Consider the following 72,089-nt stretch of genomic DNA (forward strand, 5'->3'; position numbering starts at 1 on the left):
GAAGATTCACCACTAACAATTTTGAGATGATTTCTCAAAATAAAAAGACCTATCATTTCAGATGATTACGTAGTATATCTGAAAGAATCTAACTTTGATATTGGGATAAATAAAGATCTAATTACATTTTCACAAGTAATAGAAAGTAATAATTCTATCAAGTGGATGGATACCTTGAAAGAAAAGTAAAAATCTATGGACCAGAACTGTATTTGGGATCTTGTCGAATTACCTCCTAAATGTAAAAAAGTAGACTATAAATAGATCTTCAAGATCAAGCACGACGCAAAAGGCAATGTCAAACAATTTAAAGGCAGACTTGTAGCCACAGGTTTTATTTAGAAGGGAAGCATTGATTACACTGAGACTTTCTCTCTAATTTCATAAAAAGACTCACTTAGAATCATTATGACATTGGTGGCTTATTATAATTTGGAGTTACATTAAATGAATGTAGACATGACTTTCTTAAATAGGAGTTTAGATGAAGAAATTTATATGGAACAACCTAAAGGATTCACAAAAAAGAAAAAAAAATTTAACATGCAGACTTAAGAAATCTATTTATGGACTTAAATAAGCTTCAAGGTAATGGTACGTAAAGTTTAACGATACCATTACCTTTTTTGAATTTAAGGAAAATATTGTTAACCAATGAATATATCTGAAGATCAATGGGAGAAAATTTATTATATTGGTTTTGTATGTGGATGATGTTCCATTATAGCTAATACTAATATTAGTTTGTTGTATGAAACCAAGAATTATCTCACTAAGAATTTTAAGATGGTTGATATGGGTGAGGAAACATATGTCATTGGCATAGAAATTTTTAGGAATTGATCTCAAGGATTATTAGGATTGTCTCAGAAAGGTTATATCAACAGTCTTAGAATGATATAATATGCAATCTTGTTCTAATGGTGATACGCCTATCAAGAAAGGAGATAAGTTCAACTTGATGCAATGTCCGCATAATGATTTATAAATGGAATAGATAAAGGATATTCCATGCGCTTCAGTTATTAGGAGTTTGATATGTTATCATTACTTATTATAAAAAATTAATATGTTTGTACTCTCCTTAACTTGTGGGGCAAGTAAGGGATCGAACCCAAGAGAAAAAGGAGTTGTTACCAAGTTAAACAAAATGAAGTTAATCTAAGTTACTATTTTAAAATCTATTTTTGTATAGAAATGAAAATTATACTAAGAAACAAAAAATATGGTCATTAGTGATTAAAGTAACTTAAAATTAGCAAATAAAATCACATCTAAATCTATCCTTCTTTTCACTCAACTCCAAGGCTAGGTGTGAGCTCCTTAGGTTGGAAGATATAACATGAAGCTTGAATAAGATAATAGTTATGACTCCTTCACTCACTAATGCGTGAAATCCCTACTACCAATTATCTATAGATTAATCATATTTTATATTGATCTTATCTAAGCATAAAACATCTAAGTTAATTATATTAGGTGTGGAGATTCATGTAAAGCTTTGATCTATTAGAGTTGATTAAAACCTTGAAGAGAACTCAATAATCATAAAGAACATGAAATGATAAAGAATATAAACACAGAATTAAAAGCTTGCTCCTAGGCTTCCTCTTCTCACTAATGAAAGGAATTTGGCCTATGATCATTCTAAAGATACAAGGAAAAGTCATGAAACCAACACTTATATTCATATAGTAACCAAGGTACATTATCTCCTTCTTTGACAAATTACAAAAAATTATAAGAATGAAACCTATCTAAAAATGAAAAATTATGAAAAAAAAAATGTCAAAAGCATTATGGGGGAGAAGAGAGAAGGGACAAGGGCCCAATGACTCTTTCCTAATTGAGAAAATAATCTATTTATAGACATTAGGTTCTCTAGAATAATCCAAAAAAAGCCATCATCCCTGTTGTGTATAAGAACACATGTAAAGCACAATTGGGAAATTTTAGGACGCTCCATGCGAGATTCACTGCGCCACATATGATATTGATTGTGCCACATAGATCCTGAGAAATCTGAATCTCCAATTTTACATGGTTGCTTGATTGGTTCTTTAGATTTTAATGCATATTTTGATTGATTGATTTGATATTTTACATGTACAATGAACACATATAATCAGTCTTCCGATAAGTGTATTAATTTTATGCAATCAAACCTATTTAGCATGATAGAACTTGTAATGAGATAATTTGAGGCTTAACATGACTATTTACCTAATCTAATGAAATAAAGACGAAAATCAAGATAAATACTTAGGAAAAGTGCGGATAAATCAATGTTTTAAGACACTGATCACACCTCCAAACTTATTTTTTCTAGTCCCTTAGAAAATAATTTTGCTGCTTTTTCATGCACTCGAGTGCATTTAATGAATGCAATAAGCCCTTAAACCGCTAGGTTACCCCTAGTGGACGAGTTTGACTCATGAGGTTTACAAAGAATAAACCCACAAAATTCGAAACAACTTTTGAAGTAATAATGGTCAAAATCAAAATTTATATTTAAAAGTATACGTTCTTTTAAGATTTGTTAGTCATTTGGATGTAATACTTGATATAGAGTTCCAATTCTTATTTCTCTATGACAAAACTTATACTTAAATTGATCTTTAAGAAATAGTATTTCTAACTTATAAAATTTTAGAAATTCGATTTCTTAGAGTGAGTTTCAACCTTCTAATTAATTCGGATTAATTGGAACAACTTAAGATTTAATTCTAAACATAGCATCCTGTTTGGAGTAATGAGAAGTGTAGATGTTCACTTTAATACCTCTCAGGAACTTTATATGTTATATTCCAACGTACTCACATTTTTATACTTAATGGCTTTCACCCTATTGAAAACTCTAAACTTTTCTACTTTAATTCTTTTTAATATTTCTTTACTTTTCGCTTCGAGGGATCTTTTTCTTTTCATGCTCTTTTGCTTTTGCTTTTGCTTTTGCTTTTTATTTTTCTTTTTCTTTTCTACTCATTTTTCACAATTTTTCTACGAAAAATAGGCAGTCATTTTCAAAGTACCCAGTCTAATTCAATGGTTGTTGTTCACGATATATTCAACCAGTTCTGTTTTTCTTCTAATCAGTCAACCAAATGAATAAGGAAGTCAAAGTTCATCAAACATGGTTTTTCATTATACTCTAGGTAGAAAGAAGGTAAAAAACTCACTTAATTAAACCTAGATTCTTAGTAATCTTATTAGAAATAACTATAAATAAAATGTAACTTTGCTCTAATTTTTACCTAAGAGAAAAACAAATTGGGGCTCTAAATCAAAGCTTTCAACCAAAGACTGATTTAGTATTTTTAACTAAGTGTTTAAAGATACTAGCTAAGATCTTAAACAAAATACAACAAAGTTGCCACCAAAATGTTTTTCAAAAAATTTCAAATTTTTATGATTTTTGAAATAGAATATAAAAGAAAATAAGTGAAAATCCAACCCTATAACCCCAAACTTAAACATAATTTTGTCCTCAATATTTTAGTATTCACATGCAAATGCAAATTGAAATTGACAAAAGAAAATGAAGTAGGTTGGATAGCACCTGAAAATGATCTTACAATCTTGTGATACTGACACAATGTCCCTTGAAATGAGATAACACATCACTCACCATTGTTGCAACGTTGTTTGTATCTACCATATTAATCGTGATTATGTTGTATTATGCCAGGAGCACTAGAAAGGATACTGTCCTCATAACCTAGGTAAATGTTCCCTAGACTATGTCGGATAAACACACACTAGTGTTTTCAACATACACTGTGTAAACTAGCATAAGACAAAATAACTACGAAAAAGAAAATGATTTCTATAAATGCTACCAAGACATATTATTTTTTAAACAAAATAGGGATAGTACAACATTCAGATAAACACATAAAAAAACTACTAACAAAGTAAATCCTAATACAATACTTAATAAAACTCCTAATGGCATATCTAATCCCTATGAGCTCTACTTTTAGGAGTGGTTGTCTGAAACTTGCTCACCCTCTCACACTGTTTAGCTGCATCTAAGCATTGTTCTAGTACCTTCTGTCCTTTATAAAGCTTACCCATCCCTTTGAAATTTTTTGTAAATACCTTTTGGAGGGGACGTGGTTTGACATCATCTAAGAAGGATGTGTCTTTAAAATCTGGACTAAATGACCTAGCTTTGCTCGTTTTGGCCTCATCAAACTCTTATTTTGGGGATGCATAGCTATGAGGACTCCCGTGCTCTTCAAAGTACTCAAGTATCAATTGCCATAAACTTGGGGAACACTCTACGAAAGACAACGCACCCTTGAAATCTGACAGTTGGGTCATCTTAATATGGGATGCTAGTACTGCCATTGACATACCTTTATGTCGTTCGAGAATTTGATAGACCAAGTGTGGAAAAATCATTGAATTTCCTTTTTTGAGCTTGACACAAGCATCGACCAGGGTCTCTAAAATGAGACAAGACATGTAAAAGGTAGGATTCATAGTCTAAATCGCATGCATGATACACATGTATTTTGCAAAGAGCAAAGTATTATTCTACATACCTACAATGTTCAATGCCACCCATCGCCAACAAAGGTATTGATTGACTCAAACGCTCTTAGATAGTAATCCACCATTCTTGTTGTTAATCTATTGCGAATCGAGTCCCAATTGAGTGACGAATAACTCAACTAAATGACAGGTGGCATATTATATCCTTGATTTCTACAATATCTAAGATCGCGTTGATAAAACCAATGAAAAATGTGATGCTACAAAACTCGATGGTGATCAAAAGAGTAACTATATTACCCGAAATAAGGGATATATGTAGACAACCCATTTTTGTATCTACCTAATTCAACAATCTATTATCCAGTTACCTTGAATTCCTAATGATGACCACAAAAAACTCGAAGGCTTGTGAGTATTGTCTCTGATTTCTCTCAATTCTAGTCCCCTATTGTAACATCCCGTGTTTTAATTCGTATCTCGAAGAAATCAGATAGTGTTAATTTGAGAAATATTCTAAAAAGATAACTTAGAGTAAATTATCCGGATTATGCTATGTTTATTTTTGTTGAAAACTGACTTCGCCATTTGTTTCAAAACCATCGAAATATATACTTTAGCCTATAAGAAAGTTTGAATTCAAGCTTGGGTGAAAAAGTAACCAATCCTCGAATTCGCATTAAGTGGGACCCAAAATGGTAAAGTTTTGTTAGGGTGAGAATCAGAAAAATTTGATAATACCGTTAGGTCCGCAACAAAAAATTATTCGAAATGGTATAATCGTTTTTCATTTTTCGAGTCCGAATAGTTAAGTTACGGTCGAAACTAGAAGTGATGGGAAATTACAAGTATGCCATCAGCTTTTTATAAAAGAAAGCAAACTTTCTTTTATTCTCATTTTTTTTCCTTCTCTCTAGAGAAACCAAACATCAGCTCTTCTCAACCTAGGGTTCTCTTTTCTTCTCCTCAAGATCTGTTGAGAACGAATGATCGTTGAACCCCGATGAAGAAGACAAAGTTGTTGGCTATAACGATACCTACAACCTCACCCTCTTTGTTAACCCATTGACATTCGTTTCCTCACCCTCCACCAAAAATCAGCAAGTACATTAGGGTATCATCAAACTCGAAGCTTCACCTTGTTAATAGAGGCTCATCTTCTAGTGTAGAAATAAAGAAGAGTGCCGTCGTCGAAGGAGTTGCAAACCCTCGCCCTCTTTGCATCAAACTCAGCTCAACATCAACTCTTTCACTACCAACCTTGATCATTGAGCGAGTTTATCACGTTCGACGTCCACAAACAAGTAGGGGTCTTTCAATTCTTATTGGTAATTTAGATTTCGAAATGTGCATTTAGGTTTTGAAACAAAACTTATTGTTTGCATTTAAATCGTAGAAATTTGTGTTTGGTTTCAAATTCATGGTAGAAGTAGATGTTTTGATGATGTTTTATCAAGTTTTAACTACAAACTCGTGGGTGGGTCGAATGGTTCGAAGAATAGAAGAAAAAATCAAAAACTCGAAGGTTCGAGTGAGGTTCAGGCTATAGGCGGGAAGGGTCGGTGCCACCGGCACCTACCGAAGGCATTCTGTCGGTCCCATCGACAGAATGAGGCTTCTGCCACTGATGAAATCAAGAAACGCGAGAAATTTTGTTCTGTCGGCAGACGTCGTCGGTCCCACCGACACCTTCCAATGAATATTTTGTCGCTTCCACCGACAACATCTTGATTCTACCACCGACAGAAACAGTTCTCTTCAGAACTGTGTTCTGACTTTGGCCTTGACCTCCCCATTACCTATACTTGATTTCTCACCTTTCATTTCATTAAAAACATTAAAGTAAATGTCCTCTTTAATTTTTACTTTTCATTTACTTTAAGTAAATATCCTCTTTAATTTTTACTTTCCATTTACTATAAGTTTTTAATGAAATGAAGGTTTTACCCCCCATTTCGGAACAATGGGAATGGTTTTAAGATCCAAATCTCAAAGGATCAAAATCCGAATTTTTGTTTCAAGAACAAAACATAAATTTCGACGTTGTCGGTAAGTTTTCAAAATGTAATAACTTTCGCATTACTTTGAATTAGATTACAAAAACTATATGGTGTCGAATCTCGTGATCGAGGCTTTCATTTCCAAAAAACCGTTTTCAATTTCGAGAATTTTGAAAATTTGAGTTTTCGACACTTAGCCAAATTTTCACCAGCTTTTACAATTATGGCCAGCTTAGGTACCGTGAAATCACGGGACCTCATTTTAAATAAACTTTGATGAGTTTTTATGGAAAGACCAAAAATGACTTTGAAAGGTTGAAAATGAATGGTGTGACTTGAACAGACGAAAAGTGAAATTGTCGAGAGAATGAAAGAGGGAATGAATGGTAAAATGTCAGAATCACACCAAAGGGGTGATATCTGCATTTTACATTGTATGTTGTATGTAGGTTGGTGAAAGGATATCCAGGTTATTAATGAAAGGGTTGCATGTTATTTACGATTATGTTAGCACGTGCGCTGAGTACTGTTATTTATTTTTAGGCCGGGTGGCCACAGTTGCATGGTAGGAACTGGATATCCATTCTCAACCCTGATCTATTAATTTCTCTTTTGTTTTAAATGAAAAACAATATACGTATATGTACCTATTTTGTGAGCTGTTAAAGGATTTGTAAATGCCTGAAGGGATAGTGCGACACATCATCCGGAGGGGTGCACTATCCTAGGATGTACGGTAGGGACCACCAAGCTCATACATGGTATGGGACGCGTATGAGAGTGGAGTCACAACTGGAATCCGGGTTCATTTCTTTCTTATCTTTACCAGAGAACGTGTATTGTAAAGGTAGTCGTATACGAGTGGAGTGTCATTTGGGAATCACATGCACACCTGATAGGCATAGACGAAGATGATTGGTCAGTGATCACTAACAATCTAGTAGTAGTCGAACGTTCTGACACATCGAAACGAGACTTATTGCTTACAGTCCCGTCAAACGGCCCGCCTGAGCCGGATAAATGGTTACCAGTGTGGTAAGCGCTGCGACCAGCCACAAAATCAGGAACTAAAAGTCAGATTTATGATGTAACATCATGTCCCGACTGGGAACGATCCAGTCGTGAATCCCAACGCTCAAATTTCATTACTCCACCACTTGTATTATGTATATGTGTTATATTTCGAATTATAAACTGAAAAGCATGTCTACTAGTTAAGTGTTGTCAACTATATTTTCATAAATGAAAAATGTATAATGAGTATGGATGATTGATGCTATGTGTAATTTTTAAACTGTTTAGTTACTCATCCCTGGCTATATGTACCAGTTAATCGTAGCTTCAATTGTAAAACTTGCATGTTTTGAAATGATGCAGTATGATTATTCGATCACGTTAGGTTAGGCTATTAGTGGGAATTATTTGTGGACCTACTGGGTAACCATTGTTACTCACCATTTATTTCCATTTATTTTAGTTGCAGAGCCTTCAGTTGGCGTAGCGAGTGTTGAGCTATTAGTCGAGGAACACCTGGTCGGTCAGATCGACGATCAGAGTCCGTTACCCGGTGAGCATCATGACTACTTCTACTAGGAGTCTGTTCGTCCTAGGAGAGGTCTATATTTTTGGGACCGAGTGCTAGGTCTATGTTAGAGTGAGGAAAACTTTGTAATCCTGTATAACTTTATCCCTTTTGTGCAACTCTGACCTTACTTTTTGTTGTTCGTAAAATCTATCGTCTTCCGTTTCTTATTCATTGTGGATTTGTTGCTTTATACTGGATTGTTTGGATTTTGTTTATCAGGTTTGAATTCTGTGAAACGCTAACATAAACAGAGCAGACCATGCCGAAATTTCGAGGTACCACCTAGTACCTCGAGACGGCCTTAGGATTTGTGTTAGCGTTTGGCGGGATGCCACACCTACTTATTACGACTCGGTATAAAAATTTACGCACGCTTAGGATTGCTACACCTTACACCCGATTTAGCAAGCACGCACGCTTATGATCGTTACACACTTCGATAACTTAGAGACATTACGACGCTAAGAAAACATAACCTTGAAACTTAGAAATAATCATGTTAGGACTGAAAGAAACCTCATGATAAAATTCATAAAAATCTGTAAAAATAACCAAAATGATGAAAATACCTCTCATAAATTTTGGACCTGCGAAAAATCTCAAAAGCACCTCCATTGCATTCAGAATATACCCCAAATCGACGAAAATAAAATTTTTTTGGAAAAATCACAAAATGACCGAAATACCTCTCAATGTCCAACTTTGACCTAAAAACCCTGATAGGAAAACATGATAAAAATTTAAAATCAAATTAAAATCAAATTTAATGAAAATCAAATTTAAATTAAAAATCAAATTCAAATTAATTAAAATTCAAGATTAAAAATCAATCGACCGATTAAAGTTTCATCAAAATTAAATTAATTAAAAATTAATTACCAAATAAATCAAATTGAAATTCAAAATCAAGTTAAAATTTCAAATCAAAATTTATCAACCAATAAAATAAAATTAAAAATTCAATCGACTAATCAAGTAAAAATTAAACCAACCAATCAAAGATTAAATTAAATCAGCAAATCTAATCAAATTCAAATTAAAATATGAACAATCAAAATTGAAATAAAAATTTAGTTGACCAATAAAAATTTCAAATTAAAAATCAATTAACTCACAAAATTAAAAATTAAAATTGAAGCGATCATTTAAAATTAAAAAAGAGGGAATATAAAAATTGACCAATTGATGGAAGGTGTTAAGATGTAAGTAGCATGGGATCCCCAACCCCCATTCACCTAAAGGAAATCAAAGCAAAAAAGAGAAAGACGTTAAAATAAAGAAAACAGAAAAATTTAGAAAGTTTTTTCTATGAAAGTAGAGAGACGTCTCTCTCTAAAAAAAACTGCTTCTGAGCTCTCTTTTTCTTCTTCATTGCTGCAACCACGTTTTTGCTACACCTCTCTCTCATCCTCACATCTCTATCTAGTTCTCTTTATTGTCTTAATTTCCTACAACGTTCTCACTCCATTGCAGTTCCAACGGCAACATCATCTCTTAGCCCTCTCTTAAAAAATGTGGCTACTGCAACATCATCTCTCAGCCCTCTCTTAAAAAATGTCGCTGCTGCAACATCCTTTCTCTACCCTCATCTCTCACATCTCCATCACAGTCACAATAACTAGCATTGACATCTTCGTTGTCTCTTCTTGTAACAGCGTCGTCTCTTCTTGTAACAACAGCAATCACAACCAATACTTACAAGTTTTTTAGGTCGTACCTGAAGGAATCAACTCACTATTGTTAGTCCTATAAGTGAATTTATTTTGATTTATTTTTATTATTTTTTATCCTCTTCTTTCTCTCTTTATTCTTCATGGGAAATTCATTTTTTCTCTCTCTGTTTTCATGTGCTCCTATAGTTAAATCTACCCCTACATTGATGTCTCACGTTAATTTTTGGCATCATGATCATCATAAAATTTATTATGAAAGAGATTTTTTTTCATGCTTGCAATGGTATGTAATGTTTTATCGTTTTTCGAATGATTCACAATAGGAGAGATGCATCTTTTTCATTTTTTATTTTTTATTTTTTTGCATATTGATAGGATTATGAGAATATTTTTTTTTGAAAAAGTCTACAACCTTTGTGCTCGAATTGGATTTGTATGACTTGTGATGATAGAGGTTTACGCTCTTTGCATTATTTTAGAGCTAGAAAATATTTTTTTGTGATGACTTCATCATCTTGTGCTTAACTTGATTTATGTATGAGTTTGTAATGACTTGACTTTTGTGATTAGGAATAATTGTCCCATATGATTTTAACAAGAAATTTGTGATGAGTTAAAAATTATTCCATGTGATTAATGCATTTCTTGACTTGACAAATACGTATGTCGTTGAATGATAATTGTTTTGAAAAAATCAAAAAATTATGTATGCATGCCCGATGGTTAATTTAAGAATTAGATGAATGTGGATGTTTTTATTCAAATTTGAAAATTGTGTATGCATTGATATTTGTCAATCTCCAATTTGGTAAGCATGATAATGTGGATATTTTTTATTGTTATTTTGTAAATTTCCAACTTGGTGATTCGTTGTATATTCATGATTTTCTAATTTGGGACTCCATATTCATAAAATTCTTCTTTTGAAAAGTAATATTTGCAAATTGCTGTAATTTCTTACTCAAATTTTCTACTTCGAAAATTTTATGAATAAAAGTTTGTTTCGAAAAATCTATATTTGAAATTTTCTAATATGAAAATTGCATAATTTTTTATTTTAAAAAAACATATATTCATAAATTTCTAGTTTAGAAATTTCACATTGTAGTGATTTCCCAATTTAAAAGATTTTACATTTTCCTATTTAGAAATTTCATGTTCAAAGAAATTCAGGATTTTCTAATTCAGAAATTTATATTTTTTGAAACTTTTTATTTTGGAAAGTTCATTTTTATAAACTTCTAATTTTGGAATTCACTATATATTCTTCAAATTCTAATTTAGAAAATTTTAAATTTCTAATTTAGAAGCTTCATAAGTTTTTAATTTAGCAATTTTGTATTTATAATTCTTCCATTTCGAGGATTTTTCATGAGTTTCTATTTCGGATAAGTTGGAAAATATTGCCATGTAAATTCTACAATATGGGATGAGATTAGGACTTTGTCATAAATTTCTTATTTTTGTGTAAAATTTGAGGAATAATCATGTAATAATTAGAGAATTTTAGCCGTAAAATTCATTTAGTAAATTCGATATAGATTGATGATGATTGGACCCTAATTTGACTTTAATCTTTGTACATTGACCATACGATAGTTTTAGATTGTAGTAAAGGCCAATCATCTTGATCAGACGGGTTCAGTACCTAACACATTTCAAAATCTGTAATCTGATCCCTTACCCATTTCTCTTATCCGTGGATCGATCTAGACCCATTTGGAGTTATTTTTGGTTCCTAGACCTAAACTAGGTGGAGACTCCCAATTCTTAAAAAATTCCTAATTTATTAATCGGACTCCTTTGAACTATTTAGTAAAAAGAGTTAAGGCGATTTCAATAGCAACTCTACTAGGTATTTTAGAGTCAAATTTAACCCAATCCAAAACTATCCTTAGGTTGACTTTTTGTTCAAGTCAACCTAGTTAACTCAAAGAGACTCTTAGATTAGACTAGATTTTGTCATTTCTTTCATTGGTATGTGATTGGATGTAACCGATTATTTATTTATTTTGATTGGTTTGATAATTGAATCTATTTGATTTGTATGGTTGAATATTCGTGAAAATGCCCCGGACGTTTTTTGTCCCTTTGCACACACTTATGAGCATGCATACTCATATTTGCATCATAACATGTCCTTATAAATCTCGTAGTCAGATCCAAGCTAACCTAGTCCTTCGGAACATAGGGGATGACAGTGAACGCTACAACTTAAGAACAATACCTTCATGTATATCAAATTGAAACATCACGTACTACTTGACTATGTGAAACTAGGATAGTATATCGGTGTTTCGGGTTGGCGTGACCTAAGCTTTGTCCTAACCTAGCATAAATCATATAATGAGCCTAAAAACTTGAACTTAAGTACGGTCCCATTAAGTCATAACTCATATCGACCATGAGTGCTCCCAAGTTGCTTTTTTAATCTTACCAAAAGGTAAATGGGTGGACCGGTCCACACCGCTCAAATTGAACCCGCAACATCAGTCCAACCCAAAAGATGTAATTGACAAGACGTGTCGACCAATCATTTTCAAACCTACTAGCCCGATCGGTAAATCAATCTTTTAGATCGAAATACTGGCCGATCGAGTTAATTGATTTAGTATAATGTCAATGAGGTGATATATTATTCTTTTTGAATCTATTGGATAGAATCGGTCCAAATGTGGCAATCGAATTTCTTTTTCTAACCAATTATATTCAATGGATCGGACCTTTCTTTAAATTAAAATGGTTGAATTACATTAAAGATCGTACCAAACAAAAAAATAGACTTGGTTTGCTTTTAAGGTGTCAATAATGGAAGGTAGTTATTTGTATAAATGGCTTACAATGATGTACAATAGTTGATGGATTAAGTCTTAGAAGCATTCACCACCGTGGAGAAGTATAATTTCTATGCATATGGACTTCATAGCGTATTTTCCCTCAAGTCAATAAATGTCGATTGGGATCTTTTATGTGCTGCGGCCATTTTCTGGGATCGTAACTATCATGTCTTCCGTTTTGGTCTAGTCACATTTTTCCCAACTCACGAGGACTTTTGTAGCATCATGGGGATAAACAAATTAGGTCCAATGGTTCACTAGTAATTACCATCTCAATGTATAGAAGAATTCGCAGGATGATTAGGAGTTAAGCTTAAGAAAACAAGAAGATTCATCAATCACAGTTTACTGAACATGCACCAAACTCCAAAACGTGAAAATCCTGGGGATTTTGTTTTGAACCTCACAGGAGGACTAGAGATTTTACCTTATGTTTGAGGGTATTGTCGACATATTTTCTTATTTCCTTCAGGACAGGTCATCAATTACCAGGCTTATTTGCAGATATTGTTGGACAACTCAAAAATAAGGCTAACTCAATTCCTACAATACTTGCCGAAACTTTTGAGGGATTATCCAATGTGAATGTGCAAGAAGGGGCATGGTTTCGAGGAAGCCCACACTTATTTTATATATGGTTGTGCATTCGACTCCGCATCATAGAATTCCCACAAATTAAAAAAGGTAAATGGGATAAATTCACAAGAAAAGAGACGTTGGTGGATTTTGCATCTGGGGAAGATTGGAGAAATTAGCCTCAAATTTGACTGCTCGGGACGTTATTTGGGACAAATTAGAATCAAAGATAGGTGAGGGTATCATGCTTGCTTCAAAGGGATATGATCATGTAACATTCACCAAACTATTGAATACATTTTTTTCATTGTCCTAGGATGATACCAAGGCAGACAAGACTCTCTTCATAAATCCCAATGCACCCGAGAAATCGACACCCCATTAAAGGACTAAACATGCAACTAGTGGAACATATAGCTATAGCTTGGGATCATCAGACGTTTGCTAAATTGGAGAATTAGCAAGCATTCAAGAAGTAAAATAGGGGAGCAGAAAAACATGTTTGAAAAAGTAAAGTCCCAGATTGAGTCACTTTTTCTTTTGAAATAAGAGGAGAGTCTCCTCATTTCTTTTATGTTGGAGTTGATTACGAATACTCAATTTGTTCTACATAAAATGCTCATAAATTGGTGCGCACTTTAATCATGATGCAAAATCTCTCCAAATAAGACCCTAACTAATAATAAATCACCTCGTCAGGCATAGGCTTGACTAACACATCTCATCAATTATGTAAAAAAAATAAAAGAAAAATGTTATCAAAAGACCCACTACCAATTCTTAATTCACCTTTAAAGGGGTGTCAGGATACTATTGCGCTCAAACTCAATCGTCCACCACCTAGTTGGAGTCGAGAGTCAGGTCATTTGGGGCCGACATTGGCACCGAGTGAATCGTCAGAAATGGTCTCTGAATTTGAACTCAAGGAAATTCATAAGATCTTGACGATCTTTGCAATGGACATAAACAGTATAAAGAATAAGGAGAAGTATTAAAATAGATCTCTAAACCAACAAGAAACCCCCCTGACGATCAAAGGGGTAAGGGACCGGAAGGTAGCACAACCAAGAATCTGGAAAAGGTTTATGAGCTTGATAGAAATAAATAACATTTTAATGAAAATCCAATGCTAGCTAACAGAATAACTCAATTGGGAATAGCCTTGAACAACATAAAAGGGATTGATGAAATCACAGTAGGAATCAAGGCTTTAAATCAAATCCCTAAGATCCATTTATCTAAGAAGTTCGTAATGTCAGAAATGAAAAAATTCAGTGGAGTAAGCTATGCAAAAATTCATCTAAAGGTATATGTCACCAATATGGGTACCATGGGCCTCAATGATAAACAAATGACATTATTATTCCAACATACTTTATCGGGACCAGTGCTATGATCATTGATGTCTCATGATCTAGTTGTGATAGGGTCAAGGAAAAATATGTCAAAGTCATTCTGGCACCAATACAAGTATAGCACCAAGATCAAAATTTCTCGAAGGGATTTGGAATCAACTAACCAAAAGAATGGGGAAACATTTATTGACTTCATTGGCCGTTGGAATGCCAAGACTGCACAAATGTGGGATAAACCATAAGAAAAAGAATAAGTGGCGATCATATTGAAAAATTTTATGTTGAGTCTAGTCATGTTAGTCCCACTGAGTATGTCGAGTACACAGTAAGTCCTGTCACCCTATCTATCTTTAATGAAATAGAAAAAGTCTCTGATTACCTCGAGTGCAATAATGATTTAACTAATAATCTGGCTTCGAAGGGCTAATCTTCTGAAAAAGAAACTCCCATCGAATTAATTAAATTACTTGAATAAGAAAATGAACGTCGGGCTCAACCTATAATGAAAGAAATAGAACTAGTCAATCTCGGGACTAAAGAAAATCTTCAAGAGATTCTAGTTGGTGTCACCTCAAATAAGAATGTGCATGAATTTTAAATATTTAAATAAGACAAGTCCAAAAGATAGCTTTCCAATACCTCACATAGATGGATTGATCGATAGTACAGCAGACATGCTATGCTTTCATTTATGGATAGATTTTTGGGATACAACCAAATAAAGATTAACCTTCGTGACATGCAAAAAACATCATTCATCACACAATGGGGAATCTTTTGTTACAAAGTCATGCCTTTCTGTTTAAAGAATGCTAGAACCACTTATCAGATAATAGCTACGACCTTATTGTACAACATAATACACAAAGAAGTTAAGGTTTATGTAGATGATATGTGATGAGTGTCTCCAAACACTCAATTATAAGCACATTTTTTGGATATTTATCTTGATTTTTGTACCTATTTCTCCATATTAAGATAATAATCATGATAAGCCTCAAACCACCACGTTACATGTTAATTAGGCTTAATTATATATAAATAAATTCATTTACTAGATAAATCTAATTACGTGTGTTTCTTGTGCAGAAAATCAACAATTTGGAATCAAATTCTCAAGGCAAAAGCATTTGGGCCCACTTTGGAATGCCCTAATCCTTAACTCATATTCTCTTCTTTTGTCTTTTTGTGCAAAGAAAAGTAGAGGCTACTTTTAGACTCTTCTACACACATTTTTCTCTATAAATAGAGCCTCCATTTCTAGAGAAAGGGTCCCATCTTGGTTCTCTTATCCAAGACTCCTTTAATCTAAGGCTCTTAGCCTATTCTCTTATTTTTTTTATTTTCATTTTCTAGTTATTTTCTTTTGGTTAAATAGTTTTGTAAGAAGTAGAAGAAGAAGAAGTTGTAAGTTTCTCCATGAAATGAAGAAAAGTTATTTCATCTCTTATCTTCCCTCTCTTGCAATGAAATTAGGCTAAGTTCCCCTCCATTGGAGAGTGAAAAAGCCTAGATCAAGTTCTTGTGTTATTTCTAATTTTATACCTTTCTTTTATTTAAAATGCTTATGAGTTCTCTTTAAGTTTCTTACACCTTTTATTCTTAATATAGATACTTTATGCTTAGCTTAGATCAAGATAAAGTATGTTTATACTAGATAATTGGTAGTAGGAAGTTTTCAAAGAATTCTACTTTGTTTATGTTCCCTTATTTCATTTTATTTGTAAAACTTTCCGATCTAAGGAGTCAACACCAAGCTCTTATGATTGAGTTATAAAAAGACTAGAAACTAGGAATTGCTCATCAACATGTTCTAGGTAGATCCACCTCCAATGGTGTTTTAATTTCATAAGTTTACTTGCTTTTAATTTCATCTAGTTTAGTTTATTTTCTAGCAATTTTGCATTTTCTTATAAGTTCAAAAATACAAAGAAAAACAGTTTTAATTCCTTTTACTTAATTTGAATTTTATCTTCTTAACTTAACTCTATTCCTCCTTTCTCTTAGGTTTGATCCCCTACTTGCCCACAAGTAAGGTAAAAGTAAGATTATTATTAACTCCGGTGAGAAGAACAATGATAGTCTCATCAATATGATAGTAATATCCAAGGAATGATTGAGACACGTCGCTACATTAGAGAAGTTTCTCATAACGATTCAAAAATATTAATTGCGCCTCAACTCGTAAAGGTGTGTATTCGGATTGACTTTTAAAAAATTACTAGGATTTGTGGTCAGTCAAAGAGGGATTGAAGTGGACCTTGGAAAAATCAAAGCTATACAAGAAATGACACCTCCTAAGACTAAAAAGTAGATTCGCGGGTTCATAGGCAGAATTCAGTATGTCAGCAAATTCATCGCTGCATATGAGCCTATATTTAAACTTCTCAAGAAAAATGGGCAGACAATATGGAATGTGTAATGCCAAAAACCCTTTGATCAAGTTAAGAAATATCTTTCAAATCCACCCATTTTGGTTCCACCTACCCTAGTTGAACCTCTTCTCCTTTACCTATCAGTCATAGAAGAAGCTATAAGATGTATGTTGGCACGGTACGACAAAGATAGTCACAAGGAGAGGGCCATCTACTACATCAATAAAAAGATGTTAGAGTACAAATAAAAATATTCAACTCTCGAAAATACTTGCCTAGCACTAGTATGGGCTACTCAAAGGTTTTGACACTACATGCTCTCCCATTCAATCATTTTGTTATCTCGGATGGATCTCCTAAAATATCTCTTTGAAAAATCGATATTGATAGCAAGGACCACACAACGTTGTTGTTCTTATCAGAATTCGACACTACGCATGTTATACAAAAGTTTATCAAGGGAAGAGCAGTAGTAGAATACTTGGTCGATCATCCAATGGCCGAAGGAATAAAACATGTTTATTAGTTCCCAAATGAAGATATCCTAAATCTTGAAGAAGAATCACGAGACCAAGTATGGCAATTATACTTCGATGGAACTATGAACAAAACGGGTATGGAATAAAGGCAGTTTTGTTTTCTCTCGAAAGATACCATATTGCGATAGCTATTAAGTTAGCTTTCTCCAATACCAATAATATAGTTGAATATGAAGTGTGTATCTCCAGACTCGAGGTTGCTTTGAATCTAGGTATCACAGAAATTGAAGTATTTGGATATTCGACCTTGGTTATATATCAGTTATTGGAAGAATGGAAAATTAATAACGTGAAACTGAAGCCCTATCACGAATATTTGCTAAATCTGGTGAGGAATTTCAAAACCATTATGTTCCAACATCTGTCAAGGGAAGATAACAGATTCGCTAACGTTCTGGTCACTCTTTTCTCAATGATCCATTTTCCCCCAAGAATGGAACTAAGGCCTATCACCGTAGAAATCAAAGATAAACCTGCATATTACCATCAAATCGATATTGTTGCTCGACTTCCTAACAAAAAGCCATGGTATATTGACATTAAGAAAGTATTGGAAAAACAAGAGTTCCTAGTTGAAGCATCAAAGAAATAACGACAAATCCTACAGAGATTCGTATCCCAATTTATCATGTGCATAGAAAACTTATATAAGAGATGTCATGACGGAATTCATTTTTCATGTATTGACGAAAATCAAGTTGAACGAATAATGGTAGAGTTACATTTTAGGGACTGTGAACCGCATATGAGTGGGAAGATGTTAGTCAAACGAATCATGGGACAGGGGTATTACCGGCAAACAATGGAAACAAACTATCATTATCTGGTCAAGACCTACCATAAATGTCAAATACATGCTAATCTCATAGATGTACATCCATCTCAGTTGGTTGGTTTGACTTCGCCATGGCCGATTTCTATTTGGAGAATTGATATAATTGGCAAAATCACACCTAAAGCATCGAATGGACATGACTACATTCTAGTAACCATTGATTATTTCACAAAATGGGTGGAAGTCACCTCGTACGCCATTCTCATTGCATCCAAAGTTGTCAAGTTCGTCCAAACACATATTATCAGCTAATATGGGGTACCTTCTGAGTTGATATCTACTAACGAGTCGGACTTCAAAGCTAAGGTTATTATTTTATGTTCAAAATTCAAGATTTGACATCACAAATCATTTCCCGACCGTCTCCATACTAATGGAGCAGTTGAAGTAGCCAATAAAAATCTCAAGACAATCATCAGGAAGATGTGTCAATCGCATAGAGATTGATTTGAAAAGTTACCATTTGCACTCTAGGTATACTGCGCCTCGATACGATCTTCCACTAGAGCCACCCCTTATTCTCTAATATACGGAATGAAAATTGTCTTACCAATTGAAATGGAAATCCTGTCCCTTAGGATTCTAATGCAGATTGGGTTTCTCACCGATACGAAGAATTGAACTTAATCGATGGAAGAGTCGCTCGGACGTTTGATAAAAAGGTTAAAGTTCACGACTTGCAAGTTGGAGATCTAGTGCTTAAAGATAATCGAGCACTTATTTTAAATCTCAGAGGCAAGTTCAAGCTCAATTGGGGAGGTCCTTTCATCATCAAAGAGGTACTGCCTAGGAAAGCTGTAAGACTCCAAGATCACGATGGTGACGAATTATCAGAATCAACAAACCTTGACCAGATCAAGCGGTATTATATTTAAGGAGGTCATCTTCGATAGAATCAATTTTCTTGTATCCAGTTCAATATCTCCTTTCTTAGTCCTTTGCAGCCTCTTTCAAAAAAATAATAATAAAAAAGAAATATTTTTTCTTTTTCAATCCGATCACCTAACCTAGGGGGAGGGAATGTGTTTGAACTATGTTTTAGTCAGATCCCAAAATTCTGGGGTATGTAGGCAACCTGAAAAGTTACTTCAAGCCCGACTAAGTCAAAAAAATATAATAATATTCTCCCACAAAAAATAAAAAAATAAAAAAAGATATTGTATAAATGGGGGAAGAAAGTTCAAAGAAAATAGCAAGCAAAACCAGGCAGTTACTCCAAAATTTCATAAGAGAATTTTTCAACAAAAAATGGGCTTACTACGTTAAAAACCTGAAAGGACGACTTAGGCAAAATCAAAGCAAACTCACAAGGTTAAAAATCCAAAAAAACTGCCTTGACAACAATTAGAGCAAAGGAAAAAGAAATAAAAGAAAATTGTAAGCTCGCTCGATCGAAAACTTGAAAAGGTGATCTAGGCAAAATTAAAGTAATAAAAAAAATCTTCGTCGAATTGAGAATCTAAAAAAATGATCCGAGCCAGGACATTAGAGGTCCGAATAACCAAGCTTCAATACCCAGCCTAAACCAGGTAAAGACTTAGAAGCTATGAGTATTTTGTCTACGATTGATCTAAAATTTTTTACTTTCCTAAGCGAGCCAAAGGAGAAAGAACATGATTTCCAAAGCGAATCTCATAAGTGGATATTTGGTTTCAATGGTTGAGCTTGACTCTTGATCTTAAATAAAGTTGAAATTAAAAGTGAACCCTTATTGCACTTGTGGTAATCTAAGATTTCTAATTTTCATATTGAGGGACATTTCTCTTTTTTTTAAGTGTATTTATTTCCCCTTACACTAGGGTCATGCTTCTTCAAAACATATTCAATTATCCCCAGTACAAGGTTTCCTATCAAACTAGGGGCATTCTCAAGCTTGATCAATTTTAGTCCCAAAAGATAAGGTAGATTTGAAAGTAAAAGTTACCCTCTTGATAGAAATTTTAGAAAACCCCTGATGTTCAAGCAGAAGCATTTTTTATCTCACTTTTGGTTTTGCCCAGAAAACAGTTCATCACCTTTTCACCCATAATAATAAAGTAAGACATTCATTCTTTCTCAGATTTTGCACAGACCCCACTAAGATTTTTCTTATATTATGTTCAGACTATGCTCCATTATGCTCATATTATACTCAGACTTTATGCTCAGATTTTACTCAATTTTTAATTCATAATGTTCTTAGATTTTATGTAGTTTTTCACTAGTAAGTTTGTTATCCTCCCAGCATGAATGCGTAGAATGGAGGTGCGCCTTTTCAAAATCATCATTATACTATTGCACACTCATGAACTCTCATTGCATTTGCATTTGTCAAGGAGATTTTTTCAAAATTCAAGGATTTGACATTTTTTTAGTCCAAGGAGAGCTTACCCTCGAGGATTTGGACGTCTCGACAAATTGTCGAATCAGACTACAAAATGAGTTGTCACTGACTTTGGTATTCGAATATCGTACTATCTACTACAATAGCTTAGCCATCTAGTTTGCTTCCACCATCTACCAAAGAGGAGCATTTGTAGACATCCCATTTTTGCATTTGCCTAATTTGACAATCCATCATCCGATTGTCGTGAATTCCTAATGATGAGTGCAAAAAACTCGAAAGCTTGTGAGTAGTATCTCTGATTTCTCTCAATTCTACTCCACTACTCGTTACGACTCGACATAAAAATTTACGCACGCTTAGGATCACTACACCTGACACCCGATTTAGCAAGCACAAACATTTAGGTTCACTATACAGTTCGATAACTTAGTAATATTATGATGCTAGGACAATATGACCTTGAAACATAGAAATAATCATGTTGGGACTGAAAGAAATCTCACGATAAAATTCATAAAAATTTACAAAAATCACCAAAATAACGAAAATACCCTCCATTGCATTCAGAATATGATTTCGAGTCCAACGGGACCCAAATCGACGAAAGTAAAAAAATTTTGAAAAAATCACAAAAATGATCGAAATGCCCCTTAATATCCAACTTTGACCTAGAGAACCTGATAGGAAAACATGATAAAAAAAAATCAAAATCAGATCAAAATCCAATTAAAATTAAAAATCAAAATCCAATTAAAATTCAACATTAAAAAGCAATCAACCGATTAAAATTTCATCGAAATTAAATTAAAAATTAATTGATCAATTAAAATCAAATTTAAATTCAAAATCAAATTAAAATTTCAATTCAAAATTTCTTAACCAATAAAAAAAAATTAAAAATTCAATCGACTAATCATGCAAAAATTAAACCAACCTATCAAAGATTAAATTAAATCGACCAATTTAATTAAATTCAAAGTAAAATACGAACGATCAAAATTGAAATGAAAATTTAGTCAACCAATAAAAATTTCTAATTAAAAATCAATCAACTCAAAAAATTAAAAATTAAAATTGAAGCGATCATTTAAAATTTTAAAAATGAGAAATATAAAAATCGACCAATTGATAGAGGAATGTTAAGATGTAAGTAGAGTGGGATCCCCACCCTCATTCTCCTAAAAGGAAATCAAAGCAAAAAAGAGAAAGATGTTTGAAAAAAGGGAGTAGAAAAATTTAGAAAGTTTTTTCTATTAAAGCAGAGAGACATCTCTCTCTAAAAAAACTCTTTCTGAACTCTCTTCTTCTTCTACATTGCTGCAACCACGATTTTGCTGCACTTCTCTCTTACCCTAACATCTCTGTCCAGTTCTTTATAATGCCCTAACTCCCTGCAATGCCCTCACTCCATTGCAGTCCATGCTACAACATCATTTCTTAGCATTCTCTTCAAAAATGTGGTTGTTGCAACAGCATCTCTCAACCGTCTCTTCAAAAACGTGACTGCTGCAACATCATCTCTCAGCCCTCTTTTCAAAAACGTGGCTACTGCAACTTCCTTTCTCTACCCTTTCACATCTCCATCGTAGTCACAATAACTAGCATTGGCATCTTCGTCATCTTTTCTTATAGCAGCAGCAAGCAACTCGTTGTTTTCAATCCTTTAACTGAGTTTATTTTGGTTTATTTTTATTATTTTTTGTCCTCTTCTTTCTCTCATTATTCTTCATGAGAAATCCATTTTTTCTCTCTATTTTCATGTGCTCCTATAGTTAAATATGCCCCTCATTGATGTCTCACGTTAATTTTTGGCATCATGATCATCATAGAATTTATTATGAAAGAGATTTTTTTCATGCTTTTAATGGTATTTAATGTTTTATCGTGTTTCAAATAATTCACAATAGGGAATATGCATCTTTTTTATTTTTTCTTTTATTTATGTACTTTTTTTGCATGTTGATAGGATTAGGAGAATATTTTTTTTTTGAATCTTTTGTATGACTTGTGATGATAGAGGTTTAAGCTCTTTGCATTATTTTAGGGTTTGAAAATATTTTTTTTGCAATAACTTCCTCATCATGTGCTTAACTTGATTTATATATGAGTTTGTGATTACTTGACCTTTCTGATTAGGAATAATTGTCCCATATGATTTTTACAAGAAATTTGTGATGAGTTAAAAATTATTTCATGTGATTAATGCATTTCTTGACTTGACAAATGCGCATGTCGTTGAATGATGATTGTTTTGGAAAAATCAAAAATTATGTATGTATGTACGTTTGGTTAATTTAAGAATTAGATGAATGTGATTTTTTTCTTCAAATTTAAAAATTTTGTATGTATTGATATTTGTCAATCTCTAATTTAGTACGCATGATGACGTGGATTTTTTTTTTATTGTTATTTTGTAAATTTTTAACTTGGTGATTCGTTGTAAATTCATGATTTTCTAATTTTGGACTCCATATTCATAAAATTCTTCTTTTGAAAAGTTATATTTGCAAAATACTGGAATTTCTTACTCAAATTTTTTATTTCAAAAAGTTTGTGAGCAAAAGTTTGTTTCGAAAAATCTATATTTGAAATTTTCTAGTATGAAAATTGCATAATTTTCTAGTATGAAAATTGTTGGAAAAATATATATTCATAAATTTCTAATTTGAAAGTTTCACATTTTAGTAATTTTCAATTTTGAAGATTTTACATTTTTCTATTTAGAAATTTTATGTTCATAGAAATTCGGAATTTTCTAATTCGAAAATTTCTATTTTTTTTTAACTTTCTATTTTGAAGAATTTATTTTTATAAACTTTTAATTTGAGAATTCATTATATATTCTTCAAATTCTAATTTAGAAAATTGTTAATTTTTAATTTAAAAGCTTCATAAGTTGCCAATTTAATAGTTTTGTAGTTATAATTTTCCCATTTTGAGGAATTTTCATGACTTTCTATTTCGGATAAGTTGGAAAATATTGCCATGTGAATTCTATAATGTGAGATGAGATTAGGGCTATTTCATAAATTTCTTCTTTTATGCAAAATTCGAAGAATAATCATGTAATAATTGGAGAATTTTATTCGTAAATTCGTTTAGCAAATCCAATATAGATTGATGATGATTGGACCCTAGTTTGACTTTAATCTTTGTACGTTGACCATAGGATAGTTTTGGATCGTAATAGAGGCCGATCACCTTGATCAGACGGGTTCGGTGCCTAACACCTTTCGAAACCCGTAATCTGATCCCTTACCCATTTCTCTTATACGTGGACCGATCTAGATTCATTTGGAGTTACTTTTTGTTCTTAGACTTAAACTAGATGGCAACTCTCAATTCTCAAAAAATCCCCAATTTACTAATCGGACTCCATTGAACTATTTAGTGAGAACGGGTCGAAGCGATTTCAACGCATAAAACTCTCTCACTAATTCCTTGAAATAAGTTTTAGAATTGGTGTAAAGCAAATTACTCCACCCTTGTTCGATAATGGTCTCGCAAAACCACGTTTCATTGACGTCTTGAAAGTAATGGTTGAAAATAGACTCCTAAAAAATTGTTCGTTTGGAAGAAGCCATGGGTACCACTACAATCAAGATGGTCAAACGATCGGTCTATGAAAATCTAAAACTGTTTGTTGATCAAAGGACTACGACACAATGAAAGTTGACTGCAACGCAATAATTGTGATGGAGTTGATAACACTGTGAATATAAGTTGGTTGCAATTTGATGTTGAATGCACTACTTACCATTGATTTGCACAAACCTAGGGCTTCTTTATTGGTTAAAGGTTTATAAGAAATTTTCAACTTGCCCTTATGACAACCTAAAATCCTAAAATGCTAAGATAAAGATCTAAAATTAAAAGGAAATATTAATTAAGGTAAAAATCATAAATTTCTAAAAAGTCCTAAAAACTCATAACAAAAGATAGACTAATTACCTAAGGTTATGGATGGGAAGGTAGCTATGAGTATCACTTAACGTGATTAAGGATCAACTCGTCACTTTTAACACATAGAGCTTGGGTGCATCGGGTATGTCATCCTAATTTGTCGAGGATTATTTGAAGAAGGCCAACAAGGGGGAAATTCTATTGACAAGTAGACCATTCCTTTCTACGAAGTATTGTGGAATCCTAAACATATAAGACCAATTACGATTTTTTTAAAACCTACCACTTTGGTTCCGAACTGGTAACTATTCCCAATAAAGGAAATGGTCAAGCATAAAAGTTGTAAAATCCTCAATTATCGAGTCGGACCAGGCTAAAATAATAATTTTTTGCTAGAGTAAGAATTATTAGGATTCGATCATACCATTGGGTTTGTAACGAAAAATTATTGAACATGGACTATTTATTTGTCATTTTTGAAGCATAAAAAGTCGAATTATCGTCAAAAATGAAAATGACGTCAATTTTAGGAGTCACCTCAAGCCAAAAATGTAAATTTTTGTTAGAGACAAAATTTATAAAAATTGACCATACCATTAGATCCGAAATGAAAAATTAGATAAAATAGAGTATTCATTTGTCAGTTTTTGAGTCTGGATAGTCAAGTTATCATCGATCAAAACAATAAGCATAACATTGATTTCGTCCCAAAGTTATATAAATAAATTTTTTTAATTTTTTTATCATCGTCTTCCCCAACCCATTTAAAAAAACCAACCAACGGTTTTTTTTTAAAAAATTCATTTTTTTTCTCAACATTCCAACTCAGATTCGTCGCGAACCTCTCTCCGTCGACGATCGACGCAGAAGGGAGAAACGTTAGTGGCCTCGTTCTTTACAAAATCCACCCAATCTTTTTTTGTTTCACTTTCTTTTTCACCCCATATCGTCAAAAATCAGCTGTATTTATATACGGGGTTTCGAAACTTTGACCTTGAATTTCATCCATTTCGAAATCAAACCGTCCTCCGTCGTAGAAGGGAGAAAAGACGATGGCATCGAGATCTTCGAAATCACCGGGTCAAATTTAAAAATCAGTTGTCTCGAAGTTTGAGCCACCTCGATTTTCATGTCGATCGTCTCTATTTCTGTGTTATTTGTCTTGATTTCTACTCAAGCGCTTTGATCCTTTCGCACAGAGATAGTAAGGAATTCTCAATTTCTATTAGTAATCATAGATTGTGAAAATTGCATTTAGGATTTTATTAAAAATTTGTGGTGAGTTTCAAAAAATATAGAATTGAATTGGTTATTTCAAATTCACGTCAGAATTTGCATATTTGATATGTTTAATTCTATTTTATAACAAATTATACGTGGGTAAGATATTTCAATGGGTTATTTCCGTCAGTTGGGTCCTGTGCACCATTCGGACCTCGTTTTGATTTAAATTTGGTACTTTTTCAATGTTTTTGATAAAAATGAATTTCACAGTTGAAAAAATAATTTAATATGAATTCAAATTGAGTTGATGAATATCAGAAAGTGGATATTTTGTTTGAGAGATTGAAAATAGTAAAACAAAAAAAAAAGGGAAAATGGGTATGAAACGATAAAATGTTAGTCAAACCTGAGGGGTGATGTCTGCATTTTACATTGTTGTGTTGTGTGTAGGTTGGTGAATGGATATCTAGGGATAATGTTACTGGTTGCATATTTATTTACTTTCTATTAGCGCAAGGCGCTATTTACCTTTCCGTTCTGTTATTTATTTTAGGTCAGGTGGCCACACTTGCATGATAGGAAACTGGATATCCATTCTCAATCTTGTATTGTTAATTTCTCTTTTGTTTTTAAATAAAAATAATATATATATGTAGTTATTTTGTGAGCTGTTAAAGAGTCTGTGAATGCCTGAAGGGATAGTGCATCATATCATCCGGAGTCGTATACTATCCTGGGATGTATGGTAGGGACCACGAAGCTCATACGTGGTATGGGACACGTATGAGAATAGAATCACAACTGGAATTCGGATTTATTCCTCTCTATCTTTACCAATGAATTTGTAATGTAAAAGTGGTTGTATACGAATTGTTTGTATATTTGAGAATCACATGCACGCCTAATAGGCATAGACGAAGATGATTAGTCAATGATCACTAACAATCTATAGTAATCGAATGTTCTGATATATCGAAAAGAGACCCATTGCTTACGATCACGTCAAACGGCCAGCCTAAGCTGGATAAATGATCCCTCAAGTGTGGTAAAAAGTGACTAGCCACAAAATCAGGAATTACTACTTTATTATGAAACATCATGTCCCGACTAGGAGCAATCTATTCGTGAATCCCAACTTTCTAATTTCACTACTCCACCATTGTGTATTATGTATCTGTTGCCTTATTTTGATATATAAAATGAAATGCTTGTTTAATATTTCCACTTGATCAATTAGTCTTGTATAAAAAGAAAATGTTATAGTGAGTACTGTTGATCGTTGTAATATGAGTTTTAAAATGTTTGGTTGCTCATCCCTGACTATATGTATCAATTAATCATAGTTTCTTCTGTAAAACTTTGCTTATTTTAAAATGATTTAGTACGTTTATTCGTTCATGTTAGAAGAAGTTATTGGCAGAAATTATTTTCTTCCTTACTGGGTAACCATTGTCACTCACCATTTCCTTTTCTATTTTTTAATTTCAGATCCGAAAACTTGGCGAGGCAAGTGTAGAAAACGAGTGAGAATCATTTGGTAGGTCAGATAGACAGCTAGAGTCCGTCACTTGATGAGTATTGGGACTATACCCCTAATGGTGACAGATTCATCTAGGAGTATTATGGATTTTTTATCGAGTGTTAGGTCTTTTGTTAGAGTGAGGAAATAGTTGTATAATTCTGTATTTTGTTATCCTTCTGCACTCTAATCTATCGTATGTTATAAGATGTATGTAGGCTTCCGCTATTGTTATATTTTGTATGTATATGTAAACACGTGATTTCATCATTACGATGACCATATCTACTAAGATTAGGAGGCGCCACCATTCATATTGTAAGTGGGTGTGACCAATGTGTAATTTTTGAAAAAGTGACATTTTTGGCGTTTAGTGACTCTCGGTGGATAAGAACTAATCGAACCTTGAGATTCGGGGTAAGCGACTCGGTTGGAGAAAAGGGAAGGTGTTAGGCACCCTTTTCTCCCCACTAAATAGTGGTAACCTCAACTCAACTCGATCATTTGATTTAAGAAAATACGAAAAATGAAGTGCCACGTGTGTGTATTTGTACCCTAAATAGGGATTTACTTTCGGCTTGATTATAGGATCATCCCATTAAAGGGGATGATCCTTATAAACATATGCCTTGAGGACCATTCATCCCAAAAATAAAATTAAAAAGAAGGAGGGGGATAATAGAAAAGGGAGGAGGAGAGGGTAGAGAAGAAGAGAGGGGGGTGGTATACTTTGAACCCACCTTGATGCTTCGATATTTTCTTTTTTTTTTCTTTTTTTCCTTCTTCTTCTTTGAATCTTCTTGAGTTCTTAGTGATTTAGGAAAATATAACTTTTTGTATGATTGAAGGAATAAAGAAGAGATGATGAAAGAGTTGAGTGGAGTATAATAATTTTTTTGTGAGACTTGGGGGAGAAATTGGTAGTATTTTTTTTTAGTAAGAGTGGGAGGGGAGAGTTTTTATAGTGAAAAGTTGGGAGAATTTTTGGGAAGAAGATGAGGGTATTTATAGATGTTGAGGAGTTATTTTAGGGATATAATGGGGTAAAATGAAGAGAAGTGGTAGAATGGTGTGGGGTTTAAGAGAAAGATGGAGTAAATTAGAGATGATTGAAGGGCATTTGTGTAAGAAGGGTAAATGGGTTGTTTTACAACCCAAATGGGTTGGATCTTTCAACCCATTTGGGTTGAGTGTTAGATGGAATAAAATAAATGAGAGTGATTGAGAGGATGAGATTGTGTAAGAGAGTAATTAATTGGTGGAGTGAGTTGAAGAAATGGGATTTTAATTAAAAGAAGGGTTGTGTAAGAAGGTGGTTGATGATATTTTGGGAGGGTGTGGGAGATGAAGGGTTGAGATGGGTTGATGGGAAAGGTTGAGTGTTTGACTTGAGAGGATGGGTGTAGGTTTAGGTTGTAGATGTGGGTTTTGTAGGGAATGATGAGAGTAGATTAGGGGGAGGTATAGGTTAGGGGTGTGGGTAGATTAGATTTTTTTTAGAGAAAAGGTGATGGGTTGATGTGGGTAGATTAGGGGAGGTATAGATTAGGGGTGTGGGTAGATGTGTTTGATTTGAGAGAAAAGGTGATAGGTTGATGTGTGGGTAGATGAAGTTTAAAGAAAATTAATGGGGTAGGTAGTTGGGTGAGGGAGGTGAGATGAGGTGATGACATGTGTCATCTTTTGATGATAAAAGAGTGATTAGTTGATGTGGGTTGTGATTTATGGGTTAGGGTTGTGGGTTGGATAATGAATTGGATATGGTTAATGATTTGTGGGCTTTGTAGTGTTGGGCTTGGATTTTAGAAATGGTTTTAGGGTTTTAGGAATTGGTTAAGGGTTATTTTGAAATTCGGAGATGGAGCGGTGAAGGGATAGGTGTGGTAGGCGTCCTAAGTCTCGTTTTTTATTTTTTTTTTTTTTTTTTGTGATTTTTGAAATCATTGGTTTGATCAAAGATGCCACGTGTTGGCAAATTGGGATTTTTAAGGCCCGTCGGTAAATTTTATTGAGAATTCATTATTTTCAATTTTGGGAATGGTGCGGTGAATATTGGGAAAGTGTAGGGTAGGCCGAGTCCTTTTGGTGGGCCTCCTAGACCATTGAAAAGTCTTAGGGGCCTCGGTTTGGTCAAAATGTCACTTTTCAATGACTTCGGCCCTTAAGGCCCGTCGGCCCATTTATTTGGAAAATCGATATTTTTAGGCCCTTTCGAGTAGTGGCCCATTCAAATTGAGGTGTCTACAGCTGCCTTTCTTTGTAGGAATTGCATGCAAAGAACTGCAAAGAATAGACTAAACCCCTATTTGTACGGGCCAGAAAAATTCTGTAAAAACGCGATCTTGAATTATCGATTGTATTGAAGATTTTTGTGGAAAATGGCTACTCAAGCACGGGGTCTGATAGAGTTTTGCCTTATTAATTCCTTGATCTCAATGGCGCGGAGCTCGTGTGAGATCTTGGATTTTGATGAGTTTAGAAATTCAGATATTTCTTCAATCGCGTTTTAACAAATTGAAATTAAGTACAACTCGAAGGGTTTTTGAAGTTTTTTTTTTTTTTTTTAATCCCTCTTCATTGCCTTCTTTTATTGACTTTGCTCTATCATAAGTTAACCTTCCCAATTCATGCATTGTCCCTTGTAATGATACCTTTGATCCTTTCAACGGTGTAAGGACTGAGGTTGTTTAGCAGTCGCCACAAATTCAAGAGAGAGTTTTGCAGTTGGAACTGAATCGACCAAGATCTGGAATGCGACAGTCAATAGAGATCCACCAGACCCAACTTTAGTAATTCTACCTCTATTTACTGTTAGTCCATCGAGGAGTATAGCAAAACCGAGGAGAAAGAGTGCTACACAGTCTGGGTCTCCCCCATTTAGAATCACGTTCATTGCAACAATATCAACAGGAACATAGATTACAAAAGAGCCCATTGTATCGGTGCTACTCTCTTGTAATATCAACATGTTGCTCTGGCTGGAATTTGGAGTATTAACTCGTAGTAGAGAGACACAGTTACCAAGATCTCTGCCATTAGCAATATATGTTATTTCTTGAACAGCACCGCCATTAGAAAGAATGTCCCATTTACTTCTAAAGTTCTCAATGCGAAGGAAATTGAAAACTCTCTTTGGTGGGACTTGAAATTCTGTTGTCATCACTTGAAGGGCTCCTTTATAGTTTTATGTTAGCTTGTTGATACGACCTCAAGAGTCGTTGCTTTTGAAACAATGCTAGAAAACACAGTGGACCACTGATTCACATCCATAAGGATCTCGACAAGGTTAATGTGATTCATGATAACAATGGTAGTTTCTCGAGAAGCTTCTGACTTCAATCCAAATGGTTTTGGTTCAATTCCCCTCGGGAATGTTTGCACGTACTCATCTTCACTTAGAATCTCATAAGCATGATCAAGACTATGCACTCACGACGATTTTCCTAGTTGGACCATCCTTATAAACTCTTTCATTGCTGCAACTACGAGTTCGATGATCAATGGTTTATCTGCCTCAATAGGCCCGGAAAGTGATCTCAGGAGGGGCTTGCTTGGGCTCCCTGCTTCGATGCCTTCGCGTCTTGTCTAGTGAGTCGTGATGCTTCGGACGCTGAAAAAATGATGATGAGTCAGGCTGCCTGGATCCGTGCTTTGGAAGAACGCCTTGACTCTTTTTTTTTATGATGTTTAATTGACTGCGTTGTATTAACTCTTTTTTAATTTTCTTTTCATTATTTGAATGTATGCAAAATATTGAAAGATTAATGCAAAGAAAATAGGTTTTGTACTTACTTGGCCTCAGGTGTATCCAATGCTTTGAAAACTTGAAGTTTGAATAAGTCTTAAAATCTTCATCATCGGCCAAAATAGTAGTTTTTCTTTTTGAAATTTTATGAAATGTCTTTATCAAATGAGTACGATAAATTCAGAGTTTGTAAAATCTTTGGTTGCGACGATCTTGATTTTTTTGTCAATCACAGAGGATATAAATGTCAATTGCTCTTTTGATTCCTTTAGAGTCATTTCCAGCGTCCTGGTATTGGAAGACTATTATCTGTTTGGGTCTCGGGATTCTGAAAAGATTTTGTCGTTCACAGTTTATACTCTTGCGGGCCAAGAGTTTTATTTTATTTTATTTTTTTTTGTTAACCTTTATTGCCCCTGGTGCCAATTACGGTTTTCACCAGATCCGATTTCCACATTTTTACGCATCGACGTCCTTTTTGGGATTTTCATCGTGCCGGTGGTTTTGATCTTGCCATAGTCTGATTCTTTTACTCATAGAGCCCTTTTAGGTTTTCACTATGCCCTTTCAGACTATGCTTGTATTTTTTTTTTGATTTTTCATTACTTTACAATTCTGCTCGGAGTCTCTGTGGCTTGGTTACTCAAGTTGAGCTGCGAGATCGGCGACTCTACTCTTGTAGTGGCACTCTTTCTTGAGTAATAGATCTAGATCCCCTTCTCGAGTTTACTGACGACTATTCGTGGTTTGGCAACTCAAGTTGAGCTGCGAGATCGGCTACTCTACACTTCGAGTACTCTTTTTTTCGAATATCCGACCAGGATTCTCCTCTCGAGTCTTCCAACAACTAATAAAACTTTGAGATCCGGACCAAGTCGCAAGATCATTGGGGCTACCACTGTCATTATGTTGCCTTAGAACATTCCCTGATCAAAAAGGACTTTTGATGGGACGAAACGTTGGCTCGGACTAATAGTAGTGGAAGGATACAAAAGGTTTAAGGTCTGGATATTAGTTTATTTAAAGTGAGATAGACATGGGGTTCGTCTATTTTGTTTCGAAAAAGTGATCTATGTCTCCTCTCATCGTCTCTCAAATTTGTTTAGGCTGGAGATTTTGGTCGAGCTTAGATCAAGTGTCCGAGTTTTTGACTTTTTTGATTTTTTTGTATTTTTAGCCGTTCACAGTTTATCCTCATGCGGGCCAGGAGTACTTTTGATGCTTTTGATTTTTCTATTTCTTTTTTATCTTTTTTTTTTTCATTTTGTAGTTGTTGACTTGCCCCAGTCTTAGGTTAAGAAATGAACATGATGGCTCAAAAAAGTTGACTAGGGTGTGATAGTTTGTTTGGAATAGCAAAGATGGCCTTTCGTCATCTCAGGGTCAGATCTTAAGAGTAAGATTTCTTTACAGTGTCAGCATTGATCAGTTGCGGGAAGACTTGTCCGTCCATTTCGTGAGAATCAGAGCTCCTCCTGTCATTACCTTCTGCACGATGAACGATCCCTCATAATTCGGTCTGAACTTTCTTCTGGCGTCTTCTTGGATTGGCAGAATCTTCTTTAAGACCAGGTCTCCTGGCGAGAAATCCCTAGGCTTAACTTTCTTGTTATAGGCACGAGCTATTCGTTGTTGATAGATTTGTCCATGGCAAATGGCTGCAAGGCATTTCTCTTCAATTAGATTCTGCTGATCAAACCGAGCTTGAATCCATTCAGTTTCATCTAATTCTGCTTCTTTTAAGATTCGGAGGGAGGGAATCTCAACCTCTACGGGCAAGACTGCTTCTATTCCGTAGACCAATGAATACGGAGTTGCCCCAGTCGAAGTTCTGAACGAGGTTCGGTAGGTGTGTAGTGCAAATGGCAACATGTCGTGCCAATCTTTGTATGTAACTGCCATCTTCTCGATTATTTTCTTGATATTCTTGTTGGCTGCCTTGACTGCTCCATTCATCTTAGGTCTGTAGGGTACAGAGTTGTGATGAGTGATCTGGAAGTCTTCGCACATTTTGATCATATCTTTGTTCTTAAAGTTCTTGGCATTGTCAGTTACCAATCCGCTTAGAAGTCCATACCTGCAAATGATGTTGTTCTTGACAAACTTCATGACGTTGCTTTTGGTGACATTGGCATATGATGCAGCTTCTACCCATTTTGTGAAGTAATCGATAGCGACAAGGATGAAATGATGCCCGTTTGCAGCTTTTGGCGAGATCTGCCCAATGACGTCCATGCCCTAGAGTGAGAAGGGCCAAAGAGTGGTCATATTATGTATTCTGAAGGTGGGGCATTAATCTTGTTGGTGTAGATCTGACATAGATGGCATTTGCGGACGTGCTGATGGCAGTCACTCTCCATTGTCGACCAATAGTATTCCATCCTCATGATCTTCTTGGCCAGCATGTGACCATTCATGTGGGGCCTACAGACTCCCCCATGTACAGTCTTAATTAGTCATTTCGTTTCTGTTTCTGCTACACACTTAAGTAAGATCTCATGGTGCGACTTCTTGTACAAAATACCATTACTCAAGAAAAATTGTCCTGCTAACTTCTGAATGGTCCTTCTATCATTTGGCGTTGCATCTGAGGAGAGCGTTCGATCTTCCAGATATGCCTTGATGTCAGAATACCATGACTTTTCTTTAGATTCTTCTACTTCAACGGGTAACCAATAGGCTGGCTCATCTTGAATTCCAATCTCAATAGGGTCGATGATTAGGTCTTCCGAGATGTTGATCATAGAGGCAAGTGTAGCTAGTACATCTGCAAACTGATTCTTAGCTCTCGACATGTACGTGAATGAAATCCTATCGGAGCATGACCTTAGTTCTTCCAGATACTCGTGGTAAAGAACCAGTGTCTGCTCTCAGGTCTTCCATTCTCCAGTCGTCTGATAGACTACTAAGCTTGAATCTCTGAAAATATCGATCTCATCTACCTCGAGATCTAGTGCTGCCTACAACCCTGCTATACATGTTTCGTATTCAACCTCATTGTTAGAACATTGGAATTTTAGTCTGATTACGATTGGCACGTGGGATCCATCTGGCTTGATCAGAACTGCCCCTATTCCCTTTCCTTTCTGATTGGCTGCTCCGTCGAAATACATTTTCCAGCCTGGCTCCTCATTATCTTCTTCAACCTCAGTGATCAGTATGGTTTCATCGGGGAAGTTTGTTTTTAATGGCTCGTAATCAAGCAATGGGTGCTCGGCGAGGTGATCGACGATGGCTTGCCCTTTGATGGCCTTCTAAGTGACATAAGTGATGTCAAACTCAGATAATAATAATTGCCACTTCGCCGTACGACCTGTTAATGCCAGTTTCTCGAAAAGGTACTTCAGGGGGTCCATTCTGGTAATAAGCATAGTTGAGTAACTAAGCAAATAGTGACGTAATCGTTGAGATGCCCAGACTAATGCACAGCAAGTCTTCTCAAGTGTCAAATATTTTGCTTCATACTCGGTAAATTTCTTGCTGAGATAGTAAATGGCTTGTTCCTTCCGTCCCGATTCATCGTGTTGCCCCAGTACACACCCCATTGATGTTTCTTGAATTGAGATGTACATAAGTAGGGGTCGCCCTGGAGTAGGAGGGACTAGGACTGGTGGATTGAGCAGATATTGCTTGATCTTATCTAATGCTTCCTGACAGTCTTCGTTCCACTTTTTTGGTATGTCTTTCCTTAGTAGCTTGAAGACTGGCTCACAGATAGGCGTAAGCTGAGCAATGAAACGACTAATATACTGTATTCTCCCCAAGAATGCCCGAACATCTTTATCTGAAACGGGTGCTTTCATCTCGAGGATATACTTGGTTTTTGCCGGATCTATCCTGATGCCTCTTCTGCTGACGATGAAACCCAGTAGTTTGCCCGATGTTGCCCCGAATACACATTTTGCAGGATTTAGCCTTAAATTGTACTTCCTCAGCCTGTCGAACAACTTCTTTAGATTCACCAGATGATCTTCTTCAATGCCGGATTTAGCAATCATGTTGTCTACGTAGACCTCCATTTCCTTGTGGATCATATCATAGAATAGTGCGATCATTGCCCGTTGGTAAGTTGCCCTTGCGTTCTTTAGTCCGAATGGCATGACTTTGTAGTGGAAAATACCCCATGGTGTGATAAATACAGTCTTTTCCTCGTCTTCTTCTGCCATTTTTATCTGGTTATAGCCTGAAAAGCCGTCCATGATTGAGAACATGTCGTGCCTTGCTGTACTATCGACTAGAGTGTCGATGTGTGGAAGTGGGAAATCATCCTCAGGACTGGCCTTGTTCAGGTCTCGATAGTTAACACACATGCGTACCTTCCCATCTTTCTTGGGTACTGGGATGACATTAGCCAACCACTCAGGGTACGTAGAGACTACAAGAAATCCGACTTCGAACTATTTCATGACCTCGTCCTTGACCTTGAGGGTCCATTTTGGCTTTAATCTTCTCAATTTCTACTTGATTGGCTTGCTTCTGGAGGTAATTGGTAGCTTGTGGACAACAAGATCTGTGTCCAATCCCGGCATATCCCTGTACGACCATGTGAAAACATCTTGATAGTTTCGTAAGAGTTCGACCATTTCTTCTTTTTGTTGCGACGTTAATAAGGCTCCGATCTTGACAATTCATGGGTCCTCTTCGGTACCAAGATTAATTGAATCTGTATCCTCAATGTTTGGCTGAACACCTTTCTCGTGACGTTCTACTAAGTCTTTAATTTCTTTAGGCAGGTATTTCATTTCGTCCTCAGACTCTTCTTCGATCCCCATGAGGTCAAAGTCGAGTTCATGATCGAAATCATACTCGTCCCTTTCAAATTCTGTGTTACCTAGATACTCATTTGATTGAGACAGATCCCTTGAAAACTCTTTTTTTGACTTTTGAAAAATATCTATTTTTTTGCAATTTTGAAAACTTTTTGATTTTTTATTTTTTTGAGAAATTTTTGATTTTTTTTCTTTTTGAGGAATATTTGTTTTTTTGTTGCTTTTCGAATACCTGAAATAAGAAGAACAATCATGCAAATTCATTAATAAAGATAGGGAGCCCTCAAAACAGTCTTTACCCAAGGACGAGGGCTCGTTATGATCCTCGGGTAAACTAGATTCATTTAATGGCATTTTTTTGGAGGCCTCAACAGCCTCAAGGGTTAACGGAAATTCTTCCTAATTGTTTAGAGCTTCCCCTTCTCTGAGGAGGCGAATGAGATGAGCAAGTGATTTGTTAGATGATTTGGTCGGTGGTTCGGAGATGACCATGATCTCCAATTGATCTTTGTCAAGTTGGGGCATAGTCCCTCCCAAGCTTGGTGGGATGACGACTGATACCCAGTCGATACCAGTGGGGAATGGTGATTTTTTCTCTTAGCTCGTGGTGGTTTCCACGTTGGTTGATTCTAGAGTCGTTTCTGATAGACTTTCATCAGAATCTCCATTGAATAAGACATCAATGCCTTCTATGAAGGATGATTGGGACTCAACGACTAAGTCTTCTTGACTATGCACCAGTGCGAAATTTATCGTTTTTGACTTTTTTGCTGGTGATGGTTCTAATAAGCTGTCGGGTCTGATATGTGATTTTGGGAAGCTAATGCTGATATGTGGAACTCTGCCTAGATTCCAGACATTCGGTTCACGATTTTACCTTCTCGCTAGTCGAAGCTCTTTTTTCTTGTCATTCATTTCTACAATATCCCTTTTTGTGGGCCTAAATCCTAGACCAAAATAAAGATCGTGTTTTTTGGCTTCGACCAGTGTAGCTCTCCCTCTTCCTCCCAGCCCCAACCCTTGCCTAGGTCGGTAACTTGCTTTTTTCATAACCCGACCAACCATCAGATTTGTTCTCGATAGATTTGCCCTTACCTTCTCTTTCTCCTTCTTAATATGATTGACAGTAGCGAATTGATAAGAGTGGTACATTGCCTTATCCTTCGTTATCTCAATGTCGATGAATGGCACATCTGGAGCTCTCCCAGCTGGGATAAGATTTTCTGCCAGTACCGATATCATTATTTGCCCCATAATGAATTTGACTCTTTGGTGCAACAAAGACGGTACAGCCCCTGCTATATGGATCCATGGCCTGCCCAGTAATAAATTGAAGGTTGCCGGTATCTCCATGACCTCAAATGTTACTTCAAAGGTACAAGGACCTATTGTGATCGGTAAATCCACTTCTCCCAAGGAATCTCTTCTTGAACTGTCGAAGCCTTAGACAACCTTGTTGTTTGACTTGACATGTGACCAATCAGCGTTGAGTTTCCGGAAGGTCTCAAGCGGACAAACATTAAGCGCTGAGCCATTATCAATCAACACCCTGGCAACCATCATACCCTTGCATATGACCATGATATTTAGTGGCTCGACGTGTCCCGTTCCTTCCGGCACAAATTCATTTTCAGTGAAAATAATGGGATTGGGGGCCATTATCTGGCCAACTGTCTGTTCTAACTGTGCTGGCGAAGTGGTTGCAGGTATATGCGATTTTCCCAAAACTCTCAGTAATGCCTCTTGGTGTTCTTCTAACTTTTGCATCAGACCCAGAATACTGATTTGAGCTGGTTGTTTGTTTAATTGGTCTACTATATTATGCTCACTCTTACGAACGAGCTTAATGAAATCTGTAGCCTCCTTATCTGACACCTTCACCTTATCTTCTTTCTGGTCACTCTCGCTCATTTTGTCCTTTCCTTTTACTTTTCTTTTCTCTTCATCTATCATGCCTTTTGTTGTTTCTTCAGTCTCTTCCCTGATGCTTACCCCCTTTTTTGCTATTTTTTTGTATCATCCTTCCCTTGTCATATGACCGATATCAGCCACCATCGTTTTCTTCATGGTCTCAAATCCTGAGGTTGTGGTGATGGTGGTCTCATAGCTCCAAGGAATTGCTTGGTCGGAGCTATAGGAGAATGGTTTAGGTGAGTGGATGATCATTGGAGGTGGGTCAGGTTTTGCACTGAGAATGAGGGGTGGTGGTGATGATTTGGATATGGTGATAATATGAGGAGTTGCGTGAGGAGTTGATGACGTGTATGGAATGACGAGAGGTGGACATGAGGGTGAAGTGTATGGTATATGATCCCTGAGAAGTTGATAGTGTGTAAGGTATAATAAGAGGAGGTCGGGTCGAATTTTGATGGCTTGGTGGTCCGTAAGGTATAACTAAAGGTGGTCGGGTAGTAGTATTTTGATGAGTGGGGTGGATGGTGAGGTCAGAAAATCTGAGAGGTGGTAATGAATTTTGGGATGACTTTGTTGTGTGGTGGTTGAATATGTTAACCGCAGGTGCTTTTGATTCCTTTGTTAAGTGGACCCTGATTTTTGCTCCGATAGGCGCTATCAAATCCGAGGGATTGAAGTCGAGTTCTCCGCAGATGACATTTACCCTATGCCCACTCCCTCCTCTATTGTGAGTAGGTAGGGGGTTTTGATTGATATTCTGTTGTTGGGGCGGGTTGGCAGTCCCATCTAGGATGAGGGCCTTTTTATCGATCAGGTTCTGTACTTGATGCTTGAGCTGCCAGCATTGATCTGTGGAATGCCCTGGTGCACCCATGTGAAATTCACAGAACAGGTTAGGGTTGTACCCTGCCCCTTTTGCAGCCTCAGGATTTGGTGGACGTTTTACCAGATATTCGCCTCTGAGTAAGAGTGGCAGTAATTCTGAGAGTGTCATGAGCAATCTGGTAAATACTCTGTTCACCTTGTTAGGTCGTGCCTGCTGGTTCTGTCTATAGAGTGGTGCCTACTGTGCAACCGGTGGGGGGTTTGCCCTGAATTGGTTTTGGGGTGGAGGATTCCAAACTGGTGGTACTGGTGCCCATGAAGTTGATGGTGCTGGTGAAGGAATGAAGAGGGGTCGATTCGGTTGTACGTTGTTGACCTGTGTTTCTTCCCTCTTCTTTCCTGGAGGCACTGGCTTTCTCTGAGAAGGGATTCCTGTTGTTGTCCCTAAACTCGTGAAATCAAAGATCAGGCCAGTTCGGATCCCGTCCTCGACCCGATCTGCCACTTGTACCAGATTCGAGAATGTGCCTGTGGTATGTCCTACCAGATGAGTATAGAAGGCATGCCCTAGTGTTGAGATAAACGTGGTGTTCCTCTCTTGTTCGGTCATTGCGGGCCTTACTTGTGAGGCAGACTCTCGCCACCTCTGTGCATACTCTTCCACCGTTTCCCGTTGCTTTCTTGTCATCTTGGCCATATCATTTCGATCCAGACCCACATTTGTGTTGAACCGATAATTATGCCAGAATATTTCAGCCAAGTCTTGCCAACTTTTGATAAGCGTATGGTCCAATCCGGAGAACCATTTGAGTGCTGGCCCTGTCAAGCTTCTTTGAAACAACTGCACCAATAGCCTGTCATCTTCGCCGTATTGGTACATGGATCAGCAGTATAGTTTTAGATGTGACAGAGGACACCCCACCCCATTGTACTTCTCAAATTTCGGACATTTGAACTTGGGCGACAACTGTGCATTTGGGTAAAAGCAGAGGTCCTTAAACCGTGTCCCACTCATAATGTTGAGGCCTTTCATCTTCCTCATTTCTTCTTGCAAAGACTCGATTTGCTGAGCCAATTTTTCGTCTGTTGCGCTCTTGTCCTCTGTGGCCCTGTACTCACATTCATCATCAGGAATGACCACAGGGGGTGGTCGATTCTGTGGAATATAGAGCGGGGGCCCTTGGTATTCAGGCACTGCAGGAGGCATTGTGGTTTGTGGTCCCTGTGGAGGTTGCTCAGGTAAATCCTGATTCGACCCGGATGCGTGCTGCTATATCGTTGGGGCTTGTAGGATGCTGGCGTTGGCTAACACGGTACTTACTATCTTTTCTTGCCTTTCGATTATTTTCAATAGTGCTGTTATTTGTGGATCGATACCTGACGTTTCGGTTACTGGGGGTTGTGCGGGTTCAGAAGAACTCATGGTGACTGTAGATGATCTCAGAAAGTATGGAGGTACCTCTGGTTGTTTGTATTTCTTTCGCTTGGCCACCTTTGGGTACAGAAGACCAAGCATTACTATCTTGTTTACAAAAAGAAAAATGCATGACGTTTTATTTGGTCTGGTAAAGTTATTTATTTTAAAGTAAACGAGTTTTAAAGAAAAGAGTTCTTCGGCTCAGAGCTGACATTAATGCGAAGTTGGCATCAACACGGGACTGGCAAACATTTTGAGAAAAGAATTACATCAGCCGGAGCTGGCATCGACACGGAGTCGGTAAAATTAAAAAGATTTCATTAGCACGGAGCTAGCATCGACACGGAGCCGGTAAAATATTTTGAAAAAGAATTACATCAGTCGGAGCTGGCATCGACACGAAGTCGGTAAAATTAAAAAGATTTCATCAATATAGAGCTGGCATCGACACGGAGTCAGTAAAACATATTTCATCAGCATGGAGCTGGCATCGACACAGAGTCGGTAAAATTAAAAAGATTTCATCAGCACGGAGCTGGCATCGACATTGAGTCGCTAAAATCTGAAAACGATTTCATCAGCACGGAGCCGGTAAAATTAAAAATGATTACATCAGCACGGAGCTCGCATCGACACGGAGTCGGTAAAAATTAAAAACGATTTCATCAGTACGGAGCTGGCATCGACACGGAGTCGGTAAAATTTAAAAACGATTTCATCAGCACGGGACTAGCATCGACACGGAGTCGGTAAAATTTAAAAATGATTACATCAGCACGGAGCTGGCATTGACACGGAGTCGGTAAAATTAAAAAGATTTCATCAGCACGGAACTGGCATCGACACGGAACCGATAAAATTTAAAAATGATTTCATCAGCACGGGACTGGCATCGACACGGAGTCGATAAAATTTAAAAATGATTACATCAGCACAGAGCTGGCATCGACACGAAGTCGGTAAAATTAAAAAGATTTCATCAGCACGGAGCTGGCATCGACATTGAATCGGTAAAATATTTTGAAAAAAAAATTTCATCAGCACGGGGCTGGTATCGACATGGAGTCGGTAAGACATTTTGAAAAGGAAGATTACATTTTGAATTTTTTACACCAACCCATTAAACAATTCATTTATGCCATGATTATCCACAAAGAAACTAAAAGAAATTTTATTGAACTATTGAAAATTACTTGACAGATAAGATTTTCCTTGAATAACAATTTTCAATAACTTTGTCTTACATTTTTTTATATGGATGCTTGGATTTGTTTTGTTCGTCATCAGGATTGCTAGGACAATTAGACTTGCTTCTCTTGGTTCTAACAACTAGCTCTTTGAACTATGCTGGTCCATCTGGATACCCTAAGGTACGCTTGTTCCAAGCCTTCTCAATGAGATGCACTAACTTTTCAGTCAATGGTTCGGGAGAAAAGAGTTGTTTGTGTTGAGGTAGCGAAAACTCTATAGGTACTCCGTACTGTTCTGGGATTAAGGCAGGTTGGTAAAAAGATGTCTCCTCCAGTCCAATCAAACGGACATAATAGGATCCTTTAGTACCTAAAACAGGGTAGTCTGTCATCCACCAAGGGCATCTCAACCCAATATGACGGGCAAGGCGAGAATCCAACCATTTGCTCCAAGCCTTAACTGAGTTGTGACGCACTAGCATGTCTCTCTTGGAAAAGTGCTCTGGCCTATACTCGAGGGTTGAAGGAATGTCCACAATTTTAAGACGATCGTAAAGCCACATATAAAGTAGGTGAGGGCTTCCTTTGAAATCCCGTCCCTCACCATTTTTTATGGCATCCAAACCTGAGAAGGTTTCAGCTAGAATGAGAGGTACAGGATTGGCTTTTCTAGAGAGCTGGGAAGCTTTGTCAATGAAAGACTCAGGAACAGTTTGACCCTCACTTTTGGAGGTCAGTATGTATTGGGCTAAGATTCCTAAACACAATCGATAGTCTCTTGTGGCTCTCCAAGCTTCTGGCTTTACATTGATGGGATGACTGCGGGAGTGGTATGGACTCAATAAGGGTACTAAATCCAATCTCCCGTTATGGACTAAGGCCTTGGCTTCTTCTTTTGAAATGTTTAGGCCTGTGGCGAGGTCACCAGAATATCCTGTCTTCAATGAAGGCCTAACTAGAGGACCTGACGTAGATATCCCCATGATGCCACAATAGTCTTCATGAGTAGGACACAAGTGCATATGTCCAATGTGGAAGATGTGAAGATAAGGGTTCTAACACTTAGCCATAGCGCGCAAAAGGTTCCAATCTATCTCAACCTCATGGAAGTACAGGGCGCACCTCAACATGAATTTTCCAAAGTTGAATTTCTCTACGGTGTGCATCCCCGTGATGGTTGTTTTGACCAACTGGTCGATTGGGTTATTGCCTACAGCTAGCATCCTGAGTTGACACAAAAGAATAGTTCAGTACATTTCCAAGGTCCATGTAAGATTACTTTTCTTTTGAAAAAATTTTGTTCTTATAGAAAACACCTTCTTGAAAAAACTTTTCTTTTTTAAAAATATTTTTTCCTAGAGAACACTCCTTTTGGAAAATCTACTTTCTGAAAAATATTTTTCTTTTGTAAACCACTTTTCTTTTTTGAAGATTTGATTTCCATTTTGATTTAAATGGCTTAGCCTATCATGATTATTGGATCGAGATGGACTAGGTCATTATTGAATTTTCGCAAGAAATGGATTATTTATTGGGTCGGTGCACCCATTTTAATTTTTGAAAACAAAATTTTGATCCTTGAGGACAATCATAAACTCTGATCTCATCATTCACATCATTCACATACATCAATCATCAGGTTCCATTCAATGAATAACCTGGGAATACCCACGATAAGTTCGAGTCGTGACCTACAGGGAAGGTTTCTAGACTCTAAGCTTACTACGTGCAATGCATTTTTATCTAGCCACCCTTGCCTAAGCACACCTATGTACCTCTCAAGCGTACTCAATCAGACGATACGTGGTGACTTGGTTTGATATACCGTATAGGTGATAATCTAAAACTTCAACCTACTTCTCTGAAGTCAAAAACAACCAGTTTGATCGCCAGTTGAGAGGTGGCGCACGATACTTAGCAAGGGCCCACTTAAATACCTCTCGTCTAGAATAGACGTAGTCTATCCCCTTCGTACAGTAGGGTACAGCGGGGCAGGATCTCTCTTAGGCACTGGTTTTGATCAAGAAGTGCAATTGATGTACTTGGATTATCTTTTATATACCTACGGGTACGAGTCAAGAGTTGTAGCTTTCATAGATGGTTTTCGCATCCCGCGAGGGGACCAACCACATACTAGTACTACGTTGGCAATTGGGACATGTGACCGTGCGGTTTACAATAGGACAAAGGCTCAGGTCGCTCCAACATGGGTGTATCAATATACCTTTCAGAATCATCCGATCAAACGGTATTGATGCCCCAGTTTAATATACCTTACAATACGCGATTGGAGTTGTGATTTTCATGAATGACATCGCATCTCCGAGGAGACCGGGATTGGCTATTAGGCACATGCAAGCGTGCAATACAATAAAGTAAATGTGCTAGTGGTCTGTGCAAATAGGATAGGGTGTGCCCGGGTGTCACGGCCCTATTCTTTCGAAACGAGGTCGTGCGGCGCAAGGGGGTCAAATCCACTTGCAAGCCTGTAAAATGATCATACACCACACACACGTAGCTAGCAAACAAGTAAACGAGGCAACACGAGGCAAAGCTCGGAGGCAACTATGTTGATATAATATTGAATTACACGGTGCAACGCGTTACAAAAGCAATAGATGTGTTACAAGCAATAGATGATCCTATGACACGCGGGACTTCTACGGAGCTAGGCTTCAAGGGCTTCAACAACGTGGGTGTAGGCCGGGGATTGGGATAGCACTGACACCCTTCCTACAAGGTGTATACTTTTCCTTTCCTAGGTTTCCAGAAGGAAACATCAAAAGTGGAGGCCGGTCATATTCCCTTATTACGAAAATGCCACTAAGCTAACAAGTATGCCCTTGCACGGGACTGACACGTACCCTAAGCTAACAGATATGCCCTGGTACGGGGGCTGACATGGCTTCAAAACGAGCCTTACATAGTATTACATGAGTGCTTCCGGGTGACTTCAGGATGAGCTGCACCTAAACTCTAGGTGTCAGAGTACATGGCCGTTACAGTCTCCCCCACCTATTCTGCAGATGTCCTCGTCGCATTGTCCCTGACAAACTCTTCAATCTTCTGCGTGAATGGTTGTAGGTTCTCTGCTCTTTCCCAGGTGGCTTCGCATTCTGGCAAGTTCTTCCATGTGCTGCTGCTTGCTTGAACTGTTGCTGACTTGACGCTCGGTGAAAACTTGGTCGACAACACGTTCCGGCTGGATTGTTGAACGAGAAGGTGAACGTGTTGGAATGCTGCGTGCTGGATCTGCATGGAATGGCTTGAGATAGCTGGCATGGAAGATAGGGTGGATGTTGCATAACCAGTGCGGTAACTTCAGCTTGTAGGAGACCTTGCCGACTCAAGAGAGGATGAGCATTGGACCTTCATAACGTTGTAGTAGTCCCCTGTGTGCTCGATGTACTCGGTTGAACCTTCTCAACTGATCTGTCTTGAGTAGAACTAAGTCACCAACTTTGAAACGATCTGGTCGACGATGTTCATCAGCCCATTTCTTCATCCGCTTCGACGCTTTTTCAAGGTAAGATCTGGCAATTTCATTGTTGTCCTGCCAAAATTTAGCAAACTTGTACGCCCTTGGACACTGTCCCTGATATCCTGAAATAATAGTATGAGGAGTTAAAGGTTGTTGGCCAGTAATAAGTTCCAAAGGATTCTTGTTGGAGGAAGAGCTCTTCTGAAGGTTGAAACAGAACTGTGCGACATCAAGTAGATTCGCCCAATCCTTTTGGTTGGCAGTGACAAAATGCCTAAGATATTCCTCTAACATGGCATTAAATCTTTCAGTTTGCCCATCTGTTTGAGGATGTCCGCTGGTCAAAAAATCAAGCTGAGACCCAAGTAATCTGAACAATTCGGTCCAGAGCTTTCCTGTAAATCTTGAATCTCTATCGCTGACAATGTTCTTGGGCACACCCCAATACTTGATGACATGCTTGGGGAACAAGTGCGATGTTTCTTCTGCTGAGCAATATGTCTAGGTCGATATAAATGTAGCATATTTGGAGAAACGGTCCACAACCACAAGGATGGACCCATACTCTGCAACCTTCGGCAAACCTGAGACAAAGTCCATAGAAACACTTTCCCAAGGCCTTTGGGGGACTGGAAGCGGTTCCAGTAACCCAATTGGTTTGTCGCGCTCAATCTTGTCTTGCTGGCAAATGAGATAGGTCCTCACATAATCTAACACATCATCACGGATGTTCAGCCAGTAGTATCCTCGCTCCAAGAGAGCTAATGTGCGGCGCCAGCCCGGATGGCCAGCCTATGGAGTGTCGTGACACTCTCTAATTAGTTCTCGTCTTAGCCCGTCCGCACGTGGAACAAACATGCGGCTCTCGGTGGTATATAACAACCCATCACGAATCCAGAAATGGCGTGCTTTCCCCTTCTGCACCATATCCAATATGGCCTTTACTTGGAGATCACTGTTCAAACCATCATGAATTCTCTACTGTAAAGTGTTGGTGACTTGAGAAACTTGTTGCTGAAGGGCTGCTAGCTCTGCTTTGCGACTCAAGGCATCGGCCAAGGCCAAGTCAAACTCTGCGAGGAATTCTTGCCAACGAGCTTGTTTCGGTGTCAACTTCTTCTGAGTCAGGAAATGGCTCACGACCACATTATCGGTCTTCACATGAACTTGTGATCCCAACAAATAATGTCTCCAAACTCTCAAATAGTGGACGACGGCTAACAACTCTTTCTCCTGTGCGGTATAGCGTCTCTCAGCATCATTGAGCTTCCGACTTTCATAAGCAAGCGGATGCCCATCCTGTAACAATACTCCTCCAATAGCAAAGTCAGATGCATCTGTCTGAACTTCAAACGGTTTGGTGATTTCGGGTAGAAACGTCGATAATTGTTCACAAGACCGAGGAATGACCTGAGTTCTGTGACAGTAGAAGGGGTTTTCCATTCATCAATAGCTCGCACTTTCTCCATGTCCATCCGGATCTGTCCATTACCCACTACGTGGCCAAGAAACATAATCTGCTCTTGAGCGAATGAACACTTCTTTAGCTTGACATACAACTGATTGTCGCGAAGCACTTGGAATACCTTGCGTAAATGTTGAACATGTTCTTCGAGGGTAGAACTGTATATTACGATATCATCTAGATATACCTCAACGAACTTGTCGAGGTACGGTCTGAAGAGGTCGTTCATCAAGGTGCAGAATGTCGTAGGTGCGTTCGTGAAGCCGAAGGGCATGACTAAGAACTCATCAGTACCATACCTGGTAGATCAGGTAGTTTTCGGCTCATCTCCATCTGCAACCCGTACTTGATAGTACCCTGATCTCAAATCCAACTTGGAAAAATACTTGGCTGCCCCAAGTTGATCAAACAAATCGACAATCAAGGAATTCGAATACTTATTCTTGACGGTAACCTTGTTCAATGCTCGGTAGTCTACACAAAGTCGCAATGACCCATCATGCTTCTTCTGAAATAAAATAGGCGCCCCACAAGGTGCCTTCGAAGGTCTGATAAATCCAGACTCCAGAAGTCCATCAAGTTTCTTGCGTAGCTCAGCTAGTTCCGGATGACTCATCCTGTATGGCCCCTTTGCAGGAGGCTTGGCACTAGGTATTAGTTCGATTTGATGATCAATCGGTCTACGTAGCGGTAGGGTCTTCGGAAGCACTTCCGGCATAACATCATCAAATTCAGTCAAAACCTGTTTTACCAATAGGGGAGTTGAACTATGGTCCTGATTATCAGGTTCAACTCGTAAGGTAGCGAGAAACGTTTGCTCACCTTTCTTCAACCCTTTCTTCAGCTGAAGGGCTGAGATCATCTTTCCCTCTTCTTTACCTGTAGAGAGAGGAATGAAGCTTGGACTTTCACCTAACAAGCCCAAAGTGTTGGCAAATGGCATCGGAATGGCCCTGTTCTGTCGTAAAAAGTCCATCCCAATGATGACTCGGAACTCATCGAGTGGAACTGCGAGAAGATCTAGTTTACCCTTCCATGGACCTATCTTGACGGCCACGGACTTGGCCAATCCTTGTATAGGAGTGGCCTCGGAGTTAATAGCTTTCATGCGGCTTGAATCCTTTTCGAGCCAGATATTGAGGCACTTCGCCTCTGCAAGGGCAATAAAGCTATGTGTAGCTCCCGTATCAACCATTGCTTGGGTGGTCTTACCACCAATCTCCATATCAACATACATGAGACCCTTACGCTGACGGATCTTCTTAGTCTCAGAGGTCTGTTTCATTGCATTCAACAGATGCATAGCTCCCATGTGGGAAGATTCATCCTCATCTTTCTCATTTGAACTCTCGTGACTAGGGTTACTCTGGGAAGCTAACAATGCGTTCAACTTGCTTCTTTGCGGGCAATTGAACGTCTTATGAGGACCACCACACAAGTAACACTGAATCTTGTTGCGGTGATTGTTGGACTGGGTACCTGTGTTCTTCGAAGGAGAGGAATCCCGGTGGGATCTCCTGCTTGGACTGTGTCTAGATCCTCCATTTTTACCTTTGGAAGACCCATTGGTGCGTTCACTCTACGAAGAGTACCTTTTCGACTGATTGGATACCTTCTTTCTATTCCCATCCACGGAAGAATAGTCCGTCAACCGTTCAACTGCGGCGATAGCAGTCGTGAGATCTTGCACACGTTGCCTCTGTAGTTCTATCTAAATCCAAGGCTTAAGCCCTTCTGTAAATGAGAACAACTTTTCTTTTTCTGACATATCACGGATATCAAGCATTAATGTGGAAAATTGCTTGACGTAGTTGTGCACGGTACCTGTCTGTTGGAGTTGCCTCAACTTTCTGCGGGGCAATGAACTCCACATTCTCGGGTAAGAACCGATTCTTCAACTCTTTCTTGAGGTCTTCCCATGTATCGATGGAGCATTGGCCACTCTCCATCTCGGTGTACTTCGTTCGCCACCATAGCTTAGCGTCACCTGCAAGATACATAGAAGCAGTTATTACTTTTACCTCTTCTGAATCCGGTCGAGCTGCACGAAAGTACTGTTCCATATCAAACAGGAAATTTTCGAGCTCTTTCGCATCGCGGGCACCACTGAAAGCGCGTGGCTTGGGGACTCGCAAGCGCGAGGGAGAAGCATCACTACCGGTAGGCCACTCATTACCAACGGCTCTTACCAAGAGGCCTACCTTAGTAGTGAGCTCCGTAATCTGTTCCTGTAACATGGCTATGGATCCTCGGGTATCTTCCTCGAGGTCAGTCATTCTGGTTCTGAATGTCTCGGATCTTTCCTCCAGCGTGTTCTGGAAATCATCTATTCGCGCAATACCATCAACTATACCGGAGAGCATGGCTATCTTCTCCTCCAATACCTCAATGCGTTCCTTGTTTGTACGTGGTGCTGGTGTGTTAGGATCGGGTTGATCCGCGGTAATAGCAGCTCCTCGTGCCAATGTTCGCGTGAACTAATGGAATCTTGGGGGAAAAGCTAGGGGGGAAACCAACTGTGCTCAAAAAACTGTAGCTCTGATACCAACTGTCACGGTCCTATTCTTTCGAAGCGAGGTCGTGCGGTGCAAGGGGGTCAAATCCACTTGCAAGCCTGTAAAATGATCGTACACCACACACACGTAGCTAGCAAACAAGTAAACGAGGCAACACGAGGCAAATCCCGGAGGCAACTTTGTTGATATAATATTGAATTACATGGTGCAACGCGTTACAAAAGCAATAGATGCGTTACAAGCAATAGATGATCCTATGACACGCGGGACTTCCACGAAGCTGGACTTCAAGGCTTCAACAACGTGGGTGTAGGCCGGGGATTGGGATAGCACTGACACCCTTCCTACAAGGTGTATACTTTTCCTTTCCTAGGTTTCCAGAAGGAAACATCAAAAGTGGAGGCCGGTCATACTCCCTTATTACGAAAATGCCACTAAGCTAACAATTGTGCCCTAGCACGGGGCTGACACGTACCCTAAGCTAACAGATATTCCCTAGTACGGGGGCTGACATGGCTTCATAACGAGCCTTACATAGTATTACATGAGTGCTCCCGGCTGACTCCGGGACGAGCTACACCTAAACTCTAGGTGTCAGAGTACATGGCCGTTACAGTCTCCCCCACCTATTCTGCAGACGTCCTCGTCGCATTATCCCTGACAAACTCTTCAATCTTCTGCTTGAATGGTTGTAGGTTCTCTGCTCTTTCCCAGGTGGCTTCGCATTCTGGCAAGTTCTTCCATGTGACAAAGTACTCCATGTGCTGCTGCTTGCTTGAACTGCTGCTGACTTGACGCTCGGCGAGAACTTGGTCGACAACACATTCCGGTTGGATTGTTGAACGAGAAGGTGAACATGTTGGAATGCTGCGTGCTGGATCTGCTGGATCTGCATGGAATGGCTTGAGACAGCTGGCATGGAAGATAGGGTGGATGTTGCGTAACCAGTGAGGTAACTTCAGCTTGTAGGAGACCTTGCCGACTCGAGAGAGGATGAGCATTGGACCTTCATAACGCTGTAGTAGTCCCTTGTGTGCTCGCTGTACTCGGTTGAACCTTCTCAACTGATCTGTCTTGAGTAGAACTAAGTCACCAACTTTGAAACAATCTGGTCAACGATGTTCATCAGCCCATTTCTTCATCTGCTTCGACGCCTTTTCAAGGTAAGATCTGGCAATTTCATTGTTGTCCTGCCAAAATTTAGCAAACTTGTACGCCCTTGGACACTGTTGTAGACACCCCATTTTTGCACTCGCCTGATTAATCAACTCGTCAACCCGATCGCAATGATTCCCAATGATGGATGTGTATTCCATTGCTTTATTTTGTTACCAGATGTGTTTCAGAAATCCGGATGAGGTATCTCAAACTGACAAAACCTTAGAAACCACGCTACGCTAGGAAAATATGACCCAGAAACATAGAAATCATCATCTTGCATACCAAAAAGAAGCTTCACGATAAAAATCACTAAAAATTGACCAAATTACCAAAATACCCCTAACCTCAAAACAATCTTAGAGCCTACGTTACGCTTAGAAAAACTCTCTCAAACACATAAAATAACAAATCGAAATCAAATAAATCATTTCACCAATTTTAACAGAATTTGACAAAATTACGAAAATGCCCCTCATAAAGTTCATAACCATTTCACACAAAAAATTTCATAAATAACACAAACCAATATTTCCATTGAATTCCTTATGAAAAATCGATTCTAAAACATCCTAGAACATTAAAAATCGACTTAAAACGTGAAAAGTCCTCTCCGGGGGCAAAACGGTAATTTCACAATTTTCATAATTAAAATTTTGAAAATTAATAAATAAAACATTAAATAATTAAAGTGAAACATCGATGTAATTAATTTAAAATTTTGAATTAAAAAATCGATCAATCGGACTTTCAAGTAAAATTATTGAGGGTTCGTGAGATATTTCTTTAAGGACCCCTCCATTTGGGGGTCCAAAGAATTAAAGAAATAATGGAGGAGGGGTCTCCAAAAATTAAAAGTAAATCAAGCAAGACTAAAGTCAATGTATTAAAGTCAATCAAGTGAGACTAAAGTCAAAATTAAAGTCAATTAAGCAAGACTAAAGTCAAAATATTAAAAGTCAATCAATTAAGACTAAAGTCAAAATATTAAAAGTCAATCAAATAAGACCAAAAGTCAAAATCATAATAGAGTTCTAATTAAAAAATAACTCTATCTAATAGAGTTCTAACTTAAAAATAATTCTACCTAAAACAATTCTAATTAAAACACAATTCTACCTAAAACAATTCTAACTAAAACACAACTCTAATTAAAAGAACTCTAATTAAATACTAACTCTATCAAAATCAACCCCTAAAAAAATCTATAAATAGAGGTGCTCACACCCTATTTTCGTATCAAATCATAAACCCTAAGAGAAGTAGGTCTACAAGCCCCCATAGCCTCCCATAAACCCTAGTTTTGGAGCCCCAACTCCTTACCTAACATCCCTCCTTCGATTTTAGCATAAGAAACACCTAAAAGCCTTCCAAAAATCATCCTAAAATCCGCAACAAACTTGAAGAGTTCAGATCCAAAAATAAGGAGATACCTTGCCTCGGAGATCCGAAATCAAATCAAGAGACAGAACGAAGCAAGGGAGTACGGTACAAGGAGCTATTTTTGTCAGATCTGAGGGAACAAAATCCTTGCTATCGGAAAGGTATGTAATTTTTTATTTTTATTTTTATCTAGGTTTTTAGCAATGTGATATATTTGGAAAGTTAGTAGAGACCGGCTTTGGCCGGGCAGGGTTGGTGCCTAACACCTTCCAACCCCGTAACGTGATCCCCGGACTTTTTTTCTCTTTCGTAGATTAGTTTATCTTTTTTAGAGTCAGTTTGGTTCCTAGACCTTAACAACTAGGTGGCGACTCCCAAACCTCAAGGGTCAAAAGCGGATCCGCGCACCATGCGGATCAAGGGCGCTTTCAACTGTCCCTGATATCCTGAAATAATAATATGAGGACTTAAAGGTTGTTGGCCAGTAATAAGTTCAAAAGGACTCTTGTTGGAGGAAGAGCTCTTCTGAAGGTTGAAACAGAACTGTGCGACATCAAGTAGATTCGCCCAATCCTTTTGGTTGGCAGTGACAAAATGCCTGAGATATTCCTCTAACATGGCATTAAATCTTTCAGTCTGCCCATCTGTTTGAGGATGTCCGCTGGTCGAAAAATCAAGCTGAGACCCAAGTAATCTGAACAATTCGGTTCAGAGCTTTCCTGTAAATCTTGAATCTCTGTCGCTGACAATGTTCTTAGGCACACCCCAATACTTGATGACATGCTTGAGGAACAAGTGCGCTGTTTCTTCTGCTGAGCAATATGTCGAGGTCGGTATAAATGTAGCATATTTGGAGAAACGGTCCACAACCACAAGGATGGACCCATACTCTGCAACCTTCGGCAAACCTGAGACAAAGTCCATAGAAACACTTTCCCAAGGCCTTTGGGGGACTGAAAGCTGTTCCAGTAATCCGATTGGTTTGTCGCGCTCAATCTTGTCTTGCTGGCAAATGAGGCAGGTCCTCACATAATCTAACACATCATCACGGATGTTTGGCCAGTAGTATCCTTTCTCCAAGAGAGCTAATATGCGGCGCCAGCCCGGATGGCCAGCCCATGGAGTGTCGTGACACTCTCTCATTAGTTCTCGTCTTAGCCCGTCCGCACGTGGAACAAACATGCGACTCTTGGTGGTATATAATAACCCATCACGAATCCAGAAATCACGTGCTTTCCCCTTCTGCACCATATCCAATATGGCCTTTACTTGGAGATCACTGTTCAAACCATCATGAATTCTCTGCTGTAAAGTGTTGGTGACTTGAGAAACTTGTCGCTGAAGGGCTGCTAGCTCTGCTTTGCGACTCAAGGCATTGGCCACGCTGTTGTTCTTTCCTGGCTTGTAATCTAAGGCCAAGTCAAACTCTGCGAGGAATTCTTGCCAATGAGGTGTCAGAGTACATGGCCATTACACCGGGGCATTTTCCAGATGAGTGGGCCCGTTGGCCAGATCAAATCATTTCTACATGGATACCACATGGCTCAAAGAGTACCAAATCTATTACATCCACATTACAATCATGTAAGCACATTAAAATATACCTATAGAGACCATGACCTTTAGATAATCAGTCCACAAGGATGCACATTCATGGTTACGCATCAACCACTTGATTTTTTTTTTTCATCATTTTTTTTTCAATTTTTTTTAATGAATGAACTAATAACAAAAGGACTTCTCTTTTTATTTTTATATTTTTTTATGGTCCAATCGATGATCGCTTTCAATTTTCATTTTGATCAATCAAATAGTGGCGAGCGGTGCGCCCTGAGTTTAAAAAAATGATCCGCTTGATCTTTTGAAGCTTTAAAACTTAAAATAAAAATAAATTCCAAGAGGAAAGTTTCCAAGACTGACATAAGGAACAAGCTGAGTAAAAAAAAAAAAATTTAATTAATTCATTTTTTTTAATTAATTTTTTTTTTTTACTCATTTTGAGGCACATTGCCTCTGGTTTTTAGCTTGGGCCAATTTTTTTTCTTTATGCTCTTTTTTCCTACTCACTTTGTATCACGACGAGACGTCAAACAGAAATACTAGCATACACAATAGTAAACGAGCTTAAAAATCGATTCTGACTTGACAAAATATTGCTAACTTTGTCCCATTTGGAAGAAAATTTTGCTCTACCTCAAATCGATATGCACTAATAGCTAATTAGAGATCGGACGAGAAAGTTGCAATCAGTTTAAGTTCGACTGTCCATTCGGCCAAAAAAAAGAAAAACAACTTTTTTTATTTTTTTAATTTTTTTATACCCATTTTGAGGCACATTGCCTCTGGTTTTTGGCTTGGGCCAAAAAAAAATTCATTTTTTGATGATATGTATACTTAAAAGGACATATAATCGGATAAATAAAGTAAAAATCGATTTTTTTTTTCTTTTTCAAGTGACTAAATAAATAAAAATAAACCTACCTAAAAAATAAATACAACAAATACAACAAGTAATATTAGCTTGCAAATAATAAAAAATTTTGAAACCTTTCTTTTTTTTTTCAAAATGACCGAATTGACACGAGGGTAGAGCATTTACTCCCCAGCGGAGTCGTCAAGCTGTAGACACGTGATTTCATCATTACGATGACCACATCTACTAAGATTAGGAGTTGCCACAATTCATATTGTAAGTAGGTGTGAATAGTCACCCGATGTGCATTTTTTGAAAAAGTAACATTTTTGACGTTTAGTGACTCTCGGTGGATAAGAACTAATCGAACCTTGAGATTCGGGGTAAGCGACTCGATTGGAGAAAAGGAAAGGTGTTAGGCACCCTTTTCTCCCCACTAAATAGAGGTAACCTCAACTCAACTCGGTCATTTGATTTAAGAAAATACGAAAAATAAAGTACCACGTGTGTGCATTTGTACCCTAAATAGGAATTTACTTTCGGCTTGATTATAGGATCATCCCATTAAAGGGGATGATCCTTATAAACCTATGCCTTGAGGACCATTCATCCCAAAAATAAAATTAAAGAGAAGGAGGGGATAATAGAAAAGGAAGGAGGAGAGGGTAGAGAAGAAGAGAGGGGGGTGGTATACTTTGAACCCACCTTGATGCTTCGATATTTTCTTTTATTTTATTTTCTTTTTTTCCTTCTTCTTCTTTGAATCTTCTTGAGTTCTTAGTGATTTAGGAAAATGTAACTTTTTGTATGATTGAAGGAGTAGAGAAGAGATGATAAGAGAGATGAGTGGAGTATAATAATTTTTTGTGAGACTTAGGAGAGAGAATTTGTAGTATTTTTTTTAGTAAGATAGGAGGGGAGAATTTTTGTAGTGAAAATTTGGGAGAATTTTTGATAAGAGGATGAAGGTATTTATAGATGTTGAGGAGTTATTTTAGGGATATAATGGGGTAAAATGAAGAGAAGTGTTAGAATAGTGTGGGGTTTAAGAGACAAGTGGGGGTAAATTATAGATGATTGAAGGGCATTTGTATAAGAAGGGTAAATGGGTTGTTTTACAATCCAAATGGGTTGGATCTTTCAACCCATTTAGGTTTAGTGTTAAATGGAATAAAATAAATGAGAGTGGTTGAGAGGCTGGGATTGTGTAAGAGAGTAATTAATTGGTGAAATGAGTTGAGGAGATGGGATTTTAATTAAAAGAAGGGTTGTGTAAGAAGGTGGTTAATGATATTTTGAGAGGGTGTTGGAGATGATGTCATGTATCAAAATGAGTGGAGATGAAGGGTTGAGATGGGTTGATAGGAGAGGTTGAATGTTTAACTTGAGAGGATGGGTGTACGTTTAGGTTGTAGATGTGGGTTTTGTAGGGAATGATGAGAGTAGATTAGGGGGAGGTATAGGTTAGGGGTGTGGGTAGATTAGATTTTTTTTAGAGAAAAGGTGATACGTTGATGTGGGTAGATTAGGGGAGGTATAGGTTAGGGGTGTGGGTAGATGTGTTTGATTTGAGAGAAAATGTGATGGGTTGATGTGTGGGTAGATGAGGTTTAAAGAAAATTAATGGGGTAGGTAGTTGGGTGAGGGAGGTGAGATGGGGTGATGACATGTGTCATCTTTTGATGATAAAAGAGTGATTGGTTGATGTGGGTTGTGGTTTATGGGTTAGGGTTGTGGGTTGGATAATGAATTGGATATGGTTAATGATTTGTAGGCTTTGTAGTGTTGGGCTTGGGTTTTAAAAATGGTTTTGGGTTTTAGGGATTGGTTAAGGGTTATTTTGGAATTCGGAGATGGAGCGGTGAAGGGATAGGTGTGGTAGGCGTCCCAAGTCTCAATTTTTAATTTTATTTATTTTTTTGTGATTTTTGAAATCATTGATTTGATCAAAGATGCCACGTGTTGGCAAATCGGGTGTTTTAAGGCTCGTCGGTAAATTTTATTGAGAATTCATTATTTTCAATTTTGGGAATGGTGCAGTGAATATTGGGAAAGCGTAGGGTAGGCCGAGTCCTTTTGGTGGGCCTCCTAGACCATTGAGAGGTCTTAGGGGCCTCGGTTTAGTCAAAATGTCACTTTTCAATGACTTGGGCCCTTAAGGCCCGTCGGCCCATTTATTTGGAAAATCGATATTTTTGGATCCTTTCGAGTAGTGGCCCGTTCAAATTGAGGTGTCTACAGTATATATGCAGGATTTTATGTCTTTTATCAGGTGCAGGTTGAACGCCTTGGAATGCTAACATAAACAGAGGAGACCATGTCGAAATTTCGAGATGCCACCTAGTACCTCGAGATCTGACATGGGATTTCTATTAGTGTTTAGTGGGGCGCCCCACACATTTTGCCTCAAGTCCTTATAAATAAAAGAACTTAAAGTTCTTTTGTTTCATTCTCTTTTCTTCAACGAGCTCGAAATCCAGTCAACTAAAACAACCAAGGGTTTTCAACCCCATCTCATCAAGATCTGTCACAAACGAGTCTTAGTTGATTGTCGATGAAGAAGAAGAAGTTGTCGGCGTCGACGAGCTCTACGTTTTTACCATCCTTGATCTTCATTTATCTTTCTTTTTCTCCATCTCCTATCAAAAATTAGTGAATGGGTTTCAACACCTTCTACTTGAGGTTTCATCTACTTAGAGGTGAGTTCGTTTTCCATCATAGAAAGGTAAGAAAACGTCATCATCAAGAGCTTCATAAACTACCGATTATTTTACAACCAAATCCATCAAACTTCAATTTTGGCATTGATCTACCTTGACTTTCGTGCTAGTTCTTTACTTCCAACAGCCACGATCTTTGGTAGAAGACTCTCAAATCCTTTTGGTAATCATAGATTACGAAAATTTTATTTAGGATTTTAACAAAACTCGTAATGTATTTTAAATCGTAGAATTCTTTTCATTTATTTCAAATTCATGCGAGACCCAGCCGCATATATGTAGCCATTTTGTGAATTGTTAAAAAGCTTGTAAATGTCTGAAAGGATAGTCTATGATAGCATCTAGAGTGATGTACTATCCTGGGATGCATGATAGGGATAACCAAGCTCATACGTGATATGAGATACGTATTAAAATGGAGTCACAGTTGAAGTAGGATTTATTGTTTTCTATCTTTACCAATGAGCTTGTAATGTAAATGTGATTGTACATGAATAAGGATGTATAATGGCAATCACATACACGCCTGATAGGTATAAACGAAGATGATTAGTTAATAGTCACTAACAATCTACAGTAGTCAAATGTTCTGACACACTCGACCAACTTGAGCCAAATAATGGTCAATTAAGTATGGTAATACAGCGACCAACCACAAAATTGAAAATTAAAACCAATAAAGGATTAGAACATCATGTCCCAACTGTGAGCGATTCAGTCGTAGAATCCCAACTCTCTAATTTCACTACTCCACTATTGTGTATTATGCATCTATTGCTCTATTTTGAATTATAAAATGAAAAATATGTTTATTATTTCAATGTTATCAATTATAAATGTATAAAAAGATAATGTTATATTATAAGTACTACCGCAGATTGTAATGTGAATTTTAATTATTTAATTGCTCATGCCTGACTATATGTACCAGTTAATAGTAATTTATTTTGTAAAACAATGCATGTAATGAAATGATTGAGAATGCTTACTCGTTTATGGTAAGAAAGGTTATTAGTATAAATTGTTTGTTTACCTACTAGGTAACTATTGTTATTTACCATTTCCTTCCCATTTTTTTAGTTTCAGAGCCTACAATTATTGAAATGGGTGTGGAATTGGCAAGTGAGGAGCATATGGTTGGTTATATAAATGACCAAAGTCTGTTACCTGGTGAGCATTGGGACTATACCTAGTCGCATCAGTCCGTGTAGGTTGTATATAAATTTTGGATCAAGAGTTAGGACTTTGTTAGCGAGAGGACATTTTTGTAATCCTGTATATTTTTACTTCTTTCATATTGTGATCCATCTTTACGATATTCGATGTTTATAGTTTTCCACTATTTGTATATTTTTAGCATATATATAAGATTTGTTATATATGATTTATCAAGTTTTTGAGTGTCTTAGAATGCTAACCTAAACAAAGGAATCCAAGTCGAAGTCTCAGGTACCACCTAGTACAAGGGTCCTTGATCCGTTGGTGCGGATATGCTTTTTATTTTTTGGGAATTTCCATCTAATTTTATGATCTAGGAACCAAAACATAATTCTAATCGGATAAAAAGTACTAAACTACAAAAAAATGGGTCCGGAGATCACATTACGGGATTGAAAAATGTTAGGCACCAATCCTGCCCGGCGATCGTTGGTCTCTACTCTTCCCAAAAGTTTTATATTGCAAGAAAAAATGGCCTAAAAATTAAAATAAAAAAATTACCTTCTTTACCTAAGTGATTGCGACTGTCGATTCCCTTAGAATTGGTAGAGAGCGTTTCTCATGTGAATCTTCCCATTTTTGTCTTCGTCGCTAGATCTAAGATGAGTTTTTATCCTCCTAGATCTAAATATTTTCTAATTTTTTGGGTGTTTTGAGAATTTCTTACTGTTTTTCAGGTAAAAAATAGGGTTTGGATGTTAGATATGGACTTGGGATTTCAGATTTAGGATTTTGAAAAGTCTTGAGAGAGTTTTTGACCTCTCTTTCCTAGGACTTTTCTTGACCTCTAAATTTAGGTGGTGAAGACCCCTTTTTAAAGAGCTTTTGGGAGATTAAGGTTTTATATTAGGGTTTGGGATTAGGTCACTTAGATATAAGATTAAGTTGTTTCAATTAGGGTTTAATTAGGTTTTATTTGAATTTTAAATTTTAAATTTTGACTTACATAGAATGAGATTTTTTTTTAAGTTTTTGAAAAACCCCCTAATAGAGGGTTCTTTATTAAATTATATTTTTAATTCTTGGAGACCCCCGGTGGAGGGTTATTTATTAAATATCATGTGGGCCTCACTTAAATAAATGGGTCACCACTTAAAATTTGACCTGTGGGCTTGATTAATTGGTTTTATTTATTCAAAAAATTTAATTTAATTTATTAAGATTTCAATTTACATTAAATAATATTTTAAGTATTACTTTCAAAATTTTAAATTTTAAGATTGGAAAATTATTGTTTTGCCCTCAAAGAAGACTTTTGTGTTAAGATATTGTTTTTTAATGTTTTGAAATGTTTTGAAATCAGTTTTTTGTAAGGAATTCAATGAGAGTATCAGTTTGTATCACTTATGGGTTTTTGCATAAAATGATCATAGAACCTATGAAGGTGTTTTTATAATTTTATCGAATTTTGTGAAAATTGATGAAACAATTTATTTGGTCTTAATTTGTTATTTATTTGTTCGAAAGGATTTTCCTAAACGTAATGTAGGCTCTAGGGTTGTTTTGATGTTAGGGGTATTTTGGTAATTTGATCATTTTTAGTGATTTTTCTCGTAAAACTTCTTTTTGTCTGAAAATGATAATTTCTATGTTTTGGGTCATATTTTTCTAGCGTAACATGATTTCTAAACTTTTTCTTGATTAAAATATCTCATCCGAATTTTGGAAACACATTTAATAACAAATAAAAATATTTGAATATTCATCCATTATTAGGAACCGTTGCACTCAGGTTGACGATTTGATTAATTAGACAAATGCAAAAATAAGGTATCTACAGATGTTCCTCTTTGGCAAATGGTTGAACCAAACTAGATAGCAAATCTACTATAGTAGATAGTACGGTATATGAATGTCAAAACTAGTGATAGTTCATTTTGCAGCCTGATTTAACAATTCGTCTAGACGTTCAGACCTTTAAGGATAACACTCTCCTTGAACTTAAAGTTGTCAGGTTTTCGAGTGTGAGCTCTCACTAACTGCATAAGATCCTTGAATTCTAGAAAATTCTCCATGACTGATGCAAATGTAATGAATTTGCACGTGTGTGTAATTATGTAATGATGATTTTGAAAAAGGCACCTCCATTTTGTGCATTCATGATGAGAGGATGATGAACTTCAAAATGGAAAACTAAGTATAATAAATCTAAGTAAGGTCTGAGAAAATTTGAGCAAAATCTGAGAAAGGTCTGAATAAGTCTGTACAAAATCTAAGAAAAATCTTAACAAAATCTTAGTAAGTTTTGAGTAAATCTTAACAAAATCTGAGTAAGGTCTAAGTAAGTCTGAGCAAAATCTAAGAAAGTTCTGGTAAGTATGAACAAAATCTAAGCAAAATTTGATCAAGATCTGAGTAAGTTTGAGCAAAATCTGAAAAAAAAAATCTCAATAAAATCTTAGTAAGGTTTGAGTAAGTCTGAACAAAATTTGAGTAAGGTCTGAGTAAGTTTAGGCAAAATTTGAGCAAGGTCTAAGTAAGTCTAACCAAAATCTGAGCAAGGTCTGAGTAAGTCTGAGCAAAATTAGAGAAAACTCTCAACAAAATCTGATTAAGATCTGAGTAAGGTTTGAGTAAGTCTAAAAAAAATCTGAGTAAGGTCTGAGTAAATCTGAGCAAAATCAGAGAAAAATGTCAACAAAATCTAAGAGAAAAGAAAAATGAATGAATCTGAGAAAGAATGAATATATCTAAGAAATAATAAATAAATTTGGGAAAGAATGAATGCCCTATCTACTATTGTTTGTGTAAGGGTGATGAGCTATTCTCTGGGCAATATCAAATGTGAGATCAAAAACATTTTTGTTTAAACCTCAAGGGTTTTTCAAAACTTTAAACTCAAATTTTAACTTCCTTTGAACCTCAGGGGTTTTCAAAAAATTGTTATCAAGAGGGTAACCTTAAATTCAAGATTTCCATTATCCTTTAGGATTAACATTGATCAACCTTGATAACAAAATGACCCTAGTTTGACAGGAAACATTGTATTGGAGATTATTAAACACAGATTGATAAAAACAAATACCCTTAGTGTAAAGTGGAAAACTACATGCTATAGAAAAAAAAAGTGTCCCTTGTTATGAAGGTTTGAAGTATTTGATTACTCCAAGCGCAATAAAGATTTAACTTTTAATTTTGACTTTTTATATTGAAAATTTTGAGTCAAGCTTAAGAAAATAAAATATTTCCTTTTGAGATTCATCGTAGAATCCACCCTTCTCACTCTTGGTTCACTTAGGGAAGCGAAAAGTTTTAGATCAATTGTAGATAAGATATTCGTGGCTTCTGAGTCTTTACCTGGTTTAAATTGGGTATTGAAACTTGGTCATTCGGACTTTTGATGTTTCGACTCGGACTGCATTTTTAGCTTTTCAAACTTAATGGAGATTTTCTTTTGATTTTTGTTTGCTCTAACTTTTATTTACATTTCTTTTTCAGGTTATCGATCTAGCAAATGTGCTCTAGTTTTTGCTTAGATCGCCTTTTCAGATTTTCAATTTAGAGAACTTACAATTTTTTTCTTTACTCTGATTGTTGCTAAGGCCGTCCTTTTGGATTTTCAACTTTGCAAGCTTACCTTAATTTTTTACCTAAGTTGCCCTTCCGAATTTTCAACATAGTAGATTTTTTTGTTTCTCTTTTTTTTTTCTTTAATTGTTGCCAAATCCGTCCTTTCGAATTTTTAACCTTACGAGCTTACCTTAATTTTTTTCTAAGTTACCCTTTCAGATTTTCAACCTAGCAAGCCCTTTCTTTTTTTCTTTTTCTTCCCTTTTGAACTTCTAAAGGTACTGCTTGATCATGCTTTGTTACCTTCCTCGACTTTTTCATACGGTACTTAGGAGGACTTCCATAGGTAAGCTTAGGACTGGGCATAAAAAGAAAAAAAGTTTGAGGCTTAAAACCCGAATACCCCTTGTGTGGCATTTTTTTTATTTTTTATTTTTCTTTGAATTTTCTTCCCCATTTTGACAATATACTTTTTTGGATTTTTTTTGTCTCTTTGTGGGGGGAATATATATTTTTTATTTTGACATGGTCGGGCCTAAAATAACTTCTCAAGTTGCTTATGTACCCCAGAATTTTGTGATCAGAGCAAAACGTAGTTTGAATCATTCCCTCCCCTAGGTTAGGTGATCTGGTTGAGAAAGAAAAAGGTATTTCTCTCTTATTTTATTTTTTAGAAAAAGACTACAAAGGACTGAGAAGGGAGACATTGAGCTCGGTAACAAGAAAAATTGGTTCGGTCAAAGATGGCCTCTTTAAATATAGTACGGTTTGATTTAGTCAAGGTTTGTTGGTTCTGGTAGTTCAACACTATCGTGATCTTGAAGTCTGATGGTTTTACCAGACAGTGTTTCTTTGATGATGAATAAATTTCTCTAATTGGGTTTGAACTTCCCTCTAGGGTCAAAAACAGATGTTCGATTATCTTTGACTATCAAATCCCCAACTTGCAAGTAGCAAACTTTAACCTTCTTGTCAAATACGTTAGCAACTCTTCTCTAACAAGCTTGTACATGGTACAGAACTCTAACTTATTTTTCTTCAATTAGGTTTAGTTCTTCGTACCAATGATAGACCCAATCTACTTCTGAAAATCACATTTTTATCAAGATCCTGAGAGACAGGATGTTTATTCCAAAAACTTTTTTTATGCCTTATATCAGAGAAATTAAGTAGCTTCCATAGAGGATCGAGTCGAAGAGTGCGAAATATAATTTTTTATGTCAATCTTGGTGTGACCGACACTTCTTTATGATGATGATTTCAAGATCTTTGTTAACTGCTTCAATTGTTCTATTGGTTTGATAATAGTAATCTATCCTGGGAGCTCTACCATGTTGAGAAATCCAGAACTACTACATTTGGTAACATCTTCTTTAATCTCATTAGTATTTCTATTTCATCGAGCGAGTATCTATTTCATATCGGATAACACCCAAGTTTGCACCTAACATATCCTCATAGGATCATACGAATAAGCCTTTTAAAATTTTTGAGTAAATACATTATCCCCTTATGTTTTTCTGGGGATAGAATGGTTTCTATTTGAATTTCTTGGGAATTATTTTTTGTTCCGAGATTAATGATTTTTACTTCTTCGACATTTATCTTCTCATTCAAGTAATTCAACTAATTCAAGTAGGGGTTTCTTGTTAGAGGAATCTCCCCTTGAAGTTAGATTACTAGTTAATTCATTAATGCGCTCTAGGTATTAAAAAATTTCCTTTATCAAATCAAATTCAAATGGGGCAACAAACACCTCTATAGACTCGACAAACTAACTCGACTCAATAGAAAAAAGTAGACTAGATCTAAAGAAAACATGAAATTAGTGAATTGATAAAAAAAATTGGACTCAAGACTCATAAAAGATACTTTACCCACACACAACAAGCTTGACTATAAACTGAGAAATCAAGACGTTATTTCCAACCAATAGGACTGAGGCCTTGTGATCTTCAGGGAACAACTGGACAATATTGAGATATTCTAAGGGAATTTCTGACAGGTGACTTGGTGCTAACGTCTATTCTAACCAACCGAACTTACGACCCCAACTAAGAGGTGGACGCTTGAGCTTAGGTGTAATGATAACCCTGTAACCCCATCGAAAGTGAATTTAATCAATTTTAGTATTACCTCCTAGATAATATTTTAATGAATCTTGAGATTTTATCGAATTTTGTGCACAAATCCATTAAAAAATTCATTCATGCAATGATTATTTAAAAAGAAAATAATTTTATTGAACTATTGAAAACTTTTGATTTAAACTATTTTTTACATGGATGTTTGACTTTGTTTTGCTAGTCATCAGGATTTCTAAGACAATCAACTTACTTATCTTAGCTGTAACAACCGGTTCCTTAAGCTTTGTTGGTCCATCTAGATACCCTATATACGCTTGTTCCAAATTTTCTCAATAAGATGCACTAGCTTTTAAATCAATGGTTCGGGAGGGAAGAAAGCTTTGTGTTAAGGCAAAGAGAAATCTATAGGCACTCTGTATTGTTCTAGGATCAAATTAAGTTTGTAAAAAGATGTCTCCTCCAGTCCGATCAGACGGACATATTAGGATCCTTTGGTACCCAGAACAAGATAGTCTGTCATCCACCAAGGGCACCTCAAATCAATATGACGGACGAGACGAGAATCCAACCATTTGCTCTAAGCCTTGACTGAGTTGTGACACACTATCAAGTTTCTTTTGAAAAAATGTTCTAGTCCATACTCAAGGGTTGAAGGAAGGTCTACAATTTTAAGACTATCACAAAACCACATATAAAGTAGGTGGGGATTTCCTTTAAAGCCTTCTCCCTCATCATCTTTCATGGCATCTAGACCTTAGAAGGTTTCAACTAGAATGAGAGGTACATGGTTGGCTTTTTCTAAGAGTTGGAAAGCTATGTCAATGAAGGATTCGGGATGGTTTGACCATCATTTTTTGATGTCGATATGTATAGGGTTAAGATTCCTAAACACAATCGATAATCTCTAATGGCTCGTCAAGATTTTGGTTTTACATTGATAAGATGACTGCGAGAGTGGTACAGGCCCAATAAAAATTTCCCATTATGGACTAGGGTCTTGGCTTCTTCTTTTGAAATGTCTAGTCCTATGGTGAGGTCACCACAATATCTTATCTTCAACAAGGGCCTAACTAGAGTTCCTGAAGTAGATATCCCTATGATGTCACAATACTTCTCATCAGTAGGAAATAAGTACATATGCCCAATACGAAAAATATGGAAATAAGAGTTCCAACACTTAGCCATAGCACACAAAATGTTCCAATTTATCTCAAACTCATGGAAGTAAAGTACACATCTCAACATGAATTTCCCAAATTTTATTTTTTCTACAATGTACATCCTTGTGATGGTTGTTCTGACCAACTGGTCGATTGGATTGTTGCTTGCGACTAACATCTTGATTTGACACAAAATGGTACTTTAGTATTTTTTCCAAGGTTTATGCAAAAATAGATTTTTGTAAGTCATTTTTTCATTAGAAAAATATATTTCAGTAATTTTCCAAAGTCCATGCAAAAAATAGATATTTTGTAAAAATGTTTTTCTTAATCTTTTTCTTCATTTTCTTTTCCTTTAAAAAAATATTTTTCTTCTTTTGAAATGGGTTGGAACCCGAATTAAAAAAATGTTTGAATACCATTTTGATTTGAATGGTCCGACTCATTGTGATTGTTTGACCAAGATGGACTAGGTCATTATAAATCATTGCCACATTTAAAATGGATTCTTTATTGGGTTAGTGCACCAAGGAATATGATAGCCTTGAGTTAAATTAAACAAAAGTTTGGTCATCTTGAGGAGAAAATTGTAATTTCCTGATCTTAACATTTGAAAAGTCTATTTCAAAAAACGCAACCCGGGAACACCCACAATAAGTTCGAGTCGTGACCTATAGGGGGTTTGTAGACTCTAGGTTTACTACATGCAATGCAATTTATCTGCCCAAGTGCACCTATATACCTTTCGAGCATACTCAATTAGACGGTACGTGATAACTTGGTTTGATATGCTATATAGGTATGAGTATAGGGTTGTAGCTTTCATAAATTGTTTAGCGTCCTACAAGGTGACCGATCACATACTAATACTACGTTGGCAATCGGAACATGTGACTTTACGACTTACAATAGGACAAAGGCTTAGGTCGCTCCAACGTGGGTGCATCAATATATCACCTGATCTAACGGTACTGATCCCCCAATTTTATATACCATAGAGGTACATGATTGAAGTTATGATTTTAATCACGTTGGCTAAAAGGGACATGCAAGCATGCAATGCAATGTAATTTAAACGTGCTAGTGGTGTGTGCAAATAGAGTGAGGTATGCCTGGGGCATTTTCAGATGAATTTGCCCGTGGGCCAAATCAAACCAACAACATATGGATATCACATAAATATTGATTAGAACGCACAAAATCCATAGCATCGAAATTAAGATCAAGACAAGCACATCGAAAATATATCTATCGGGATCATGGCATTTTAGATGTGCAATCAATGACTATAGCACAAAGAATAATCAATCAGACCCAATATTGAAATAGGCATTAAAACTCTTTTTTTTTAATTGAATTATATTTTACCAAACAAAACAAAAAGACCCTTATTTTCCCTTATTTTAAGCAAATTGAATTTTTTTTCTAAAACAATATTAGTAATTATTAAATAAACCTAAAAACACCATCCAGTATAAAAGAGTAAAGATTCTACTATCACACCGACTTATACGTTTGAAATCAAAAAGTATTAACTAACATCCTTGGTAATGTGTTATATGTAAAAATTGGAGTGACAATAGTGACTTTAAAAAAAAATTATTCTCAAGTCTCAATAGAGTGGGTTGCAAGCAAATCTCTTTTTTGTGTGTGTGGGGTGGGGTGGAGGGGGGTGGCGGGGAAGAAAAAAATGAACTATGTTAATCAAAACAAAAAAGGACTATTTTTTTTATTAATTAAAAAAAAACGCAATGTTAGATTGTTATCCAATACCCCCGCAATTCTACTTTCTTTGTTCACCCTAACTTCAGGGTTGATGTAGATGGTGCGCACCAATAGGAAACCACAAATTCCTATAGCCACCCCAACGGTATGATCTTGTTTCAGTGGTATTTATAAGAGTTTTCAGTGAGCCCACAAAAATAACATCTGTTTTAGATGACAAACTATCCTACATTTGTAAGAGAAGTGAATCCTCACCCAAACTGAAGCGTCATCCACCAGTTTTTGTATCTCTTTGAGCATGAAGTGGGAGAAAATTTTCTAAAATAATTATCTGCTTATAGCAAACAATTGAAAGAACGTCAGAATGTCCATTATTATTACCGTTACCACCCAAGTCAGATACAATTCTAGGGACAGTCATCACCCGTGGAAGGGTTCGAGGAGTTGGAGGGAAATCCAATTGGTCTCCAGAAATCAAGTCCAAAAAGCTTGTGCGCGATCTTGAAAACATGCTTTCCAGCAAGAGTTTTGCTGTCTTGATACTCATACAAGTGCAGTTCAATTAATTTATGACCAACACTCTACTTTCCACCGAAATAGGATGGGAAATCAATCATCCTGATTCCAAGAACCCAAAATTCTCTCTCTCTCTCTCTCTCTCTCTCTCTCTCTCTCTCTCTCTCTAATTTGAGGCTAACAATCTGATGTTTGTTTTGAATTTACAAGAAATAGATTCAAACAAAGAAAGAAATGAAACAAAGATGAATTCAAGAACACATGCCTTCACATGCTTCAGAAACAGCTTCTGAAAGGTAGATATAACATGGTATTTGGATTCTTTGTGGCCCCCTTCTTCACAGACACATAAATCAGTAAGTTTACAGATAAGACAAGACAATCAAAAACAATTTTGTGGATTAAAAAAAACAAGTTCAACTTTTAAGATAAGGAGACAAACAAAGATCATGTTTCACAATCAGGCTAAAACCACACACACACACACACAAAAAAAAAAAAAAATATAAATAAATAAAAGAGAGCTCAAAAAAACTAATCAAAATAAATAAATTAAACCAAGATGCTGGAGAGGTCAAATAATATAAAAAAAAACTAAATTTTCACAAAAATCAGCCTCCTTCTCTCTCTCTCTCTAAGTCAAATAGTATAAAAAAAACTAAATTTTGGCAAAAATCAACTTTTCTCTCTCTCTCTCTCTCACTCACTCACTCACTGAGGTATAATTATATAAGAGAGGTTGACTTTACCTGACAAAACCGTATGAATTAGAGATGAAAACCAAAGGCCATGATGATGCCAACTTTCACAATGAAGCTCAATTGAACAAATTCTCTTCCAAGTTCTGAAAGATTTTGAGAAACAATGCTATGGGTTTAAAGAGAAATGAGGATAGATGATTACGAGACTATGACTGTGTGAGAGAAACAGAGAGAGTCTGCTTTGATTTTTTTTTTTAATATACTTTTCCTCATCCTAATAACCACCATTCTATCTTCAATTCATTACTTTTTGAAATCTTGAAATGTTTTGTATCACCTAAGGTGATCCTCGATTAGACCGTAGAGAGAAAAAAACTTTCAAAATGAAATCCCCAAAAATTATATATATATATATATATATATATATATATATATATATATATATATATATATATATATATATATATATATATATATATATATATATAAATAAAATAAAAAAAACTAGGTCAATTTTGCAATGCATTAATATTTGGAATTTTCAAGTTTGATCTTCAAATAAGTCTTTAGCAGAGTCACCATTGAAAGTGCCTCCGATCCGTTGGTGCGCATTTGCTTTTTATTTTTTATGAATCGCCACTTAGTTTTATGGTGTAGAAACCAAAACATGACTCTAACCGGATAAAAAGTATTGAACTACAAAAAATCAAAAAAAAAATGGGTCCAGGGATCACATTACAAGATTGGAAGGTGTTAGACACCAATCCCGTCTGGCGAACGTTGAACGTTCGCTACTTTTCCCAAAAGTTTTACATTGCAAGAAAAAAAATTGTCTAAAAATTAAAATAAAAAAATTACCTTATTTACTTGGGTGATTACGACGGTCGATTCCCTCAGAACTAGTGGAGAGCATTCCTCGTGTGAATCTTTCCGTTTTTATCTCTATCTCTAGATCTTCTTCTGATCTCCGAAATAAGGTTTTCTCCTATTAGATCTGAATATTTTTTGAGTTTTTTGGGTGTTTTTAGATTAAAAATAGGGTTTGAGTGTTAGGTATGGACTTGGAATTTTAGATTTAGGATTTTGGAAAGTCTTAGGAGAGTTTTTGACTTCTCTTTCCAAGGATTTTTCTTGACCTCCAAATTTATGTGGTGGAGGCCCATTTTTAAAGATCTTTTGGGAGATTAGGGTTTGATATTAGATTTTGGGATTAGGTCACTTAGAGATAAAATTAAGTTGTTTCAATTAAGATTTAATTAGATTTTATTAAAATTTTGATTTTTAAATTTTGACTTACGTAAAATGAGGATTTTTTTTAAGTTTTTGGATAATTCTCCAATGGATGGTTTTTTCTTAAATTATATTTTTAATTCTTCTGGACCCTCAGTGGAAGGTTCTTTATTAAATATCATGTGGGCCCCACTTAAATAAATGGGCCACCACTTAAAATTTGACCTGTGGGCTTGATTAATTGATTTTATTTGTTAAAAAAATTTAATTTAATTTATTAAGATTTTACTTTACGTTAATTAATGTTTTAATTATTAGTTTCAGAATTTCAAATTTTAGGAATAAAAAATTATCATTTTGACCTCAAAAAGGATTTTTACGTTGAGATGATATTTTTCGACGTTTTGGGATGTTTTGAAATCAATTTTTCATAAGGAATTCAATAAGAGTATTGGTTTGTGTCACTTATAGGTTTTTGACATGAAATAATCGTGGACCCTATAAGGGCATTTTTGTAATTTTGTCAAATTTTGTAAAAATTGACAAAATTATTTATTTAGTCTTAATTTGTTGTTTTATATTGTAGACACCCCATTATTGCATCTGCCTAATTCGACAATTCCTCACCTGATTTTGGTAGATTCCTAATGATAAATATAAAAGAACTCAAAGGCTTGTGAGTACTGCTTGATCCTTCTGTTTCTAATCTTTCCATCCCCCCTACTCGTCACGAATCGACATAGAAATTTGCGTACGCTTAGGATCGCTAAATCTTACATCCGATTTAGCAAACACGTATGCTTAGGTTCGCTACACTAGGAAATATAATTTTAGAACTTAGAAATACTCATACGGTGACCGAAAAACACCTTACGCTGAAATCATAAAAATCTAAAAAATGACAAAAATGACAAAAATACCCCTCATAAATTTCGAACCTTCGAAAAATCTTGAAAGTACCTCCATTACACTCAGAATGTGATTTCGAGTCTAACGGGACCCAAATCGATGAAAACAGAGAAATCTCTAAAAATTTGTAAAAATCACAAAAATGACGAAAATACCCTTCATAAATTTCGAACCTCTGAAAAATCTCGAAAGTACCTCCATTGCACTTAGAATGTGATTTCGAGTCTAACGAGACCCAAATTGATGAAAACAGAGAAATTCGAGAAAAATCTGTAAAAATCGTCAAAAAGACCAAAATACCCCTCAATATCCAACTCTAACATAGAGACCCTAATCCCTAGGAAAATAAAATTCAAATTGAAAATCAAACAAAAATCCAACGAAGAAACCAATTTAAAATTCAAATCAAATTTAAACCAAAAATCAAAATAAGATTCAAATTGAAAATTAAACTAAAATTTAATCAAAATCAAATTAAAATTCAAAATGTAACAACAATTTAAAATCAAATTAAATGTCAATTAAAATACAAAATCAAAATCAAAATCAAAATCAAAATTTAAACATCAAACTTAAATATCAAATTAAAATATCGACAAAATCCAATCGCAATTAAAATTCAAAATCAAAATCAAATCAAGTTAAAAAAAAATAAAAAAATTAAATCGAATCGATCAACCAATCAAAATAAAATCAAATCGACCAACAACCAATATTAAAATCAAAATTAAATTTTAATCGAATAATCAAAATTTAAAATCAAATTGAAATCAAACCAAATGCAAATTCAAATTAAAACAAATCAAACTGTTGACAATTTCGAAATTCAAATCAAATCAACCAATTAGAATTCACTGACAATAAGCTACTGTAGTACGAGTGTGGGATTCCTCCCTCATTCTATTAAAAAAAAAATTTAATAAAAATTAATAAAAAGAAAAAGAAAAATAAAAGACCCACATTTCTTCTTCTTCCCCACGTGTTCCTCTTCTTCTTCTCCAACTGCTCTCTTCACCCACACAGCAGCCACGTCTTCAACTCCTCTCATCTCCCCTCTCCAATGTCCTCAACCCTCACTCCCTCTTTCTTCCCCACTTCTTCTGCCATCTCTCCATAACTACCCTTTCATCCAAGAGTTCGGCTTCTTAAAAGATAGCGGGATCACAACTAGTACTCACACATTATTTCAAGTTCTTTTTGAAGGAATCCACGCATCCAAAATTATTTGATAAAGGTAATTTATTATTTTATTCTATTTTATTTTATTTATTTATTTATTTTTATTATTTTTCTTCATTTTATTTTTTATTGTTTCTTAATTTTGTATACATATGAATTAATTCACCAATTTTTGGGGTATACGTGGCACTAATGGCCAACTTTAAATTTTCGAAATATTAGTGAATCAATTCGTTCATTTTTTTTATTGATAAATTGATTGAATCAACTTGCTAATATCAAGTTGATGAATCGGCTCATTGGAGTTAAGATTATCGGGTCAATTCATCGATTTTTTATGTTATTGAGTCAATTCATTAATATTGGTATTGATCAACTCATGAATTTGTGAATACACGAAAAATTAAAAAAAAATCGATTTTCTCAATGAAAATCAACTAATCGACTCGTTGATTTTGGGGTCATTGAAAATTTGAATCGATTTTTTTATAAATAAGACACGTGGATTAAATCACTGATTTAATACACGTGGCGATTTTCAAAAAAATTTATTAAGATTTTCACAATAAAAATTGCGAGTCGACTCACTGATTTTAGGGACACTGAAAATTTGAATCGATTTTTTTATAAATTAGGCACGTAGGTTAAATCACCGATTTAATACAAGTGGCAATTCCCAAAAAATCAAGATTCTTTTAATTAACAAATTACGAGTCGACTCGCTGATTGTGGGGACATTGATAATTTGAATCGAATTTTTTATAAATTAGGCACGTGGGTTAAATCACCGATTTAACACACGTGGCAATTCCCAAAAAAAAAATTCAAGATTCTTTTGATTAATAAAATTGTGAGTCGACTCACTGATCTTAGGGACATTGGAAGTTTGAGTCGATTTTTTATAAAAATTGGGCATATGGGTTAACTCATCGATTTAATACACGTGGCATTTCAAAAATTGAACTTCTTTAAAAAAATATATATGTGAGTCAACTTACTGATTTTAATGCATGTGGCGATTCAAAATCGAATTTCTTTGATAAAATGTCGTCAATGAGCCAATTCACTAATGTTGTATATGTGGCATTGAAAATCAATTTCATGGTATTCAAAATATGATCGAATTGATCCATTAATTTTTGGCATCACGTAAACCTTATTAAATCGTGGGATTCTATTATGCGAAATTCAAGAATCCATGTAATTATTTTAGTCGTAGAATTTATTTAGTAAATCCGATGCGATTTGATGATGATTGGACCCTAATTTGACTTTTACTCTTTGAATGTTGACAGTAGGATATTTTGGGATCGCAATAGAGACTGATCATCTTGATCAGATGGGTTCAGTGCGTAACACCTTCCGAAACCCGTAACCTTACCCCTTACCCATCTCTCTGATCTGTAGACCGACCCATATCTATTTGGAGTTAATTTTGATTCTTAGACCTAAACTAGGTGACGACTCCTGATTCTTTAAAAATCTTTGAGATACGTAATCAGACCCCTATCTTCTATTTAGCGGACGGCCACGGGTCGAGGCTATTTCAGTGGCGACTCCACTAAGGACCTTTAGGGTCAAACTTGACCCGATCCATGACCATCCTTAGGT

General features: G+C 36.3%; 1 protein-coding gene across 1 annotated transcript; it reads right to left on the reverse strand.

Moving 5' to 3' along the window:
* Positions 1–39,495: 39,495 nt before the first annotated feature.
* On the reverse strand, positions 39,496–49,813 carry LOC147388074 (uncharacterized). Its single transcript, XM_086420276.1, has 11 exons — positions 49,687–49,813; positions 49,319–49,638; positions 48,075–48,530; positions 47,666–47,764; positions 46,933–47,470; positions 46,491–46,761; positions 45,983–46,352; positions 45,597–45,887; positions 45,154–45,380; positions 44,568–44,958; positions 39,496–39,609 (listed from the first exon to the last, which is right to left on the reverse strand). The coding sequence occupies exons 1-11, from the start codon at positions 49,811–49,813 to the stop codon at positions 39,496–39,498; spliced, it is 3,204 nt and encodes a 1,067-aa protein (XP_086276402.1).
* Positions 49,814–72,089: the final 22,276 nt, after the last annotated feature.

The sequence above is a fragment of the Akebia trifoliata genome, chromosome 13 (genome assembly GCF_017979445.1).
Source record: "Akebia trifoliata isolate Shusen 1 chromosome 13, ASM1797944v1, whole genome shotgun sequence".
Lineage (NCBI taxonomy): Eukaryota > Viridiplantae > Streptophyta > Magnoliopsida > Ranunculales > Lardizabalaceae > Akebia > Akebia trifoliata.

Bases quoted from the DNA above. Each gene is read 5' to 3' on its own strand.
- LOC147388074 (XM_086420276.1), bottom strand. From the start codon at position 49,813: ATGGGGTGTCTACAACAGTGTCCAAGGGCGTACAAGTTTGCTAAATTT. The intron at 47,471-47,665 runs GTATCCAATCAG...GGTCCTCATAAG, and splicing joins TGGATGGGAATAGAAAGAAG to ACGTTCAATTGCCCGCAAAG. The intron at 46,762-46,932 runs GTAAAGAAGAGG...TTATGCCGGAAG, and splicing joins CTTCATTCCTCTCTCTACAG to TGCTTCCGAAGACCCTACCG.